This window comes from Chenopodium quinoa, unplaced genomic scaffold, assembly GCF_001683475.1.
Source record: "Chenopodium quinoa cultivar QQ74 unplaced genomic scaffold, ASM168347v1, whole genome shotgun sequence".
Lineage (NCBI taxonomy): Eukaryota > Viridiplantae > Streptophyta > Magnoliopsida > Caryophyllales > Amaranthaceae > Chenopodium > Chenopodium quinoa.
Window position 1 is genome coordinate 2,782,341 of NW_018742974.1, and position 72,089 is coordinate 2,854,429.

The 72,089-nt window shown below is 36.6% G+C and overlaps 3 protein-coding genes across 3 annotated transcripts; 1 reads left to right on the forward strand and 2 right to left on the reverse strand.

Annotated features, from left to right (window-relative positions):
• Positions 1–5,998: 5,998 nt before the first annotated feature.
• On the reverse strand, positions 5,999–6,433 carry LOC110729292. The gene has a single exon (XM_021909022.1). The coding sequence runs from the start codon at positions 6,431–6,433 to the stop codon at positions 5,999–6,001; it is 435 nt and encodes a 144-aa protein (XP_021764714.1).
• A 14,564-nt stretch (positions 6,434–20,997) lies between these two features.
• LOC110729241 (polyadenylate-binding protein-interacting protein 9-like) lies at positions 20,998–42,555 on the reverse strand. The gene is made up of 10 exons (XM_021908954.1): positions 41,940–42,555; positions 41,115–41,225; positions 40,966–41,010; positions 28,494–28,566; positions 28,296–28,408; positions 28,142–28,201; positions 27,963–28,010; positions 27,803–27,871; positions 21,710–21,771; positions 20,998–21,563 (listed from the first exon to the last, which is right to left on the reverse strand). The coding sequence occupies exons 1-10, from the start codon at positions 42,213–42,215 to the stop codon at positions 21,506–21,508; spliced, it is 915 nt and encodes a 304-aa protein (XP_021764646.1). The 5' UTR covers positions 42,216–42,555; the 3' UTR covers positions 20,998–21,505.
• Positions 42,556–45,502: 2,947 nt separating this feature from the next.
• Positions 45,503–47,263, forward strand: LOC110729293. The gene is made up of 4 exons (XM_021909023.1): positions 45,503–46,111; positions 46,198–46,549; positions 46,629–46,871; positions 46,944–47,263. Exons 1-4 carry the CDS (start codon positions 45,503–45,505, stop codon positions 47,261–47,263), a joined length of 1,524 nt encoding a protein of 507 aa, XP_021764715.1.
• Positions 47,264–72,089: the final 24,826 nt, after the last annotated feature.

Below are 72,089 nucleotides of genomic sequence, written 5' to 3' on the forward strand. Positions count from 1 at the left end.
GTTATGACTGCGTTTGTTCCAACTTTATCAGATTCGTATGCACGTTTTGCTTTTAAATGTTGTTGTTAACAAATCACAATTTTTGCTTATAGACGCCGTTAACAAATCACGATTTTTGCTAATAGATGATAGGTTGTATTTGTTAGGGTTCAACCCCTTCTTCCCCCCTTTTAGTACAAGCATCATTTGCTTGATGCATGTACTTAAGGCTTATTCCAGGCTTGTAGTTACTGTTTCAACATAATTCATTGGTCACTTGTGGAGCTATTTTTACAGCTAGACAAGTACCCTTATCAGCGATCACTGTTATGGATGTGCCTCATATTTGCACATACCATACAACGATTCAGCCGGGATTATATGTTGAACCAGCAACCTCGCAAATTAACGAATACAACTGATGAGGTTAAAAGTGCGTTAATTTCACGGAAGCGGTTTTTAGCTGTCCGTCCCACTTAACGGTGGTCTGTTAAGTGGAGGATATATGCTTTATATTTGTACACGTATTATAAGATGGAAAGCGATGTATTTACTTTTATTCACAGCCGACATTACATACAAGCCTTCCCCTTGACATATAGTTTTTTCTTAAACAAAATATTTCTTAATAACCGCTGTATTCCAGACATTATTTAGTGGTTTTCCTTCTGGCGTTTCTAGATAATACGACCCTTGTATTACCATGTCTCTTATTCGGTATGGCCCTTCCCAGTTAGCCGTTAATTTTCCCTCTACATTCCCCTTTCCAGTTGTCGTTGTTCTTCGCAACACTAAAACTCCGATAGCCACTGGCCGATGATTGACTCTTTTGTTGTAGGCCCTTGACATTCTTTCCTTGTATGCAACCGATTTAACTTCTGCAGCTGATATTTTTGCAACTGGCTCCGCCTAAATCCATTTGGTGAAGTGATCAATTTTGACTCATAAGAATTTTCTCCCTCCTGTAGCCGACGGAAAGGGACCAACTATGTCCATTTTCCACTGCACGAACAGAACTGGATTTAGTATCGGCGTTAGATTATTCGGCGGCTAGTTTAAAGCAAGTGCAAACTTCTGACATTTCTCACACTTTCTTACATAACGAGAAGAATCTTCATTCATTGTCGGCTAATAGTATCCTCTTCTCATAACTTCCCTTGAAAGGGCCCGTGCACCCAAATGATTTCCACAAGTCTCCTCATGTATTTCCTTGATAAATCTTGTAGATTCATTGGCTGTTATGCACCTCTAAAGTGGCAATGAAAATCCTCTCTTATACAACTGCCCTTGATACATAATGAACCAGACGCTATCCTTTTAACTTCGGGGATTCCCCTTTATCCACCGGTAATGCACCTGTTAGAAGATATGCTAGGATTTGGTCGTACCATTGACTTCCTGCTTCAACAAAGAGAACCTGTTCCGCCGATTCATCTATTCTTCTTTGCTTCAGAACTTCCACCATGACGGTTCTCTCCAGGTCATTAAAGCTTAAGCTAGCCAACCTAGCTAAAGCATCAACCTGTGAATTTCGTGCCCTTTATACTAATTAGACTTCAAAATGCTGCAACTAGGCCGTTAACTCATTTATTTTTTCCAGATATTTTATCATTATTGGTTCCTGTGCTTCACTGAATTGACTGGATACCAACTGTGAACTTCTTTTAAGAACCAATCGCTTAGCGTTCGCCGCTATTGACAGCTGAATACCTGTTATCGTTACTTCATACTCGGCTTCGTTATTGGTCGCTTTGAACTTAAATTTCAGAACATAATCAAAAGTTTACCCATCCGGAGCTGTTATCATAATTCCTGCTCTAGACCTAGTCGAGGTTGCCGACCCGTCCACGGATACCTGCCATGTGCCTAATTCTTCCTCCTCATCATTGTAAGAAGTTTCTACAATGAAGTCTGACAAGGCCTGCGCCTTAATTGATACTCTAGGCTTATAGTGCAGCTCATATTCCCATAACTCCACAGCCCATTTCAACAGTCTTCCAGATGTATCCATCTTTTGCAATGATTTTTCCAGAGGATGATTCGTAAGGATCTCTATCGGATGTGCATCAAAGTAGGGATGTTGTTTCCTGGCAACAATGACCACAGCAAGTGCCATTTTTTCTATCACATGATGTCGCCGCTCAGCGGCATTCAAGACATGGCTGACAAAATATATCGGCATTTGCTGCTTTACTCTTTCAACTAGCAAAACTGCGGCGGCAGTTTTCGAAGATGCCGATATATACAACTGTAACTGCTCCCCTTGTTCTGGCCGAGCCACTGTCGGGAGAGACCTTAAATGATTTCGTACAACCTATAAGGCATCAGCTTGATCTTTTCCCCACTCAAACGCCTTTTTTCTGCCGTAAAACCATAAAGAATGGGAGTGCTTTATCGGCTGATTTGCTAATAAAGCGCATTAAACCTGTTGTCAGCCTCTGTATATCTCGGATTATTTTGGGCTGATTCTTCTCAAGGATGGCGTTGACCTTATCTGGATTCGCGTCAATGCCACGTTCACTCACCATGAACGCCAAGAACTTCCCCGACCGAACCCCAAACACACATTTCTCCGGGTTGAGCTTCATTTGATACTGCTGTAAAGTAACAAAGGTTTCCTTCAAATCAGTTATGTGGTCCTTTTTCACCTTACTCTTCACTATCGTGTCATCCACATATACCTCTACATTGCGCCCTTTTTGCTTTTCAAGGATCTTATCAACTAATTTTTTGTATGTTGCTCCGGCATTCTTTAACCCAAATGGCATTGCCTTGTAGCAATACACCCAGCGTCCGTTACAAATGCCGTTGTAGGCCTTTCTGATTCGTGAAGGCTCACTTTATGATATCGTGAGAATGCATCCAGAAAGCTTAGCATCTCATGGCCGGAGGTCGAGTCCACCAATCTGTCTATCCGAGGCAACGGATAGCAATATTTCGGGCAAGCTTTATTCAAATCTGTAAAATCCACACACATCCGCCATTTTCCAGTCGGCATTTTCACCATTACGATGTTTGCTAACCATTCTGGGTAAGTGCACGGTTCTATGAACCCTGCCGCTAAGAGCTTATTGACTTCTTCTTGTATTACCTCTATTTTTTCTGTCGAGAAGTTGCGCTTCTTTTGTCTTATCGGCCAAAACTTCCGATCCACATTAAGCTTGTGTTCCATTACTTCAGGGTGTATTCCAGGCATCTCATTTGCCGAAAATGTAAACACATCCGCATTTTCTCTAGGCGGGCTAATTAAATGACATCTCATTTCAACATCCATATCGGCCCCAACCTTCACCGTCCGACCTGGATTTCCTGGTTGGAGTTCAATTTGCACCGTCTCACCTCCCGGTGACGGTCTCGGTACAGTTTCCGGCCTTGCATCAAAATTCCCCATGGACAAGTCCCGCACCAATGGATCTCTTTCCCTTTTTGGATTATTCGCTATCGGCCCCTTTTGCACTGGATTTTTTAGAGCCGTGACATAGCATGATTTCGCCATCACTTTTCCGTCGTGCACTTTTTCCACACTTCCCATATTTGACAAATAGGCAATATTTAGGTGGTAAGTTGATACCACTGCCTGTATGTCATGAGTTATCGGTCTCCTAATAATCCCATTGTATGCCGATGGCACATCTACAACCAGAAATTCAGCCATTGCATCTCTTGTCGTTATTCCATCTCCGAATCTAATTGGGAGAACTATACTTCCCTTTAGTCTCACCGTTGAGCCGTTAAACCCAATTACAGGATAAGATACCGGAGTTAGGTATTGTCTTCCTATCATGAGTCCTGCATAAACAAGACGTTTGCTGAGCTTCCCCCGTCCACCAAGACTCTTTTCACATCAGCCTCGTTAATTTTTGCTATCTGCAGTAGGGGTCATCATGTGGGAAAACTATTCCCCTTGCATCTTCCCTTGTAAACACTACATCTGGAATCTCATATGGCCGCGGGCGATCATTAACATCTAAGGCGTTAACGATGTGCCGATGTTCTGATAGGTGCTTCCGTGCCCCACTTATCGTACCTCCGTGAATCGGCCCACAAGTTATCACATCAACTCTTTTTTCAACGGACAGGGGTGGTTGTCCACTGTCCCCATGCCGACTTACTTGTCCTTGCCTCTCTGGCCTAGCTTCAATCTGCTGGCGCTCCGGTTGCCGATACAGTGGTGGCTGATTTCCCCCCGCATGTAGCCGATACTGAGCCAGATGACCCCTTCTTATTAATTATTCAATATTATCTTTCAACTGTGTACCATCTTCAGTATAATGTCCCACATCTCGGTGAAACATACAATATTTTTTCGCATCCCTTCCTTTTGCTTTCATCGGTATGGGCCTTACCCATCCTTCTCGGTTTTGATTTACAGAATATATTGCGACCCTTGGTGCGTTTAGCGTTGTGTATGAACTATATCGCATTGGTACTTTGGTGCTTCTGACCTCTTGCCGACTTCCTCCCCTTACTAGGGCCGGATTCCTCGGCCTTCCTCCTCCTGACGATCCCCCATCCGATATAGGATGTTTTTTATCGGAAGAGCCAACTCGGCTACTTGTTTTCATCAATTCTTCACTCTTTATGTAATCGTGAGCTTTGTTAAAAGCTGCTGCCAGTGTCGACTGATTCTTCCTGGTTAAGTCACTACTAGAAAAAAGCCGATTTCCGATGGAAAAGTTGTGTCGGAAACACCCCGTTTTGCGTCGGAAAACCCGTTTCCGATGGAATTTCCGTCGGAAAATAGTTCATAGGAAATAGGACCTTTTCCGACAGAAAATCAGCTTTCCAACGGAAATTACGACGGAAATCAGTCTATCGGGAGAGGTTTTACGGTCCGAAAAAATCCGTTGTAAATTTCCGACGGCATTACCTGTCATCGGAAAGTTACAGCGGAATTTCCGTCGGAAAATGCATTAAAAAAAATTAAAAAAAATCTGGTGGCACCACCGCCACCAGCCCCACACCTGCACTTCACCACAACACGCTCTACCACCACACACCACCTCAAAACACCACTATAATCCGCCCACAACACCAAAATAATAAACAATAATATTTAAAAAAATAATACAAAAAAGTGAAAAAAAAAACAACAAACAATCCAAACCAGTAGATATACATATTTGATCGGAATTTCAATAAAAAGAAAAAAACGACAATTAACTATGATAATTACAATTATTTAATAATACATAAACTAACATTTACATAAATAATTTACTATAATCATAAATGTTCAAAAATAAAATAAGATCTAAAATTTAATCAAAATTAAAACAAGATCTAAAATTTAATTTAAGTTAAAACTAGATCTACAAAAAAAAACCTTAAATGCTCGCGACGGTGGGTTTTTTTTCGCGGTGGTGTTGTTGCAGAGACCTTGAGATACTCACGATGGTGGATAGAGGCGGTGGTGTTGCTGCGACGGTTGCTGTTGTTTGCGGTGGTTGTTGTTGGGCAGTGCACCGTTGTTTGAGGTTGATGTTGGAGGTGGTTGTTGCAGTGGTGGTGTTTTTTGAGGTAGATGTTGGTGGTCGTTGTTGCAGTCGCGGTGGTGGGAAGAAAGAGGGGAAAGAGAGGAGAGAAGAAAGAACGGTGGTGGTTTTTGTTGCGGTGGTAAGAAACAAGGGAAAGAAGAGGAGAGAAGGAAGAGGAACAGAAAAGAAGATCCGGAAGAGAAGAGGAGAGAAAAAGGCGAATAAGGAAAAGGGGAAGGAGAGAAAAAGATAAAGGGGAATAAGGAAAAAGAGAGGCGAAAAGATAAAAAGGGGAGGGAGGAAGCTGCGTGCTTTAGGGTTTACTTTAAATGGGCTTTTTGTTTTTTTTTTTTGAAATTATATTCCGACGGAAAAATCCCTCGGAAATTTCCGATGTTTTTAAAAAAAAATTATATTCCGACGGAAAAATCCATCGGAAAGTGCATATATTCCGTCGAAAATTTCCGACGAAAATTTTAAATTCGTCGGAAATATCCGTCGGAAATTTTGGCATTTCCGACGGAATTACCTGTCCGTCGGAACTAATCCGTCGGAATTCGACCTGATTCTTGTAGTGAGTACCTTTTGAATTCTGAGTCGTTAAGACCATTCATCAACGCCATAACCGCTATCTCTTGCTGCAATTTCGGGATTGTATTGGCCTCATTATTAAATCTCCTTATGTAGTCCCTTAGAGACTCATCTGACTTTTTCCCAACAGCCATCAACTCTCCTGAAGTTATCTGCCGCACACTATTACTTATATATTTCCCTACAAATATCTCAGCCAGCTTATGAAAGCTATCAATTGTTCCATTCCCTAGATTGTTGAACCAATCCGCCGCAGCCCCAGTCAGAGTGGTTGGAAACACTTTACACCATACAACATCCGAGTTGGTGTATAGGATCATATGTCCTTCGTATGAAGTTATGTATCTACTGGGATCTCCTCTTCCATCATATCGACATGTCGGCATTTTAATTTTCTCCATTGGATGAGCTAGGATGCTCTGCGCAAATGGTGACGCCCTCAAGTGGACTATTGTTTGCACCGCACCTTGCTGTTGAGTCCTTGTACTTACGGCAGGACCTGAGGATTGAACCTCTGATTCCTAGAGAATCGGTTGTGATCATACTGGCGACTTTTCATGTCGGCGCCTTTGCGAACTTCCGGCCTGATTAAAATGATTTCCATGATTTGTAATCGGCACCGCTCCTCCATCTTGGTTTGCCCCTACTTCCTTCCTTTTCTTGCTCATGGCGCTCATTACCCTTGCTGCCGTTTCCAATTCCTTTGATGTAAACTCAGCCATGGGGTCTAGATCCATCCCAACTTGCCCTTCCGGGGTTAACGGCATATGAAACTGATTATCCTCTAAAGTGTGGGTTTCATCATCAATCTCAATTTCTGGGTCTGGAACCCCAGCCCCCACTATGACCTTCCGGTTAACAATCTTTTCAGCTATCGGTGTGCCCTGATTTTCAGGAATTTTTTTTTTAAAGAAGTGAGGTTCTTAGGCGATAGAAGAAATTACTTAGCTTCGCCTCCTTCTAGCGCCAATTGTTCCTGCAAGGATTCGACAACTCGATTCTAAGATCCAAAGCTCGAGTATGCAACCCGTTAAGCTCCTATCGGCCAGGCGAGAACCTAAACAAAGAGCAGAGATTAGCTAACCCCGGGGTGGATCCGGGGATAACCACTCCGATGACAAAGTCAGAAAATGTTTGAAGAAGATAAGAAGAAGAGAGAGAATATAGAGAGAGAAAGGGATAGAGAGAGATAAATAAATGCTACCTTAATTATGAGGTAAAACCTAATTATTTATAGCTTGGTTAAGTGACAAGTGGCTACATGGCATGCAAACCGATTTGCGCCAGGTGTCAAGTTGAAGACGACACGTGTTGGTCGCTGACAAGATGATATGTCTACCTTTTGCGTAAATGCCGATATGTCTAAAGTTCTGGAGAACCCGAACCCACTTAAGATACCGGCCTTTCTTACATCATCGGCTCTTATTCAGTATCTCCCTATACAATTATAAATCAGTTAGCTCCCTCTATTTCGCATTAGTTGCAACACTAGGTTAGGCTCATAGTAGTTTAAGAAAATTATAAACTTGGATTATAGGCTTATAATATATATATATATATATATATATATATATATATAATATTATATATATGTATGTGTGTGTCACATATATATAGTGTGTGTGTGTGTAGACATCTAAAAATGTCTCCTCAAAATCAAATCCGATGATTAACAACCTTTCACCGCCATTATTAGTCGGGCTAAGTATTTAATCCCGAGAATGCTTAAAGTCCATGTTCAATCAAGCTCAGCTCACAAAATAGTCAACATGTCAGTCTTAATGTTTAGTCAAGGCATAATCCTATTTGTATTTTGGCCCGAACCCTTTTTAATTCATTTCGTATTATTTATTAATTGATCCCAATTAATGAATAATAAACCTAAATAACCCAAAATTATGAAACGACACTTAGAAATACCGAGCTTAATTAGGTTAAAAGTGAATTTGGATGCATTTCTGGAAATATTGTACACGCGACACGGTAGAATACACCACGGTGGACAATGCCACGTCATTGTGTCCAGTGCCGTGTCATGGTACACATGCCGTGACACGTGATTTTTCTGTGTTTTCTCCGCGTACAAAACTGCACGCTCTTAATCCATCTGAATGTATTTAGGGAAAATAGTGCCCCGTGACACGATAAACTATACCGTGTTGCGCAGACATGCCGTGTCACGGTCCCCCAAATTAGGGTTTTTATCTTTTCTAGGGTTCTGTATGATCCTCTACTCATTTCCTCTATAAATACGAGCCTCATTTCTGCAGTTCGGGGCATAAAACAATTCTCGATTCTCTCTTCTATGCTCTAGCATAAACATTAGCCTACCCTATTATATCACAATACTTCCCTTAAGCACTCCAAGGAGTCCATACTTTACCCGAGGTTCCATCCTTAAACTAAGGCGTAAAAAGATAGAACTGTTTAAGGGTTTGACCTATAATCAACTTTATTTAATTTAATTTTTATTATTGTTTTATTAATTTCCTTGAAGTTACTAATGTGTTTATTATTTTGTAGTTGCAAGCAAACAAAATCAAAGTAAGGAATCATGTTCCTTTTATTTCTATTATTTTTCAAACGATTGTTGTTATGTTTGTCATATATTAATTGTTGGATTATTGTTGAATTGCTTCCAATATTAATATTAATTTTATTATATTTATTGATAACCATATTGCATGTTTAAAGGGAATATGTAATTATAAATCACACCTAATAAGATAATTTGGACGACCGACTTAGGTTCCTTTTTAATCTTGTTATTAATTCAAGTGATCACAATATTTTAGAATTATGTGTTGCATTAATATTCAACCAATTTAGCCTAATAATAGTTTGGAGCGAATTGAATCTTTTTTTTCATGCCTTTGAGATCGTAGGAATACTTTTCACTATAAGAATCGAGTAGAGGCCAATACGGGCGAATGCGACTCCATGACTCCCTTCGTACCATCATTCCCGATCCGTCTTTCGTGGTTACAAATCAGTTGGAGTTATTAATCTCATGGATTATGAATGGGGTGAAACCTTCACGGGTCAATCATTGTTTCCTACGTTGTCCCTTTATTTGTGGTTGTCTATTATGATCCGCAAACGGTTTACAAGTTCCTTAAAAACTTGTGGCGGCTCCCTACTTTCTTTGTCCCTAATCGTATATGTCAATTCCCACTTCCTATGAGTGCCAAGCATATTCAAAACATGCTAAGGTAGGCGCGCTTCGAACGAAGCCTACACGTGAGAGAGATTGATAGGAAAGATAAATAATAAAATATTTGTAAAAGTGGGGTTAGTGGGAGAGAGAAATTATAAAATAATGGTGGGTCTTTTCCAAATACTTCCTCCGTTAACGGTTAATTGCAACAATTAATAAAAATGGGTGCTAAGCTTTAATTGCAACAAAAAAAATTCTTTCCTTTTTTTGGTAAGTTTTCTTTACCAAAATGACCAAAAGACCGTCACTTAAAAATTATTATTAACACATAAAACTATACAGAACTACAAATCATTATAATCCTAATTTAACTTAATTAAAATCACATTAATCCCCATTCCCAATTATCTTTCTCTCTCCTCCTCCTTCTTCATCTTCATCTCTCATTTCCCCATTATATTTCTCTGTCCTCCTTCAACCATTCTCATCAACTGAAGAAGAAGACCACCTTTTTATTATTCAATTTCAGATCTGGGTTTTGGGGGTCAAGCAAGTGTTTCATGGGTGGTGGTTTTGTGGGTTGGTGGTTCGTGGTGGTGGTTCGCGTGGGTGGTGGGTTAGTTCGTGGATTTAGGATTTGGGTTCGCGTGGGTAAGTTAGGTGGTGGGTTCGTGGGTTTGTGGTGGTGGGTTCGCGTGGGTAAGCTAGGTGGTGGGTTCGAGGGTTTGTGTTGGTGGGTTTGTGGTGGGTTTGGGTTCGCGTATGTGAGCTAGGCGATGGTTTCTGGTTTTGTGGGTGGTGGCGTGGGTGGTGGTGCTTGGTGTTCTGTTTAATTGTGGTTTTAGTTTTTGTTGGATTAATATTAAGTATATGCCCATACTTTTCATTAATCATAGTTAAGAAATTTTACCTTGGGTTCCGTGCACACCCTCTTTGTTGCAATTAACCGTTAACGGAGGAAGTATAATAGTTTTGCAACTAATATGAAACGGCCCAAAATGGAAAGTGTTATAACTAATACGAAACGAAGAGTAGTTAGATTAAGTTCGTGGGCTGATAGCGAGCCGATGACCATGAGGCCCACCAAGAGAATATAGGTCATACAACCATGGCGCACGAAAAGCCTACATGGGCTATAGGGCCATAGATGTATGCCCAAGCACCATGAGCCTAATGGATTGTGTCACATGTGTGCACACATGCCAGAATTTCTTACTTGCACTATTGTGCAACTAAGATAGCTCGCCTAACTTAAAACACATCAATCAATCAATAACATAATACTAAAACAAACATCGGAAATGACACATGTCACTTTCTGGTGTTGTTTTTTCCCTCCAAATTGGTTTCTCTTTTTTTTTTTTAACTTCTTATGTTAAAATTTGTATTTATAATATATTCATCAAATCATTTAATTGTGATTCACTTCCAAAAAAATAAAAATTTGTGACTCAGATATTATATTTTCCATATCTTTTATTATATAGATTATTATTGAATGTTTATATTATCCCATCTATAACGTAATATTAAAATAAACACTAGCCTCTTTCCTCCTTTTTTTTTTTTTTTTTCTTCTACACAATGAGATAACTACTTATTGTAAATTATACTAAAAATATTCACCAAATCATTTAATTGTGATTCACTTACCTTAATTTATGATTCATAAATTTTTTTTATAAAATATTAGTCTAATTTGTATTACTTTGTTTATCATAGGGAGTATTTATTCATTAAAATAAAATATTTATCTTTTAATATGACAACACTTTATATGTAATTTTTTATTTATTTGTTCAAATTTTCAAAATATTTTATCTATAGTAAGATCCCGTACTCTTCACCTTATTTTTGCTGAACTGAAATTATTTTTACTGAAACAAAATTATATTTGCTGAACTTAAATTAATTTTACTGAACTTAAATTAATTTTATTGAACTGAAATTATTTTTGTTGAACTGAAATTATTTTTACTGATTTTCTATTATAATACTTCTTTAAAAAAACTGAATTTTACTGAACTGAAATTATTTTTACGGAACTGAACTTATTTTTATTGAACTAAAATTATTTTTACTAAACTAAAATTAATTTTACTGAACTGAACTTATTTTTATAGAACTGAAATTATTTTTACTTAATATTATTTTTGTAAGGTGAAGAGAACATAGCCTAATTTTGTAACAAAAATAATAATAATGTGTTTTTGAAACAATAGATTCATATTCATATTATATTATTGTTATTGTTAGGCCCCGTTCTCTTCACCTTATTTTTGCTGAACTGAAATTATTTTTACTGAAACAAAATTATATTTACTGAACTTAAATTATTTTTACTAAAGTTAAATTAATTTTACTGAACTTAAATTATTTTTACTGAAGTTAAATTAATTTTACTGAACTAAAATTATTTTTGCTAAACTAAAATTATTTTTACTGATTTTCTATTATAATTCTTCTTTAAAAAAACTGAATTTTACTGAACTGAACTTATTTTTACTGAACCGAACTTAATTTTACTAAACTGAACTTATTTTTACTGAACTGAAATTATTTTTACTTAATATTATTTTTTTTAAGGTGAAGAGAACAGGGCTTTATTGTTATTATTCCCTTACAAATTATGTATGTTTTCCACTATCCCAAAGTGTATACATAATGTCGTAATTAAATTATGTTACAATCCTATCTTTTATCTTTTTAATACACACAACCTTAAATCTTATTATATCTGAAGAAATAAATCAGTATCCTACTCATAGTGTTTAATATACAATTTTAAAATACTTAATTATTTAGCTAATAAAATGAAAAACAATACCAATTCATTATTAATATTCTAAATTTTTAATTTGTCTAATTCAGTATTTCATTATATTTCATATTTCATTTCATTACGTAAATAAAAAAAATACTATGGTTATAATTTGTCTACATCCAGTATACAAATGATTTTATTTGGATTTTTTAAAATATAGTTGAATTGTAAATAATAGTGAAATTACCATGCATGGCATGAGCCCTAATCTAGTATAATAACAAATAAAACACAAGGTTTTTTTTAATTTTTTTTAAAATTTTAAAATTTTAATGTTTAGAGAACCATAAGGGCATGTGATAAGAATTGATCCCAAGATATTTTGGAACCAGGAGGAGAAATCTAACCAGTTGAGCTAACCCTCACTCTCTAAAATGCAAGCATACTACTTTACTTTCTTCTCCAACATTCTTCCTTTCTCAATTTTTTTATATTACACATTTATAAAATAATCAAACAAATTCATCAATCCTTCATCACTGTAATATCGATTGCAAATTAAACCTAAATATAATGACACTAGATGAAGCCCGAGCGATGCACGGTTTGTTTGAATTTTTAAAAATATATTTTTTTAATGTATGTGCTAAAATTTGTTATAGATTTAGATAAAATTCATAATATCAAAAGATAATATTTTATATTTAATTAATTTAAACTTAAAAATCTTATTCGACAATTTTGCTTACATGGCATTTGAATTATTTAATTTTAAAAGAAATTATTAATCTCTTATTTTAAAAAATTGACCAAAGAGACCTGTCCAAATAGGCCAAAGAGACTACCTTAGAGGCGGTCTCTAGCTAAGCGGTCTCTTTGGCAAAGAGACTGTTTTATTAGAGGCGGTCTCTAGAATTAAAAAACTTAATTATACCGCATATCTAAGATAGGCACTTCGAAAAAATGAGACCACTTATTAAGCTAACAATCTCTTTGGCCTCATTTATAATAATAATAAAAAAAATCAATTTATCAATATAACTTTTATTGTATTTAAATTACAATTTTTACATTTATGAAATAAAACGTACAAAATAATTATTTAAATTTCATATACCTTAAATTACAAACATTTTACTAATATTAAATATCAATGAAAATCCAATACACAAAATATAATAATAAAGAAACTCTCTAAAAGATGACTTCGATCTTCAAAGATCTTCAATTACAAATTTCTTCACTTGAAACATGTAGATCGTTACCTACAACCTAAAAAAAAAACACGCAAAATCATACACAAAATCAATAAGAAATTAAACATCAATCGGCAACTAATTACATACACAAAATTGGTAATTTTGAAAAGGTGTGAAACACTAGTATGATCCAAAATCTTGTCCTGTAATCCAAACACCATCCATAAACAATTAGAAAACACCCCCAAAACATCAATTATTAATGGGTTAAAAAAAATTTATTAACAGGAACTTTCTTTTGGGTTACGACACAAAATGAATCTTTCCCACGAACAACAATCGATGTAATTCCACCTGATTTCACTGCCTTAAACGCATATTCTGATTAAAAAAAATTCAAATCCACAAAAATGTGAAAAGGGATATAAATAAAAATAGCGAAAAACCCTAGAAAATGATCGAAATATGAAAAAATTAGATTGAGATGATAGATCTTGAGGATGAAATTGAGCGTACCAACTTGGAAGAGACGACCTACAGGAGAGAAAAGCGAAATGTGTCGATCAAGTGTAAATTTAGGAGAGAGAAAAAAGGGAGAGAGTGAAATTGGGGAATGAGGAAAATAGATCAACCATTGGAAAATGTTGTGAATGTGCTTTGATTTTACAAGAGGTTAGAGAAAGGGCGAGAAGAAAGAAGGGATGAGATACGGCAAGGAGGAAGAAGGAAGGAGAGAGATAAAGGAGAGGATGAATAGAAAGGAGTGAGGAGGTGTGAAATGGAGAAGTGTGAAGCAATTAGGGTTTCTTTTTTTTTTTTTTTTTTTTTAAATAAGGGAGACCGGTTAAGTGGCATAACAAGTCTCTCCTAATTATTTTTTTAATCTTTTTTTTTTTTGAAAAAAAAGAGAGACCGGTTTCTTAAATAACGGGTCTCTAACTATTTTTATTAAAAAGAAAATAAATTTAAAAATACGCTAGAGACCCGTTTTCTTTGATAATTTTCAAATATTTTTACCCTTAAAAAAGTGAAGTTTGAGACCTGTTATTAACAATAAATGGTCTTTTGGACCAAAGAGACCGGTTATGTAGATAACAGGTCTTTTATATTTAGTCTCTTTGGCCAATTTTGTAGTAGTATTGGCTATAATTAAAATTTATAATCATACGTGACGCGTTAAGAAAATTAAATCCTATGTGGCTCTCTAAAAACTCCCCTTTATATGTATATATTAGATTTATCACAAATTCAGCAATTGATTTGCAATAATTATCATGTAATTACAATGATTTTCATCCTTTCGTCATTTAGTAAAATGATTCATTGAGTTTTAGAGGACCAATGGAGAAGAAGGTGGGTTTTAACTTATTTGATTTTCTCTCTTCTTTTTTTTAATATTTTTATTCTTAACCAATCATAAATTGATAATTATTTTCTCTATGATGAATCAAGATTAGATTTTAGGTGTATATTCAATTTTTAAGAGTTGGAATAATTACAATTGAATTTTTGTATAATTTCTGTACAAAAATGAACATGTAGTAATTTTAAAATGAACATTTATTACAAAATGAACATCGATTGCATAAAAAAACTAACATGTTTTAACAATTTATATGCAATGAATTTGAAATATGAAAATCATGTTCATTTTAATATACTAAATATTTATAATTTTTTTTAAAGTGTTCATTTTTAAATATTAAACTGTTTGTGGCTCGGGCGAGCCTCGAGTTTTGTTTAAATACAAAAATAATGCTTTAAATTTAAATAATATTCTGAAAACATTATCTTATAAATTTAATATAAACTTAAAGTTTAGGAAAAAAGAGATATACAGTAGTATACATGTACATATTAATTTGTTTAATTGTTTAACTATTTCTTAATCTAGAAAATTACTCGTACCATCCATGAAATCAACAACAATTAAATTACTATGTGATTAACTTCTTACACATTATATTGTAATTTATTGTGCAATTACTTAAAAGTTACATTCTAGAGAAAATTAAATACGAAGGTTACACATATTAAAAGTTGTGAGTGATGACACATAAGGTGACACGTGACACGTGACACATAGTGATAATGTGGTGCCAAATCATACTGATGCAACAGTAACACATGAGGCCTTCTAAAGGAAGGTTAGTGAGGTATGAGTAAATGCATAATTAATGTGGGGCATGAGGGTCATTTCATGAAAATGTATATTCTGAATTTAATAATATCATTGGGTGATCAATAGTATCACTCAATGATCAAATAGTACCATTAAACTTTCAATGGTACTATATACTCCCTCCGTTTTTAAATACTTGCTCCATTTTTCATTCCCTGTCTTTTTTAATACTTGCTCAAATTCCTTATTTGGAAAGTTTTTACAATATTTACTTTATTTCTCTCACCTAGTGGGTCCAAAATAAATCATATTTTATTAATTTCATATTCTCTCTCCTCCACTTTTTTGCATTACTTTTGCTTTTACAATTTTTTTTAATTCTTCCACCTACCCCTCTACCTCTATATTTGATTACTTTCTTCAATTTCTTCTAAAAATCCGCACATAGAGAAATGAAGCAAGTATTTAAAAACGGAGGGAGTATATATGTAGTGGTACCAACTACATATTGAAATAGTATCACTACTAGGGATGTAAGTAGGGCGGGTCAAGTAGGAGACCCGCCCTAGTGGAGCGGGAATGGGTCTTGGCTTGGTGGGGGGTGGGGCGGGGATGGAGATAAAAAGCATACCCGCCATGGGTGATGGGGCGGGGGTGGATTTTACATTGTACCAGCCCCGTCCCCGCCCCGCTCCATCCGCCCCACTTCATACCCGCCTTATCCCCACCTCACACCCATATTTATATATTTAATAAAACAAAATTATACACTTTTATACTATTTTATATATAAAAAAAATATGTAAAATAAAATAAAAGATATAATAATTTGTAATACACTAATTTTATAACTAAAAAAAGTGTGTAATATTAATAATAATTTTATTTGTTGTATTTACGTAGTACTAAATATGTTGGATTGTGTATTGGGAGGTGGGTCTTAAGTGGGGATTAGGCGGGTCTTAGGTGGGGATTAAGTGGAAATTGATATCCAAGTGGGGGTGGGGCGGGGATGTGGATGAATTTTGGACCCGCCGCGGGGATGGGGACGTGGATGGGGATGAAACTTTTAGGTGGGGATGGAAAGACCAACATCCGCCCCGACCCACCCTATTGACATCCCTAATCACAACATAGTCAATGATATTATATGAACTTTTAATGGTACATGTAAAAGTGATTCCACTTATCAATCTCTCTCCTCCTTTTTCTAACCCCCACGAGCTTTTCAATATTTTAGTATTAGTTATGCATTTGTAAATGCATATCAGACCTACAATAGTACTTCCTCGTAACACATGTCGTTACCATGTTGTCTCTATGTGTTTTAATGGTATTATAGATGTTCATATTTTATAATGTGCTCGTATATTTTAATGAAATGTTCATTTTATTAGGTATATTTTATGATTGCATGATAAATGTTCATTTTTAATATACTTAATGTTCATATATCTTTGATGTATTCATTTAATATTACTAAATGTTCATTTTTTTTAAAGTGTTTATAATTTTTTTTTTTCTTATTAAATATTCATTTTTAAGGACTTGGACCTCGATGTCTACCATTCCGGTGATTATATGATAAATGTTTATTTTTTCATACAAAATGATCATTTTTAACGTATTCACTTTATAGTACTAAATGTTCATCTTTTAACGTGTTCATTTTTTATTACTAAATGCTCATATTTTACATTTTCAGATTTTTTTACTAAATATTCATTTTATGGGCGTGGTGCAGCTATATTAGCTGCACTAGGATCGGTGAAGCTAAGACGTATTCAAGCCACCATGTGCCTAAATGATTAGGGATGTTAATAGGGCAAGTAGGGCTGTACAGAGTGCGGTATAGACCGTACCAAACCGCAAACCAAACCGCAATTTTACGGTTTGGTGCGGTTTGCGGTTTGGAAATTACGGTGCGGTTTTTAAATTTGACCAAATCGCGGTTTTGCGGTTTGGTGCGGTTTTCAAAAAATTTCAAACCGCACCGCAAACCGCAATTTAAAAATAAATATACTAAAATTTAAAAATAAACTGAAAAAAAAAACTAATATAAAAATAAAAGATCCTAAAATTTTTTAGGGTTACTTATTTTATTTTGTAATACCATAGTAGCCGACATCTTCACCTCTAATTCTCATCTATCCCTCCTCTCCCTCATTTTTCTTCCTCTCTGACTCGTTGTATCAATTTCACAATTTCTACATCTCTTTCTCAAACAATCGACCACCACATACAATCAGATTGTTAATTGTGTGGGTCATTATTAAGAAAACCAAAAGTTTTCCTTTCTTACTCTACATTTCTAGTGCTTTGGAGTTGTAAGGCTTTTTCATTTGTGATATAACTTTTGGTTTTTGTATTAGTTAAGTTATAATGTAGTGGTTGTGGTTTACTTAATGATTTTGCATTACTTCATGTTTGCCTTGGCATGTTACTTGGGTCACTATTAGCATTGAAGTAAATCACTACCTCTGATCTGTATTGAATCATCTGCATAGTTGTACAGTTTTCAAGTAAAAATTTCATAAGAGAAGATAAGCAAATAATTATTATTTGTGAGGTAAAAAATTGTGGAAAAACGGCAAAACGCACCGCACCAAACCGTATATTGCGGTGCGGTTTATATAATAATTGCGGTTTGAAAAAATCACAAACCGCACCGTGCACAGCCTTAAGGGCAAGCAGATATCATCCCCATCCTCACCTAACATTCTCATCCTCATCACCATCACCATCTCCATCCTTATCTTTGTAGCTGGTCTAAAATTTATCCTCATTCTCGCCCTGACAGATACAATTCAAAAATCAGCCCCACTTGGATGTCCACACCCATCTAATTCCCACCCAAGACCCACCTAATCAACGTCTTCCAAATACACAATACTAGATAATGTAGATTATAGACTACAATAATAAAATAAAATACATGATTGTAGATATTTTTACACATTTTTGTTTTGTTTATTGTATAAGTCTATTACAAAATATTATATTTACTAATCTATACTTTATTTTAACTTAATTTTTTTAATATACTACCTCCGTTAACAGTTATTTGCAACAAACTCCTAGGCAAAACTTCTTAAATACGATTATTGAAATTTATGCACATGTAAGTAATTATTAATCAAATTTATTAAAAAAAAAAAAAAAAAAGCAATTGCAATCAAACCAGAACCGCCCATACCACCACCACATGCCGCCCAGAACCACCACCCATGCCACCTTAAACCTATGAACAACCACCCACGCCACCCACAACTCACCGAATCCGCCCACAAACCACCGAAATCCACCCGAGAACCACAAAAACCACCCTAAAGGACAAAAGCCACCAGATCCGAAACCCAAGCCCACCCACAAAACAGCCACCTAAACCACCAAAACCCACGAAATAGCTAGCCAGGAACCACCCACGAAAGCCACCAACACCCACGAACCACGAACACCCACCCACGACCCACTAACACTCACACACGAACCACCAATACCCACGAACCACCTGCACCCACGAAATACCCACGAACCACCAACACCCACGAATACCCACGAACCACCAACACCCACCAAAATCTACGAAATAGCAACCACGAACCACCCACGAAAGCCACCAACACCCACGAAATAACCACCCACGAACCACCAACACCCACACACGACCCACTAACACCCACACAAACCAGATTTAAATAAACCTACCCACAAACCAGATCTTATAATCTCACCCACGAAACAAGTAGAGATGAAGGTGAGAAATGAAGATAATAATGAGAGATGAAGAAGGAAGATGATGAAGATGGAGCACAGAGATGGTGGGGAAACGAAATTAGGGGTGAATCATATTTTTTTGGGGTAAAAGTTTAAATAATTGAGTTAGATTAGAGTTATAATAATTTGTAATTATGTGTAGTATTATGTGTTAATAATTTTTAGATGAGGATATTTTGGTCATTTTACAAGAAAAAAGTTACTCACTAATAATTTATAATCAAACAAAATCCAAAAATTAGTGTCGTGTGATTACCATACGAACAAATTAGCTTCAGACTACGACAAGAAATAGGTTGGGCTACATTGGTATTCGTAGGCTTTGATATCTAAAATGCACCCCCCCCCCATCATTATGGCAAGTATAGTATTCATCTCTATCTCCGTCCCACCACCTGTCAAATCGAGACTCATACTCGTGTGTATATATTGCATATCAAGGAACCATGATACTAACCCTATGACTAGTTAGATTGATATAAACAAATACTTAACCACAAATTCTTGAAAGAAATAAGATCTCAATGGTTACACAAACTTTTAAAAAACTCGCGTGAACATATTATACATATGTTATAAAAGTTTCTTAAATAAGTAAAAGTTACTATTAAATTAAATAAAAGTTACCTTAATATATATATGAAAGGTACGTTATATAATAAATAAAGGAATCTATACTTAATTAGTAAAATTATCATCTTTCAATGAGTAAACAAAATTCCATAAGTAAAAGTAAATGTATAACTTATATATAAAACCATATCCTATACAATAAAATCATATGATTTAAATTTACCCAAAAAAGAGTTATAATTACCCCAAAAATTGACTAAAAGTTAGCCTAATACAGCATGATAATTATAATTATTGTAAATACCTGTAAGGCTGTAAAATGACAGCAATTGGAGTCTTAAATTGCCAAAGGAATGCACACATTAAATGTATAATCAACTCTTGTTCAAGATTCATGCTTAGCAGGATTCTATTTAGGGTTAATTCCGCACATTAATCAGTAATCACAAACCCCAGCAACAATATATCCTTAGACTCCTAACCTCACTATGCCCACACCTCCACCATGAATTCTTCTTTCTTCCCAAGCATGACCATCCATATCACAAAGATCCCTGCTCATTTCTCATTGCATTCAAAGCTAATTTGAGAAATATATAAAACGAAACAAAATTAACATAGAAGATTGGGAGTAGCCTATACTTCCTCTAATAGTAAGAAATAAAAGACTGCTCCCAGTTCATACACAGTTAAAAAGATTAACTATTTCTTCGCACGGCTTGATTCATTGTTCAAACGTTGTTATATGGATTGAAGCTCAAACCAAACTCCAAACATAACATTCAAATCAAGCTCGAGCTATAAACTTATACTCGGTGAAATAGTTGAGCTGTACTAGAGTTAGCTCTGGTATAATCTTGACTGATCTCGCAGTCTAACTCAGTCAACTCTGGTATGAGATATGTTGTGAGAGGAAACCCAGTCTAAGCAGTTCTGACTCTCATTATAGCAGTCTAATTAGTGTCAACGCAAAAACTAATGTCAAATAGGATCTTAATGCTTCTAACACCATAAAAACTCGCCATCTAGTTACTTCGTAGTGGCACGAAGTAAAGGACATATCAGGCAGGGACTGACGGATTGTATTAGCAGTTGTCATAGCTTCCACCATTAGCAACCCCTAAGACATTAATTTACTAAGCTACGGTCGGCATAGACATAAATTCTTATGAGGTTCAAACAATAATGAAGGTTGCATTTCATACTTCGTAATATTTCAAAGGGGACATAAGAACCTTTACTGGTACACAAGTTACAAGGCTTGAGGGGAGTAGCTTTCAGAGCATCAACAAGGGAGAAATGAGAGCTTTGACGGGAGCAACTTGATCGGTTGTTTTTTTCAGGGAAAAACGAAAAAGTAAACAAAAAAGAATAACTGAATCTTAAAAGAACTGCTAGTGGTACAGTGGTACCCAAGTTATCAGGTTTTTCAGAGCATCACCAAGGGAGACAAAAGGGAGGTTAAGGACATAAAATGATCAATATCAGAATACTCAGGCTCAAGGTCATCCCTATTTTCGATGCAACAGAACCTCAAAATTTTTTCCTTTTACTAAACCTAACAACTCAAGTAGAGGCGACAAAAGTACAATATTGTTGTGAGCAGGAATTATCGAAGAACCATAGATAAATGGGTTAGACAATAAAACATTAAAGTCGAGACTGTCCTGAAAAAACTTCAATTGAAGCAGAGCAGGGTCCTATATGTTTGAACCTCATGGCAGGATGACTATTGTTAAAGGAACAAGAGACATCAAAGAGAAATCAAAGTTGTTCACCATCCCTTCAACAAGGTGGTCTTTTCCTGATTGCATTAACTACATGTTGGCCGCTATCCACGAATTGTGGATTTGGATGAGATTCAACTCAATTTGATGCTGGTCTAGGGAGTCTTGGCCTCACTGGTGTCTTTGAAGGACTCACCCTACAAATTTGAAATTTCACAAGATTTAAACATGCTCATTAGCACTATCAAACCATGCAAATATCATTTTCTAATATATGTACGAAGAATACACAAAGTAATATATTCACAGCAAATGGAGCATTACTTTCAGGGCAAAACACTACCTGATGGGTTGAGTTCCTAAAATCATCCCACTACAGTTCAAGGCCATGATAGCACTTTCAGCCTGCAGGAGATATACAGAAAGTGTTATGTAATGGAAGCACCACGGAGAAAGGGGGGCAATATTAATATCATACAAAATAGAGCTGTCCATTGTATAACAGGAATAAATTGGGGAATAAATAAGTTGGGTAAGCATATGATTGCCGCTAGCTCGCCACCAGATTAAAAAATATATCAAGCTTACTAATTTACTATTAGAACATGATATTATTGAAATTTGAGGGAGCTTAATTTCCCAAATCACAACACTTTACACACCAAAAATACATGATTATATAGCAAAACAATTAGAGCATGTATCATCCCATGCTTTACTGATGCCATTTATAATATTCGCAATATATAATAATTCAATAATATATGACCATAAAATAAAATTTCACAAGTAGGACTAAAAAGCTGATAATAAGATATCAATCAATTAAAAGCCTTAATCCCATAAGTGGGGTCGGCTACATGAACCAAATTTGATTATTCTGTATAATCATCGACAAAGATCCTCCAGCTCCATCCCTTACGATCCAATGCCTCATTCTCATGCAAATCCATATACTTCATATCCTTCATAAGTAACTTATATATCAAAAAAAAACCTAAACACTAATGAGGGTATTATATATGTAAAAACGTGAAAAAAATTATTTTCCATAAAATTATCTTTTAATTAAGTGTAACAAACATAATTCTTATTCCTTATCATAAGAGGGAAGTTAGAATTAACACTGCATTGAAGTGGAAAAAGGTCTGCTTGCTATTGACAATTGAATGTTAGTTGATTGACTTGACTTTACAAGTATTAGTTACTTTACTTTGGTCAGTTGTAGCATTAGTTATTTATAAAATTGTTAGGACAAATCAGGTGTTGGTAGAGAAGGCAATTAGTTAGAGTTGATCTATATCTGACTAATCAGAAGAAATAATCCGACCCAGATCCAAAAAAGGAATCTGACTCCAATTCAAGAGTCCAATAATAAATTTTTTTGGTGAGGATTGGACCAATGGACCCTGTGTAGAGTTCAATTCAATGAAAAATGCGGCACAAGTGCTCGTATATCCTAGTCAAAGTAGTAGTTATAGTTAAGACCATTTTACTTCATCCATCTTAAATAAATAGGATTCCACAATCATAGCTAATGATATTATGTCAATTAACTTCAATGGAGAACAGTAACTACATTTTGTTCTTTGCTTGGTTTATCCAAATAGGGCAAAATTAGCTCAGAATCCCTGCCCATTGATGGTAAGATGGTGAGACAATCGACCCAGCAAGAGTAAAAAATTACAATCTTTGAATTTTCTATTATTATATTAGTCAAGTATTTGGATAGAGTGTATAAATTTACTCAGATGCTCATGCTTGCTAGATTTCATACCCAACTATTTCCAGCTAATTTCATGCCCAAGTTGAAGGAGCTTTTAGACTATGGAAATGGAAGGAAGGAAATTTAGGTGTATGTTCTCCCCTTAAAGAAGGACGTGGGGAGTTGCATTGCTACTAGCTAATACAACAAGGATGACAATTGCATTGGAGTAGACCATAACTCAGAGGCAATCAAGTCCACTAATGATCAGATTCATATTTAGGTGTATGTTCTCCCCTTAAAGTTGCATTGCTACTAGCTAATACAACAAGGATGACAATTGCATTGGAGTAGACCATAAAACTCAGAGGCAATCAAGTCCACTAATGATCAGATTCATATGTAGGTGTATGTTCTCCCCTTGAAGAAGAAGAAGTTTAATAATAATAATAATAAAATAAAATCAGTCAAAAGATAAATAAATAGATAAAAACAATAAAGGCCGAAAAAAAAAATTCAAATAATTGAAATTCTGGTTAGAATCAGATCAGTCCAAAAAGAGTCATACCAAGCTAGACCAAAATCAAGGCCTATTAAGACCAGATCATATGTTATCAGTGAAGAGAACAAAGCTAATTTAGGCCAGATTCAGATCAAACAAAATCTGACAGTCTCACACTATTACCCATTATTCATCAGGACACAAATGGCAAGCTCTTTAAGCAAAATTTTCATTTATATTAATGAAAAAAGCAAAAGTCAAAACGAATAAAACTACTAAAAAGACAGCTATATAACTAATGGAGGGAAAATAAAGATTTCTTCTTTCTTCAAAAAAGAAAATAAAGTTGCTTCATAAAGGAAAAGGTTAAAGGCTTAAAGCTCTTTTACCAACCTACTATATATATTTTTTTCCAATTATCAGAAAAGAGAGCAACATATTTTGATCCAATCGGATACAGCCTAAGAACATTGGTGCCACAATACTAAGAAGCTCAAGCAGAGCTAGCATTTTGTCAATGGTAAGGAACAAATTTTATTTGCCAACTACCAGATTGTGAAAAAATAAAGGAAAAAATACACTTTAATAATCCCTACTATGGGCGATTTACTTCTAATAATCCCAACTATGCTAAGTGTTTGCCTCCAATTGTCTCAACCGGTCAACACCAAATCAACGACATGATATAACACGTAACCAAGACACATGTCAACACATGATTGGTCCAAAATTATAATAAAATTAAAATAAATCATAAAACAAAAAAAATCCTAGCCAACCCCCTTTCCCCACCCCCTAACCTCGTCGGAACCGGCCGACCACCCTTTTTTAACCACCGAAACCAACTGACTGGCCAACCACAACTCACAAAACCACCTGCCAGCAACCCTGACCACCAAAACCAACTGCCAGCCAACCTAGACCCCCAAAAACCACCTGCAGTCACCGCCACCACCTGTCACACCTTCGCAGCGACTTTTTGGTCGATGGAGGTGGTGTGACGGCGGCCGTGTTCTTTGGCGATGGCTTTGGAGTAGGCGGCAAAGACTCGGGCAGATTCGGTGACATTATTGTCGCTGGTGCCTTGAATATGAAGTTAAACCATTCGAGTTTTTGGGCTCGGGGTTGGCTGGGAGGTGGTTTCGGGGATCAAGGGTCGAGGGTAGGTCAAAGGGGGTCGGCCGGCCGGTTTAGGTGGTTAAGGGAGGTGGCCGGCCAGTTTCTAGCAATGTTAGGGGTGGGGTTAGGGTTTGATGGTGGGGAAAGGGTGACTGGGAATTTGGGATTTTTTTAGTTTTTATAATTTTTTTTTTTAATTTGGACCTATCTCAAAATCTGAGTAAAACATAAATAAAAGCTTACCACAAACCTTCAGTTATAATTGATTCGCCAACCAAAAGACCGATGATAATTGTGAAAAATCAACCAATTGATATACTCACGAGAAACAATGTAAAAAGCACAAAATAGATAGAATAATATATCATCATAAAAGATAATGAAATTAGTGCTATGCTTAGTTTTATCATATACACTCAGGGGGGAAAACGAAACAACAAATGACCTACATTGGAGATGAGGAGTTGGCAGTTGGTTTTGGTGGTCAGGGTTGCTGGCAGGTGGTTAGCTCAAAATAAGTCGATCTTTTTATTAATTCAAAAATAAGTCTACTTTCAAAGGGTATTTTTTTTAATAAGCTAAATGACCTACAACCTACCAAACAGGTCATTTTTTAATTAAATATAATCTTTTTAATAATATAAAATTTAACAAGTTTCTATAATTATATTAGTTAAATAAACAAATTATAAAAACATAAAATATATATATATATATATTAAATAAAAAAAAAATTAAAAAAAAAAAAAAAACCACCACCCCCTTCCCTCCACCCACTGCCAGCTGCCGGCGACCACCTCCATACCCTGACGACTTCACTCTTCTCACATCCCTTTCCCCCAAAGCCCCAACCCACAAATTCTCTCTCCTCCTCTTCCTCCTAACCACCATCACTTCTTTCATTCTCACCACCTCAACCTCAAAACCTCAACCCCAACTCTCGGCGTAAAAATCCACCACCACCCACTTTCTGCCACCCCTGAACACATCGCCGCCGCCGTCAACCAAAAGAGGCAAATTCTTCTTTCTTGATGAATATTCATCCCCCGTCCCCCACCTAGATCTATCAGAAACGTCAACCCAAAACCCTAAACCCAAGCCCCGAAACCACCCTAAGCAGCACCACTTTCTTAAAGGCGCGCCACAGCCGAATCCTTAGCCAAAGACGCCATCACTGAAGCCGATAAAGCAATCTCTCTCCTCTTGCGCGAAGGTGCTGCGCTTCGAGCCTTAGCGCTCGACGTTCACGGCAGCCGTACGTCGGTGCTCCGTTCGCTCGATGCTGCGCTCTCTCCGCCGGCGGTGAAGTTGCTGATACAAAGAGAAAAGGGACATGCGCCAACAAGTGGAAGGGGGAGGGGGCTGGCAAGTGAATGGTGACAAGGATTTTTCTTTTTTTATTTATTTATTTTTATTTATGTTGATATAATTATTTAATTGTAAATTGATTTTTTTTTTAAGAAAGTAAATTGAATTGTTTTAAATAATCAATAAAAAAAATCTTAATTATTTATTTAAAAAAGGACCAAGCACGTAATAACACGTGTCATACTTTACCTTAACAATCGGTCACCTTCTAAACTTAAGAGGTTTTGACTCATTTTGAGAAGATATCTAATAAAAAATAGACTTATTTTGAGTTAATTGAAAAGTTGGCTTATTTTGAGCTAACCATACAAACGTTGGCATAGTTTTGACAAATTCCCCCCCACCCCAAAAAAAAAAAAAAAAAAAAAAAAAAAAAAAAAAAAAAAAAACATTCAGTAGGTCACTTGGACGGTTTGGACCATTGGAGGCAAACCGATAGCATAGTTAAGATTATTTAAAGTAAATCGTCCATAGTTAGAATTATTAAAAATCATTTTTTCCAAAAATAAAATAATATATAGCAACCAATACTTCTATGAACATCTTCAATCAAAACCCAATTAGTAGGTCCAAACCTCAAACGCAATTAATCTCTTCAGCATTTACTAATTTATGTCACACTAGCAAGTTTGGAAAAAGATTTAACCATTAATGCCATTGAAAAAGAGGTAGTAATTTAATTATCTATATTCCCAGCTAACACCCTGCTAATTATTACTAAAAAATGCTTCCTTTGCTTTTTTTAGTTGACACCTTTCTATTATCACGCTTGCCAAGGCATGTTTTTAACGCTTAATAACTTCAATTATCAACATTGTAAAATTGTAAATAATGGATATCAATAAAATATACACAGACGATTCAAACAAGATCTCACATGATTTTATTTTATCATATCCCTAAATCACAAAAGCGAGTCAAAGTGTAGTGTGTGAATAGTGTAAAAGTCGACGGGTGTCAACTAAAGAAAACGAAGGAAGTAGTAATCAAGTCCACTGCTACCTCTAATTTCAAAAGTTAATAATTTTAGCTTTTGGTAAATGCTACTACCTCTACCACTAAACACTACCCCCTACCACTACATTGTCAAACACTCAATTTTTTTTTTAACTAAATAGCAAGTCAAACAACTAAAATTTTCCTAAAAACTACTCAAAAATTACATCTAAAAAAAAATATGGGCCAAGTGTATCTATGCAATGGTATTATTCTTGCATTAACACCAAAAGATAATGCTCACACTAGCTTTAAAGTATGTAAGCCTATCATGGAAAACGTAGATGTCTACTATCAGCACAGCCATGCTCAAAATCAACTATTAAGGAAACCAACATTGTGCTAGGAACTGACATAGTTGACAACACTAACAATGGCAACAAATAAGAAGAAATGATGATTAAATTGATAAGACATAAATTACAGTAAATTGAAAGATAATTTCACTTTCAAGAGGCGGATTCTCTCCTAAGTATGAGCTTTTGAGAGGCTCACTCTCTTCCAATAACAAACCAAACAATTTCAGCATACCTTCTTTCCTCCTAATGAGGCCATTTATAGAAAATCCCTCCTAACAAACCTCTAGCTTATTCCCCAAGTTACAACAAATGAACTATGATTAACATGCCCTCCCCTAAATATTGATTCCTAGCACATTGACATATAAAAATTTAATTAAGGATAAAACATACAACTAAAAACAGGTTCAAAAAAAATTGCAGGCCTCCAGGTGAAGTGTGACTTACAATATCGAATTCAACAAAAGCAATACGAGTTGAATGCACATTATCCCCCAAAAGCCTCAAACGGGAAACCTGTGAAGAAAAAATCATCACTGTAAGAATATATTATTGAGGCTTTACTGTATTTGAATAAAACTGAGTTTAGATATAGATATGGGCATACCTCACCACAAGAACTTTCAAAGAAATTCTTAACATCCAACTGAGAAACCTGAAACAACACAAGATAAAAAAAATGTCAAGAAGTACCACATCCCAAGGTTCATCATTAATTGATAAACAAACAAGAACTTGATTGAAACATGCAGAGTAAAAACAATCATAAATTAGGATTTGTTATACCTTTTTATCAATATTTGTACAGTAGACAGTTCTTGCACACATTTCTCTCTCATCTTCAGACTGTTGTAAATCATTGAAATATAGAATGCTTTTATTAGTGTGAGTTATGAGCATAATACTGTGAATGTGGAAAGATATAACTAAGTACCCATACCCTGGGAAGAAATGTAGGATTCACAGGGAGTATAGCAGTTTTTGAAGGCAAAACCCTGACTGGATAGTAACCCAGCATTGTTCCACCAAGGCTTAGAGCAGTTCTAGCACCATCTGCTTACCAAATTCATACAATGTGAGCATGAGCTCAAGGGAAACAGAAAATGGAAATCAAAGGAAAGTCAAGTTCATAACTTACGCTCATCAGCAAATTCTACAAAAGCAAAACGAAGAACTGAATGAGGGTCACCACAAATCCGGCAGTCAACAACCTGCAAATCACCACAAATATATGCCAATTAGTCAGACAAATTTGGACTTTTCATTTAAGCATACAATTCATGTAAACCAACCACTTCAACTACTATCAAATAATAAATCATACACAACACAATTCGTCCCAAAGTAAGTCAGAAACACGCTGTTGATTCAGTCCCATAATAACTGAGAAATTAAGAATAGCCTACATTTATATCCTATAAAAATAATTAACAAAAAAAACTAGTCATGTGAAAAATATAATGACTTAAGCACTATTCACACACTTTCCTTTGACTGTATTTTGAGTTTTACATATAATGAAAAATATAGTCATGTGAGATATTGTTAGATTTGTCACAATATATATTTTCCAATGTCACTTTTTTATAATTTTTGTTATCAATAATTAAAGATATTAATGGTTGAATTTGTGCATTGGCAAACGTGACTCAAGAAACGTGTTAACTAAAAAGAAACCGAAGATATTAATGGTTGAATTTGTCATGATATAAATTTTCCAATATGTCACTTTTTTATAATTTTTGTTATCATTAATTAAAGATATTAATGGTTGAATTTGTGCATTGGCAAACGTGACTCAAGAAACGTGTTAACTAAAAAGAAACTGAAGAAGTATAATATAATTTTTTTTTTTTTAAAAAAAAAAACGTCATTTAGTTTGTAGTGTACACCGAGTCAAGAGAAGTTGTAGAAGGCGAAAACTTATAAACACAACTGATGTGGTTCACCATATACCAAACCCATTACAGGGCATAACGAAAAAATAGGTGATCATGGGTCCGATGGGGCCGAACCAAAGGAAAATAATGCCCCCACTATGTCGGCAGGCCAAAGTACAGCCTAAATTGTTAACCCAAAACTCATTAAATTGGGGCGGGCTTTCAGGCGAAAAAAATAACTAGATATCTCCACACCTTTTCCATGGCTAGCCCAAAAAAAAAAAAATCAGGCCAGGCCGGATTTTTATGTCCAAAGCTGGCCCAAAATAAGGCCGGACCGGGCCAACAAGCCAGGCCTATCTTGATCACCTCTAACCAAAATGATAAAAAAAAAATTTTAAAAAATAATATAAAAAAAAAAATCCCACATCATACACTTAAACAGAGAGCTAAGATCTGGGTCAAGAATAATCTTCTTCGGTTATTCTTCAAATAGCCTCAACAACCTCTATTATTTATCAAATCAAGACATAGAAGAATGAAAGGAGCATGTTATTTGTGATATCACCCATAATTTCTTTTACTACTTCAATTATCAAATTTGATAAACTTTACAAGAATGTAAGATCATCCGGATATAGAGATATTTGGGAAATACCAAGGACTAAGAAAGTAATATCATTTTGAGAGTTTTGAGACCCGGTCAAACCTTAGATCTCTCATTTAATCAGATATGTTGTTCATCACTACAATAACACTATCACAGACTGCATTACCAGATATCATGTAAATTCACTGAATGTTATTTGCTAATACATGTCCTACAGCTTTCTTCAAGTTAGAAAAATGAGCAAGACCCCCAACAGTCATGACTAACAAAACTTACAGTGACAATTGTACACTTGTACATAATTCTCTATATAATACAGAAGGAAAACCTATTTTTCATGATGTAAAGAGACCAAATGAGACTATATTAGAACACCATTCAACCTACCCAAGACCCAACAAGCAGCCAAACAAAAGAAAGGAAACCAGAAGCTCCAGAGCAGATAAGTTCTAAATTAGGATAACCTGCCCGGTATCAACTTTTATGAAGGGTTTTTATGTGAGATAAAAACCTTTTATTATTTAATTTGTATCAGGGAAACTAGTTTTTATGATGGTTTTGGTAGAAAAATCATACCTTACACCGGATTTAGGTGAGAAAAGTAAACAATCCGGCATTGACCTTCACCGGTATGGTTTTTAGCCTTCGTCTGTTGCCTTTTTCTTCCCTTTCTCCTCTTTTCATCCTTTCCCTCCCTTCACTATACTCCCATCCATCCTTTTGCTTCACTTCTTACTCCCTTTCCTTTGATCTAGTTTTTGTCATCCTCAACCTCATTAACTTCTAATTTTATTCAATTACGAAATAGTTAGAGCTCCATCAAACAAAAGAGTAGCAATTGAAATAAGGTGAATAATGTGTTTCTTTCTTTACACAAAAGGTTTTGAACAAAAATTTTACAAGAAAGCTTTCAAACAAAGGAACAGTATGAACCTCTTTGCAACAATCAAAACAACCATAAATTTTTTTTTACAAAAGTCTCCTCAATTCAAATATTGTCCCAATCTTCCTCTAGGCTAATTACCTCAATAGTCCTTCACAAAATAAGAGAAAATTGCCTAATCCCAAAATACAAAGGTGGAATTCTTGCACTCCAATTTAAAAGTTTAAATATAGGAAAGACATAGCAAAAGCCATGATAACTGTACAAGGTAACTGAGAATCATTGGGAAGTCATTTCAACCAACTCAGTCTTTGTCTTTGTCTCATCCATAAATTGGAATAGTTTCTCCCCTTCCAAGTATCTATGAATCAAAATAGAAGAGAAAGAAGCAAATAATTGTTGCAAATATAGAAAAGAGATATTACAAAGAAGGGTAATGAATCCTTCATTGATTAAGCAAAATTGACATAACTTCGGTTTATCCCAAGAGAATTAAAAGATACAAAGAACAAAAAGACCAAAGGAACATGGGTACATCAGCTTTGTACTTGGTAAAATGAGAAAAGGAAAGCATATTAGCATAAGGAAGATGAGCTACATATCTCAATAATACAACTAGGGGATACAAAAGAGATGACACTAAGTATAAATTAATCCCTTGGTATACAATTTGAATTTTTCACTATTCACATGTCTCACTTTGCAACTATTTCAATGTATAATTCTAGCATTTAAAATTTCACAATTTTTCCTCATAAAAAAATTATATAGAGATTAAAAGTATCAAATATTCATTTGCATTAACCTAAAATGAAGGGAATTCAAATTAATAAAATATATAGAGCCAGTACAATAACCTTTTTCTAATCAATAGAATTGATAATTTGATATAATAAAACACATATCATTAATACATCCTATTTTTACCTTCATCTCCTTGTCAAAAAGATAAATATTAAAAAAATTACCTTCATCTTATAAAATAAAATAAATAAATCAACAAGTAGCTTTGAGGGAAAAAAAATTGGCTGAATTATAGAATTCAATCAACTATGAATCATGGCTATAGATTTAATTATTTTATTTGATTGTTGAGTATGAGCTATGACAATTTAGCATATCATTAAATTTATTTTCAAATTATTTCGAATTAGCAAAGTTTTGAGGAAAGAATTATGGTTTTTTCTTGATAGAATTATAAACTTTAATCAACTGTGAATCATGGTTTAATATATTTAATTATTTTAATTTCTTTGTATGATAACATCCAAGCATTGATATAATTAATTTTTTAATTTGATTGACTTATAAAGTTAGCATATCATTAAAAAACAGATCATTGATTTTAACTTTGAAAAAAAATAATAATTTTGAATCAACATAGTTGTTTGACTCACTAGCTGTAAACACTTGCTACTTAATTTAAAAAATAAATAAATAAAGAGCGACGAATTCATGAGTGGGTGTAATAAAAAGATGTATCAAAGTAGTAAAAAGGGTTTGCCAAAATAGAATAAAGTAAAAGTGAGTCAAACTTTTTAAAACAACCAACAATAGAAACTGGAAATTAAGTTAAGCATTAGTAAAAGAAGAGAATACATTGAATTAATCTAGTTATGAGAACAAATTGGATTGAAAATGGTCTAACATGCATGAAGCCAAAAATGGTCCACACATAAAGACAAGAGAAACAAATCTGTGCACAAAAGGTATTTGAATGTAAGAGTTATTCCGAAGGATTGCTTAAATTACAAATGATTCTTACTTTATTTCTACCTAAATCTAGAGCATCATCATTCCTTTGCCTCACACAAGCATTTCCTTAATTCTATTATTATTCGTTCTAGTGAAACTACAAGTTTCGTGACAGAGAATATTCACAATGGCTAACCTCTCGATAAAAATTTGGCAACAAATCCTATAGTTTCATACCAAAAATAACAGCATTTTAAATGTAGGTAGTTTAAAATGTTGTTTACCGCATTTATATTCAATTTTTTGCAATAGATCAGCCCAATGCCACACCACCTATCCAAGTTTATTCAAGGCGCAAGAAGAGGGGAACAGGACAACAATAGCAGCAATATGGGGAAGCAACAAAAAGAGATTTCAGAGCAGCAGAAGAGGACAAATTAATTATTATTCCACTAAGTAATGTGGTGAATGAATGTGATTGTGTATAGCCACTCTGGCAGAATAGTACAACTTTGTGTAATTGCTAGGTTACATGTGGGAGAGGGGAATGCCTAGTATTTAAGGGGAAGAAAAGAATGAGTGAGGGTATGAGAATTTTGAAGTTAATCTTAGCCGTAGCTTAGCAGTAGAGTAGCCTCCAAGCTTCAATTTTTATTGTAGCAGCAGCAGCATAGTAGTAGCTTGTAACCGTTGTCTTCAAAAAAAATCAGTCAAAAAGTCCTCAGGCTTCCTCTGTTTTTCTTGTGTGTTCTGTGAATTAATAGCTTGAACCTTGAGTCTATACCAAGTGGTATCAGAGCAGTACGATCATGGTGACCCCAACGCTGACCCAACGGGCCGACGCGGTGGACGAGAAGATAGGAGAGGTGGAGTCCAGGTTGCAAGGTATTGAACAGAGATTCGACTTGCAGGACACCCAACTCAAAACCATCGTGGAGAAGGTAGGAACTCAAGAAGCCACCATTGAAAGGGCGGTGCAGGCGGCAGTGGCCGAAGTACTGGAGGCGGAACGGAAACGGCTGGAGGATACCCTAGCCCGAACCACCACAAAGCTAGAGGAGAGGATTGACCGTTTCTGTGTCGACCATGATAGGATGGCGGCAATAGAGAGAGAGAATTACCAGAAGTTCCGAGAAGCGCACCGCTGCCAGAGGTCAGGGAAATCGACCACCCCCGCAACCGCAACCACAATCGATAATACAACCGATCAACCTTGAAGGCGACGGCAGCCATAACCAGGGTCTTGGAGATAATGAGGTGCGCTCTCCGATAAGGAGGGGCTGGAGAGGAGGCGGCCATGGTGAGGAGGAGTTCCTTCACTGGTCGGGCGGCGGTGGCGGAGATGGCGGCGGAGATAACAGACATCAGGCACCGCAAGCTCGACATGCCTATCTTCGAGGGTAAGGATCCCGATAACTGGTTGTTGAGGGCGGAAATGTTCTTTGATTTTTATCAACTGCAAGAGAGAGAGAAGCTAGATGCGGCGGTGGTAGCGATGGATGGGGATGCCCTTAAATGGTATCAATGGGAGAAGAAGCAGCGGCCGGTCACGGGGTGGCTGGATCTCAAACAAAGGTTGTTGTGCGAGTTCCGACCATCTCACTCTGGGTCGTTGTATGAGCAATGGATGGCGGTGCATCAGGTGGGGTCAGTGGTGGAATATCGAAGGAGGTACATTGAGATGGCTGCTCCATTGGAGGGGATTCCTGAAAATATAATGCTTGCTCAGTTTATAAACGGGTTGAAGGAGGATGTGAAGTCGGAGCTCCGGATGTTGAATCTGTTCAATCTGGAAGGGGCTATGGAGTTGGCGGGGCGGATAGAAGAAAAAAACCGAATCCAACAAGCTAAGAAGGGCTCTAATGCTGGGTTTAGGTTTGGGCCGGCCCAAAACTCTCCTCAAACCTCTAACCCACCTAAACCCAATGGATCTGGGCTGATCCAAACTTACGGGGTACCAAATCATTCTAATTCCCCTAAGTCGTGGTCCAAAGGTTCAGAGTCACAAGCTTCAGTAAACATGGCGACGACTCCATCGGGAAATTTCCAAACTCAAAGCTCCGGTTACACGCGCCGCCTGACGGAGGCCGAGATTCAAGAAAGGAGGGCTAAAAACTTGTGCTTTAGCTGTGATGAAAAATGGGGAGTGGGGCATAGGTGCAAAAGGAAGGAGATGAGTGTTCTTTTAGTGGCGGGGGAAGAAGAGGCGCCGCTGGAGGAAGACGAGGACGGCGCGGCGGAGAAAGAGATGGGGGCGTCGCTGTGCGCCGTGATTGGGATCTCTAACCCAAAAACTATGAAGCTGAAGGGGAGAATAGGAGGACGAGAGGTGGTAGTAATGATAGACCCCGGCGCGACTCACAACTTCATCTCACTCCAACTGGTGGCAGGGGCGGCGGTTCCAATTACGAAGGGAGGTAATTTTTGTGTCACTCTTGGAAACGGAGAAATGGTAAAAGGGCAGGGGGGTTTGCCAGAGCGTGGAGGCTACATTAAACGAGGGGGTAGTAGTGATAGAGGACTTCTTACCATTAGATTTGGGAAACGCGGATTTGATTCTTGGTATTTAGTGGCTGGAAAAATTAGGCTCGGTGACGACTAATTGGAGGACACATATTATGAAATTTTGGAAGAAGGGGCAGTTGGTTACTCTTAGAGGTGATCCTTCATTGGAGAAGACTCGGGTTTCATTGAAGGCCATGATTAGAACACTATGTAAGGAGAAGCAGGGCCTTTGGGTGGAGTTGAGTAGAATTGAGAAGGGGGATTTGGGTGGAGTTGAGTAGAATTGAGAAGGGGGATAAAGGGGAGGAGTTGACAGATGAAGATACACCGCAACCACCTGGCAGACTTACTGCATCAATTTCAGCATGTTTTTAACATGCCAAGTGGGCTCCCACCTCACCGAAATCATGAGCATTCCATTGTTTTGAAAGGCGGGAGTGATCCGGTTAGTGTAAGACCGTATCGATACCCCCAAATACAGAAGGATGAGATCGAAAAGTTAATTCATGAGATGCTTCAAGCCGACATAATACGACCTTCCACAAGTCCCTTCTCAAGCCCAGTGATTCTAGTGAAGAAAGACGGTTCTTGGAGGTTTTGCGTCGATTACCGGGCCTTGAATAAGGAAACCGTGCCGGACAAATTTCCTATTCCGGTCATCGACGAATTACTTGATGAATTGCATGGAGCTAAGTGGTTCTCGAAACTTGACTTGAAATCGGGATACCATCAAATTTGAGTAAAGGAGGGTGATATCCACAAAACCGCGTTTCGAACGCATGAGGGTCACTATGAATTTTTGGTGATGCCCTTTACCTTCCAATCCCTAATGAATGAAGTATTCAAACCATTTTTGAGGAAGTTCGTGTTAGTATTTTTTTATGACATTTTGGTGTATAGCAAAGGGGAGGAGGAGCATAAGGAGCATGTGAGATTGGTTTTGGAGTTGTTGTCTAAGCATAGCTTGTATGCTAACTTGAAGAAGTGTGAATTTGGGAAGAGGGAAGTGGCTTATTTGGGTCATGTAATTTCGGTACAGGGGGTTGCAATGGATATGGACAAGGTGAAAGCCATTGTAGAGTGGGAGGAGCTAAGAGGGTTCCTAGGCCTCACCGGTTATTACCGGAAATTTGTGGCTAACTATGCACAAATAGCCGGCCCTTTAACCACACAATTGAAGAAAGATAATTTTGGGTGGAACAACGAAGCATCCCAAGCTTTTGCGGCCTTAAAATCTGCTATGACAACAACCCCGGTCTTGGCCATGCCCAATTTTCAACTCGAGTTCATCATAGAGACCGATGCTTCGGGGTATGGGGTTGGTGTCGTGATGATGCAACTAGGAAGACCAATCGCGTACTTTAGCAAGTTGCTTGGAGTGAGGAATCAAGCAAAATCAATTTATGAAAAAGAACTCATGGCTATTAGTTTGACCGTCATGAAATGGAGGCACTACCTCTTAGGGAGGAGATTCATCATTCGCACCGATCAACAAAGTTTGAGGTTCGTAACTCAACAACGAGAGGTGGGAGGGGAATACCAAAAGTGGATGCGAAAATTGATGGGAATGGATTTCGATATACAATACAAACCCGGCCGTCAAATAGGGTGGTCGATGCTTTATCAAGAAAAGGAGGGGCGCAGTGTCAGTTGGCTGCCTTAATTTCTACTCAAGGGGGGTTGATTGGGCGGAATTGGAGGCTGAGATAACAAGCGATCCATGGCTTAGTGAGCTGAGGAAGAAACTGACAGCAAATTCGAGTGAAAGCAGGGGTTTTACTTTGAGCGGCAGCAAGGTATTGTACAAGGGGCGCGTGGTACTTCCAAAAAATTCGAAATTTATTCCCAAGCTCTTGAAAGAATACCATGATTCTCCAATGGGAGGGCATGAAGGTGAGGTAAAGACCTACCTTAGAGTGGCTACGGATTGGTTTTGGCCGAATATGAGGAAGGGGGTTGGAGATTATGTGCGGGAGTGTGAAATCTGCCAGAGAAGTAAAACCTCTCCACAAGCGCCTGCCGGATTGCTCTTAGCCGTGCCGGAAGTAGTGTGGGAGGACATTTCTATGGACTTTATAGAGGGCTTGCCACTCTCTAAGGGTGTCAGCGTGATTTTTGTGGTGGTGGATAGGCTGTCCAAGTACAGCCATTTTTTGGGGCTCAAGCATCCTTTTAATGCTCTCAAAGTGGCAGATTTGTTTGTGAAGGAGATCGTTCGCTTACATGGGTTTCCATCTTCCATAGTCTCCGATCGAGATAAAGTTTTCATGAGCCTATTTTGGAAGGAGCTCTTTCGGTTACAAGGAACACATCTCAATAGAAGCACTTCTTATCACCCGCAATCGGATGGACAAACCGAGGTGGTAAACAAGTGTTTGGAAGCCTATCTCCGTTGCTTCGTGGCCAACCAACCTAAGACTTGGGCTCAATGGTTGCCGTGGGCCGAATACTCATATAACACTTCACCCCACATCTCCACGAAGATGACTCCTGTGGTTTATGGTCGTGATCCACCAAAAATTTGGAGGGTGAAGGAAGATGCTACGATGGTGAAAAGCTTAGAAGAAGGGCCGAAGGAAAGAGACTTTATTTTGGATGAATTGAAGATGAACCTTAATCGAGCACAACAGTTGATGAAAGAAAGTGCTGACAGTAAGCGGAGAGAACTCAAATTTCAGACTGGGGATTGGGTTTACTTGAAGTTACAGCCCCTCTAGACAACAGTCACTTGCTAGCCGCCCTTTTGAGAAGCTTGTTGCACGTTATTATGGGCCTTTTGAGGTTGTTCAACGGGTAGGGAAGGTTGCTTACCGCTTGAATTTACCTGTACAGCAAGATTCATCCTGTGTTCCATATTTCCCAGCTGAAGAAGATCGTGGGGGACACACCAACCAACCCCACCCTCCCTACTCAGCTCACTGCCAATTTAGAGCTGGAGGTAGAACCTGAGAGAGTGTTGGCTGTGCGCAACAAAGAGGAGCAGGGCAGACCTCAGGTTGAAGTGTTACTCAAGTGGGTAGGTCTACCTGACTTTGAAGCTACCTGGGAGGATTATGAGACAATTAAGTTGCGATTTCCACCCTTCCACCTTGAGGACAAGGTGGATGTTCCGGGGGGGGGAGTAATGCAATAGATCAGCCCAATGCCACACCACCTATCCAAGTTTATTCAAGGCGCAAGAAGAGGGGAACAGGACAACAATAGCAGCAATATGGGGAAGCAACAAAAAGAGATTTCAGAGCAGCAGAAGAGGACAAATTAATTATTATTCCACTAAGTAATGTGGTGAATGAATGTGATTGTGTATAGCCACTCTGGCAGAATAGTACAACTTTGTGTAATTGCTAGGTTACATGTGGGAGAGGGGAATGCCTAGTATTTAAGGGGAAGAAAAGAATGAGGGTATGAGAATTTTGATGTTAATCTTAGCCGTAGCTTAGCAGTAGAGTAGCCTCCAAGCTTCAATTTTTATTGTAGCAGCAGCAGCATAGTAGTAGCTTGTAACCGTTGTCTTCAAAAAATCAGTCAAAAAGTCCTCAGGCTTCCTCTGTTTTTCTTGTGTGTTCTGTGAATTAATAGCTTGAACCTTGAGTCTATACCATTTTTATTTTAGGTTACACTTTGGGCGTATTAGCATGTATTACTCACTCTTGTAATGAAAAAAGATAAAATTTCCAAATTCTTTGTTTTATTTCACAAACAAAACTACTAATAAATTCCCTTTTTACGTAAAATCCACCGAATAAAGTAACAAAAAATATCAAGAAACATGCACTCAAAATTTTAAGGACTTAATTACCATACAAGAGAGATTTCATTCCACAAGAGTCCACAATTAAAGCATGTTCTAGGGGCTTGGTTTTATATATAAGACAAATCATTGCAAGTAATGCCTTTATTTTACTAACTAGGTTCGCCCGTGCGATGCACGGTTTTAAATTAAGAGATAAATTATAGACTCTTTCGCACATATTGAGAGAAGACAACTATTTCCTTCATTTTCCTAATTATAACCTAATTAAATATGAAAATACAATTCCCAAAAATCCATTATTTTCATATTTAATTAGGGAAAATCAATCAAATTATATTATTAACTATTTTTAACTACTTGTAAATAACTAAATAGCATAGTGTGCGTAGAAAACCCAAAATTTAAAATTCAATTTGAATATAATTTTCAAAGCATGTTAAATACGTGGCTAAAAAAGGAAAAAAAAATATATGACATCATTGTTGCATTTTGGCGGGAAAAATTAAATAAGAAAGTGACACATAGGCATTGATGACATCAGCGGTTGCTATTTTAGTAATATTTATAGATTTACAACTATAAAACTAGATTGATTTATTATATGTACATCTAAGATCTTTTCTTTCAATAATTATTAAAACGGAGAGTAAACCCTAAAAACGAAAATCATATCACAGTTTGCCACTATCACCACTATCACCCGCCACAAAGCTACTTCACCCCAACACCATTAAACACCTATTTAAGCATGCAAAAAGTATCACCAACGCCACATATGGCAATTGATGGGTGGTCTGGCCTTCACAATTGGAGTTTTACTTTGGATAAACACAATCGTAAAAACCATATAACCAAAGTTATCAACATTAATAAAATTACTTAAATCAATAAAATTTCATTTTTTTCCTTCATGACAATATTTTGTATATAATTGGCATAAAACAAACAATAAAATTTCTTAAATCACTAAAATCATATTTATACCAAAACTTATACTTCTACTAAAATTTGTTTATGATCATCTCAAAAATAATGTTCCTTCATATATAAAGAAAATAATTATATTCAAGCATTAGGATAAATCAATCTAATTTAAAAGCATATTTTGAGATTTTTAAATTGTATAAAAATTACAAAGTATTATTTTCAAATTGCGCAACAACAGCTATATTTATTTCCACACATGCAGATTTAGGCACAAACACACACACTTTACTGCTGTATGAACTCTGGCAGCCTTCTTATTATGCAAACGATAGTGGTTTTTTTTTTTTTTTTTTTTTGACATATAGATGAATGATCAGCAACATTGAACTGTAGAACAACTTACGAGTACAATTTAGTGTGCAATACAAAACCACCTTCCATAGAAAGTGCATAAGTTCTAATGATTCACACAAAATAAACTTCACTTTTAACAACGATATCACGTTGAAGTATACTAGATGAACAACTGAGCATCAACTTTAAAGTATTCATTAGGGCAGTGTTTGGAAACATTGGTTCATTCGAAACAGAATTCATCTTTAATTCCAATGCCAAATTCTTGTTTGAGAAAAGGTAATGATCTACATTCTGAATTTTCAAATATCACCATGTAGTTTGGGAAGCAATTTTTTAACTATGGAATTGATAATTTGGTACATCCAAAAAAATAAACTTTCAAGTTGAAACTTTGAGAATTGCAAAGACTTGCAACATTTCCCCATAAAATAATAAAAATTGAAAAGGAAAAAAAAATTAAGAAGGCTTTTAGAGTGTAGCAAAGATGAGAGGAGATTGTCCTTGATGATAGACTAAATTTAGAAAGATGATTAGAGAATGACAAACTAGTGAGAGAAAAAATAAAGGAAAAGGAGAAGTCCAATGGCTGTAAATTGCTATTGAGCAATCTAGCGGTCAATAAATAGTGAGGGAGAAAGCGATACGACAGAAAGTGAGTTTTTAAAAACGGAGAATGAGCGAATTTAGGAAAGAAGAGAAAGAAATCTATTGAAGTGCATGATGCACTACGTGATTCAAGAAGAGAGAAAAATAGAAGGGAATAAAGAATATGTGGTTTGACGGGAGTATTTGAAATGAAAGCAAACAATATGCATTTGGATATACACATTCATAGGTCTCTAACACTATTTAAGAAGTTAGGACAACAAAATCCTACGTTTCCAATCACCTCATTTCACCGAATCCATATCCACACACAACATAAAAGTTTGGAAATAAAAGGAAGTCAGAAAGAAAAGACACAAGAATAAGCCAATACTGAGCAGCCATAGAAATTACCTGTCCACAACTACTAAACAAGGCAGCTAATCGCTCTTCAGTGACCTAAATAGAGATTGTGCAAAAGAGTTTCATCAGCACAACTTCTCTGGATTGTCCAGTAAATAGCAATTCATAAATCGAAAGATACTATTATTCAACTTCCTTACATGCTGGTCAATGTCAGAAACATATACAGTGCGCCTAATGCTTTCTTCTCTCTGAGCCCGGAAAGATCTTCCATTCATCCGTCTCCTCCCTTGGTTAAAGTTATTCCTCCTCTGGAATAGATTGTATGATAATAAATAAAACTAAAAGAACGAAATAGATACAGAAATAAAAATGATGCAAACCTCTTCAGTGACCCCTAATTTAGTCATAATACAACACCACGAATCATTCTTTTACCTTTAAAGATCCAAAGAGGATTAGTACTCAATTAATTCAAATACTGATTCCATTGCTTCTTGATACTATGTACACACAATTCTATTTCAACAACTCCAAAATGTAATCTATAATTTGATAAAGACCAGCTCATGCACAAATGATCAAGTTGAAAATTCACATATAAGCCCACAAAGTCTGCATGAACATTTACAGTGCAATTAAAGGGGGCAGGGGCTGCACTTGTGCAAGACATAAAGCTACTATGGCAACTCGTTTTTACAAGACACGCCCACCAAGACAAAAAAAGCCGATGATTCCTAACAATATTCACAGAATAAACAGCAATTTAAACCCCCACAATTATGCTAAGAGTAATACAGACTCATGAACACAAAGCAAAATAGCAGAAAATCATCCAAAAAAATTTCTGAAAGGAATCCCACAATTTTAAATAAATACAAGAACACAAAAACCCGAATTATATGACGAATTTACCCATTTTATACAAAAATTACCGAAATCAAATAACTAAACAATAATTTAAATGCAGAAACAACGACAGTAGTATATCATACAAGATCAAAATATAGATAAAAGACAAATACCCTCCGATTATTAGGAAAATTATCATTGCTCGAAACCTTCGAAAAATTGTTCTGAACAGACTGATCATTCTTGAGACGAAAAGAAGAAGGGATAAATTCCTTAGCCCAAGGATTCAACTTTGATAAAATATCAGCAAGCTCGCTAATATTCTTCTGGAATTCGGATTTTGAATCAGAACTCTTATTAGTGTCAGTCTCAGAGTTCTGGGTAGGTGAGTTACAATTTTTAGTGAACTGATCATCAGAATTCACAACATTTTGAGCAACAGCAGCCATTAAAATTGCAAAATAAAAAATTCCCGAAAAAATTAGATGAAATTGTGAAAAGGGTATTAAAGAAATTACAAATTGAACAAGTAAATTACCAAAAAAAAAACAAAAAAAAAAAAAAAAAAAAAAAAAATTGTTAGAAATAGAGGAGGTTAGATTCCTTTTTTCCTCTTTTATTCTTAAAGAAAAATATAAGGTGTTAGATTACACCGAAAAAGAGACAGAGACCCATTTTCAGAAGAAGAAGATGATGATGATCAGAAAAAAAGGAATTTAATTAAGAGAGAAAAAGGAGGGGAGAGTGAAGAAAAGATTCTAGGGTTTTTGAAGAAAAATAATAAAAATGGAAATTAATATTTTTTTTTTTAACAAAAAAGGGTTTTATTGTTTTAATTGAATTCCAAGGATACAAGCTATAAGACACACGCTACGCGCGTATATTTATTAATTTACTCATAATATTGTTATTGTGGATTTTTTTCGAAAATCAATACTTACATAAACTTTAAATTTAAGAATGATTTTTTTTTTTGTCAGAAAACATCTACTCCACTTCGTGTACCTCAATTAACCTTAAAAAATATTGTTGATCGTTGAGTTTTTATATAAAAGATTGAAAACTGTAGAGTAAACATCTACGTAATAGTACGTATATAGATTAGATTGATGTATAATTTTTCCTTTTATTTTTTCTAATAAATTTTAAGGTTTTTTTTTCTTTGTAACGTAGATTTATTTGTGGGAACTATATTGGTATTAATTTATTTTTTTAAAATAAAATCATGATATAGTTATCTTTTAACAAAGTTTAACGTGATTTTTTTCAATTAAAAAAAAAGTAAATGTGGTTTGTAGTTAGTTACATTCTTTTTTATTTATGAAAAGTAGATATTTTTTGTTGGGAAATTCTCAACTGTAACCCTCAATTTATGATACGAACCAATGGTAACCCCAATTTTTTTGGATTATACTAAATAACACTATTAATCTTTTCTCTCCTAATGATGACATCAATGATGGTTTTTTAGCATATATTTAAACCATGGTTAAGGAAAACTGGAAATGACAAAATTGCCCCCTTTTTATTTCACCCAACCAACCAACCGAATTTAATTCCCTCCATTTATCTCTCTCTCCTTCTTTCTCCCTCTTCATCACTCTTCGTGTTCTGTCTTCTCAAAGTTTTCCCGTCAAACTGTTCATTGAGACGCAAAACACAGAGAGCATTGAATTTTACCCCAATATTTCCATCAAAAGGAGACGGTGATCGTCATTTTTCTTCTGGGTTGAAGTGAGGTGTTATTCAAAAAAGTTGATTTCAAAAGTTGCGACTAGGGTATTTAAGTTTTGGCTAAGAGTCGAGGGTACCTGGTGAAAGATAGGATCTTTCTGCACCATCTTGATAAAAACAAGTTCAGGTATGCACCAAAACCCTAATTTATATATAAATTTTGAGTTTTGCATGTTATGCACTCTGTTTTGTCATGATCTTATGTCTGCTTGTTTGATGGGGTTGTTTTGTTGCTTTGATTATTGATTATGTATTATGAACTTTTTTTGTTTGTGTTTGTGCTTGGAATATGTTATGGTGGTAGAATGAGTGTTGCGGTGGTATTGAAGTTTCAGTATAAGGGTATAGATGTTGATGTTGTAGTTGATGATATTGACAAAGTCAATCTAGTTGACCTAGTCATAGAGTATTGGGATAAGGCTGTTGAGAGTAAGAAACCTATTCCAAAACATGCTTCTTTTGCTTATATTCACAAAATGAAACATGTGTACTTGAATAATGATAGGGACTTGATGCAAATGTTTACTAACTTAAGTGGAAAAGACCTTATATATATATGGGTGGGTGAGGCTAATTCACCAAACGAATTACTGAAGGCTGCTAGGACTTTGAGGGCAAGTAAGGTAGCTGCTGAGTTGAAGAATAGTGTGGGACAATTGGGTTAGACAGAATGTGATCCTGAAAAGGGAATCCCAAGGAGAAGTCTAAGGAACCTAGAGAGTAGTTCCTGAGATTGATAAAGTAGAACTTAAGAAGTTAACCCCTAGGAGAAACACTTCATCCTATGTGGCAGAACCTGATGTGGTAGTTCCAGACCCTATTCTTGATCTTGTGACTGAGGGACAGACTGAAGAAGATGAGGATGATGATGGGAAACTTGTTGATCAGCCTATAGTTGAAACATATAATGCAAATTGTAGTGATGATACCTGGGCTGATATGATAAGGGATTTGGAAGCAGAACAGGAATACTTGAGTAGGGGGAGAGGTATAGGGGGAGAGGTAGGGGTAGGGGTAGAGGTAGGGGTATATCTAAGGAGGAAGAAGAACCCGTGAGACTGGTGGGAGGTAGGATATGGCACAGTGGACCTCCAAAAGACTTGAAGAAATGGTATAAGAAGCATTTAGAGGATGCAGTAGAGACTGAGGCTGAGAGGTTGGCTAGGGAGAGGTATGAGAAGAGGGAAGAAGAAATAAGGAAAGAGTTTAATTTGCCACCTATTGAACAAGCCAAACCAGTGCAGGTACTAAAAAGAAGTCCAAGAAAAAGGTTCCAAAGTGAGGCCCAGACAACAGTTAGGACAGATGTGATTGTAGCAACTGTGGTAGAAATTAATGTCATCACAGGGCAAGCTTCAGTACCTTCTGGGGATAGAGTGACATCTTCCAAATCATCCAAGACCTCTATTACAATTGGTAAAAGGATTCCTAGTACTACAGCTAGGAGGAGGGGATTGATTATCAGAACAAGTTCAGATGAAGCAACTGAGCCATCAAACACACTTGCTGTTAGCTTGGGTGAAGATGATTTTACTGAGAGTTTGATGAATGTGGACAGGGATGAAGTGGATGAAGGGGATGTAGTGGATGATGGTGAGTTTGATTCTGAGGAAGTTGAAGTCCAAGATGATGAAGAAGATGGTGAAGACCAAGAAGATGACTTTGAACCAGTTGAGGATCAATTTGATCCTTGGGAGGGTCCTGTCTGGGAGAATGAAAAAGATGTTGAAGACTACTTTGCCACATTGTACAGAAATGGGGAGTTGTACAATGATGAGGATTTTGGCAAAATTGTCATCAAACCATGGCAATTATTTACAGATAAACAACATCTGAGAGATGTTGTCAGAGATTACTGTATTCAAAGTGGGTTCTGTGTTGTGGTTCTTAAAGAATCTAGTATGAATACACTGTTAAGTGTTCCTCTAACAATTGTGAATGGAGGTTGCATGCATCTAGGCTTCCTGATGGTGTGACATGGGCAATCAAGTCCATTCAAAACATGGAACACACATGTTCTGGTATAGAGGTGAAGAATCCTATGGTGTCTACCAAGTGCGCTGCAAGGGTGCTGCTTAAAGATATCAGAGCCAACAATGATATCCCTGGCAAGGCATTGAACCAACTACTTTGGCAGAGATATGGAGTACAGGTGGCTGCAAGTTCTCTATACAGAATGAGGTCTAAGGCTTTAAGGGAGATAAATGAGGGTCATGATATATCCTATGACCAACTTCCTAATTACTGTGAAATGATCAGAATTACTAACCCAGGTTCCTCTGCCTTCTATGCTTGGACACCTCATGACCACATTTATAGGCCTCTGCAGTTCCTAAACATATTCATATCATTCAAGGGTTGTATATATGGATTGTTAGCTGGATGTAGAAGCTTCATTGGGGTGGATGGGGCTCACTTAAAGGGGAATTATGGTGGTGTCCTGTTATCTGCAGTTGCATTGGATGAAAACAATGAGCTATTCCCCTTTGCTTGGGCAATAGTATCAGTTGAGGACACAGAGAATTGGAAGTTCTTTGTGTGGCATTTGAAAAACTTACTAAATGACATTGGGAGAGGTGATGAGTGGTGCATTATCTCTGATAGAGAGAAGGTATGATACATGTGCTAACCATTTTTCTTTCTTCAATTAACTAACTTTTGAATTTTTTTAACTAACATTTGTCTATCTTTGCATAGGGGATTGAAGTTGCATTGATTGAGTTGTGGCCAAAGGCTGACAGAAGATATTGCTGTAAGCACCTATGCAAGAATTGGAAGAAGCCATTCCTAGGTCCTTTGATGTTTAGTCTGTTCTGGTTGGCTGCTGGTGCTTATTCTGCTTTCACCTTTAAGAAGGCCATGGACCAACTGCAAAAGGTGAATCCAGCAGCCTTGATATGGTTGTCTAAAGTTGGAGATCAATCAACATGGACCATTCACAAATTCAATGAGGCTATCAAGTGTGATGTAAACAAAAGCAACTTTGTGGAAAGCTTTAATTCCACATTGGGTATGGACAGAGCAAGACCTGTTCTAACATTGCTAGAAGGTAACATTATCTATACTACACATGTGTTGTGACTACTTTATTCTGAGTTATCACTGAATTTTGTGGTTGTTATTGTTAGGAATTAGAAGAACAATAATGGTCAGGATGTGCACTAGGAAGCAAGCTTCTGAGAATTGGGTAGATGATGATATTTGCCCAAGAATAAAGACCGGACTTAAAGTGATCACTCAAGAGTCCAGGGCCTGCAAGGCATACCCTAGTGCTGATGGGTATGAAGTCACTGATGGCAAATCTGTTCTATTTGTAAGTTTTGCAGAAAGAAGGTGCCTTTGTGGGAGATGGCAGATTTCTGGAATCCCTTGTAGGCATGCCATTAGAGCAATCTTGCATGCAAGGCTTGATCCAAAAGACTTTGGGCATGAATAATACTCAGTGAGAAGGTACAAAGCTGCATATGCTGGTGGAATCAAGTCCATTCCTGACAGTGATCAATGGCCAGACTTTGTCATGCCTAAAATTCAACCTCCTACCATAAAGAGAGGAGTAGGCAGGCCTTGTAGAGAGAGAAGAAGGGATGAAGAAGAAGAGAGGAAGGGCAAGAGAAGGAAAACCCTTAAATGCATCAACTGTGGAAGCTATGGCCACAACTTATTAACATGCAAAGGAGGCCCCACAGCAAAGCAAGCTGCTGCTGTTGCTGCCTCTAAAAGGGGTAAGGGGAAGCAGGCTGGTGTTACTTCTGGTTCTGCATAGGGTCAAGACAAAGCACCTGCTGGTGCTCCAGCTTCTACAAAGAGCAAAGGGAAAGGACAATCTGCAAAAGACAAAGGTAAGCAAGCCATGTCTTACTCACAGCCTGCACCAAAAATGAGGAAGCAAGGTGGAATTAGGTTCTACACCCAGCCTGGCATGGACAGCTGATTTATGTGGTTAATTAGCATAAGTATATAGCTCTGTCACCTGTTTTTTTTGGGTAGTTTTATCAGCTATTTGTGGACAGTTTGGGGAGAAACAGGACAAGTTAGTAAAATAGCAATAGAAGCTGATTTTTTTGGGTACTTGTGTTAGTTTTTTTTGGATATTTGGAGGGAACAAGACATCTTTTGATAGTACTTGTATGACACTAATTATCTGCTTAGATTGTGAACAATTGATTAAGTGTTAATCACCAACTATGCTTCTTTTGATAGTACTACCATGGCAATTATTGTGCACATATTGTTTCCCGCCATAACAAATCATAGTTCAATGATAAAGTAGAATAACAGAGCAAAAAACCAAAAGAAATTGGGAGAATTTAGATGTAAACAAAGTTCTGATTTTTATTGAATAAGGATGATTAGTACATCATTTAACTACCTACATTGTTAAGAAATAACTACAACCATCTCAATTTCCCCTAAATGAAACCCTAATTAAAGCTAATTTACCCCAAATAACCAATCTAGGGTTTACAAATCAATCATTTAATTAAAGTAAAGAAAATCCAAATTAAAATCGTCCTAATTGCAATCTTCATCATCTTCTTGCCAAAGCCATCACCACGATCTTCATCAGTGACCCCATCAACCATCCTCACAATATTTTCCCCAGGAACCCACGCAAAAAGTGATACCTGCTGCATTTGTAGTATGGCCTGTTAGGATTAGAGCGAGTGTCAGAAAAACGCACATCTAAGAGGTTGTTTGGCATCATTGCTGTTTTTGGTTTATTTGTTTTTTACCCCCAAAATAAAACAAAACACTGTTTGGTAAAATAACTTAAAAAAACAACTTTACATATTTTTTGCTAAAACAAAAACGGTAAACCTAAAACACCTCAAAGCAGTTTTTGAGGTTTTTTTTTTTAAAAGCCCTATCAAAGCTACGTTCATATCATCAATTGTATCTCCTCAAATTCAATATCTCATCTTTCTTGCCTAAACCCTAATCATTCTGAAGATTCAAGGAGCAATTACAGGTATGGAGTTCTCCTTTATCTTTTCTTTTAATTTCAATTGTAATCACAATGTTTTTCCCTATTGTTCTTTCTACTTTGTTATTTTATGGATGTTTTTGTTGTTAAATTTGATTGTATTCAATTTCTTTGATCAAAATTGGTCATCTTTGTTCTTTATTTTTCTGAATTTTACTTGTTTTTTTGTCTAATTTGTATATAATTTATTTTGGGTTTTTTTTTTATTCTGAAATAATACTATGTAAATTGACTAATTATATCAAGTTGTAATTTCTTGAATTCGTGGGTAGAATTTCAGCTCTTCAACTGCTTTCGGTTATTCTATACGAGTGTTAATTGTTTGATTGTATAGTTCAGTTATTCAGGTCTTTTTGGTACTTTTGATAAGCAAATTATATAATGGTTTTGTCAGCCAACTCAAAGCTAATGATTTTTTCTTTTTAATGGAATTCAAGCTCTGTTTTGGTGACATAAAATGGTAAAATCAAGGCATTATTGCGATTTAGAAAGTGGTTGAATAATTTGCATGCCTGTGATATTGGACATGATGACCATTACCCTAAAAGTACCAACATCTAATGCTAAAGATTTCCTTTGGCAAAATAAAACTTTAAAATTTGCTGAAGTAGCTGGTATTGTTATAAATAAGTTGGGACACTTTTATCAGTATTAATCTTGGAGATCTAAAAATCTTGGAGTATTATATCTTGTTAGATAATTGAGTTTGCTTTTATTTTCTATAATTTATCAAAAACTTTGTATACTACTGATCATATCATATCATATAATAAAGTCATAGCTTTATCTTGTTGCTAGTATGATGATATTGGTGAAGTTTGTATATGCTATTGTTTTTCTAGTTGCTGCACATTGGTTGTTTAGTTGACTTAGATGATTATTATGTCTAATAGTGAATTACTTTATTTATAGATGTCAAATTTGAAAAATGATGAGTGCGAAGATGAAGTTGTTGAGATTGAATCTACTGGAGTAGTTGGAGTATGGAATGAAAATATTGAATCTTACCTTATAAGCTTGATAGAGGAGGAGGTAAAAAAAGGAAATAGACCAACAACCACTCTAACCAAACAAGCTTGGAGGTTTATCAAGCAAAAACTAAAGGAGAAGACAAAAAAGGATTATAGTCAAGAACAACTTAAGAACAAATATAATCAACTAAGACAGGAGATGGAAGGAATTTAATAAATTAGTACAAGAAACTGGAATGGGATACAATCCTATGACCTATCAACTTTCTGCCGAGGATGCTGTATGGAAAAAGTTGTATGAGGTAATTGTCAAGTTTATTTTGATTCTTTTTTTTTAATGGATCAAGTAGGGTATTTTTAAACTAATAAACTTTTATTTTTTGTGATATTTGATGTGAATGTATGGTTGTTACAGAAACATAAGTCTGCCAAAACTTTTAGAAAGAAGGGATGTAAGCATTATGATAAATTATGCACAATTTATGGGGATACAACCGCTACCGGTGCTAGTTCACATCCTTCTACTAAAAGTCCTTCTGAGAGTGAGGATGAAGATGACACAGATAGAGAAGGGGGTGACTCAAGAAAACAATGTGAAGAGGGTCCTAAAAACAAAAAAAAGCAAGCCTAATGTCAATCATAAGAAACTTAGGGATAGTGTTAATGTAGCAATGGCAGATGCCTTGGTAACAATGAGTGAAAATTCCAAGAAAAAGCTTGAACTCATTGAGAGAAAATTTAATGGCATTGATGAAGGTGGGCATAAGTCCAAGGAGGATCATGATTTGCTCATGGAATGTGTAGATGCACTAAGTGCTCTTGAGGGAATTGATGGAGCTTCATTTGCAAAGGCAACTAAACTAATACATGATGATCCATTATGGAGGAAAATGTTTCTTAGATTTCCAAATGATAAGAAGATAGATTTTGTGCTCAACCTTTAAGCATTATCTCGTTAGTATAATTTTCCCTTCAATAATGCATGTTTGAGTGTTTAAACACAATTTAGATCTTGTCGTAAGTATGATTTTTTTTTGTTTGGATTTTGTATTTGGATTTGATTTAATATGAATAATAAGGATGATAATAACATTTATATATATGTAAAAAATGCAGATAGTTATGGATTTCGACATTGCATATATTTTATCGGATTTTGATGAGGAAGATTTTCAACAAATATTGACAATTTATATTAACTTACAAAATAATGGGTTCCTGAAAAAGAAACCTCGTTTGCAAAGAATTTCAAAGTTAATTGGTCACCAATATGTCCTAGAACTGCTTAACGGTCATCCAATGACATGTTATGATTTGCTTCGAATGACTCCTCAGATCTTTATTAGCTTGTGTGAAGAATTGAAAAAAGGGAAAAGTTGAAAGATTCCAAATTTATATCAATTCAAGAACAGGTTGCAATGTTTCTTCTTATTGTTTCTCATCATTCGAGGCACAGACTTATAGCGGATAGATTTCAACATTCCTTAGAATCTACTCACCGCCATTTTCGAAAGGTTTTGTATGCCATTGCATCATTATCAAAGCATTCAATCGTTCCTCCGGTATTTGATGAAACACCTCCAGAAATAAAAAATAACCCAAGATACTATCCAATTTTCAAGGTAATATAATTTTTTGTCATTAATTTTTAATTTATACATATTATCTATGTATTAATTCTTAAAGTATGTAGTTTGAATTTAACGATTTATTATAGAATTGCATAGGAGCTATTGATGGAACTCATGTATCAGCACGTGTGCCACAAGATGATCAAGTTCCCTATCGTGGAAAAGAAAAAAAGCCTATAATGAATGTAATGTGTGCTTGCTCATTTGACATGAAATTTACATTTGTGATGGCTGGATGGGAAGGTTCGGAAAATGATTCAAGAATTTTTTGGGAAACAATTACAAATGTAGAAGAGACCAAGTTTCTGATGCCTCCTACTAGAAAGTATTATATTGTAGACTCAGGTATGCCAGGATTTCTTTCACCGTATCGTGGAGAACGATATCATTTGCGTGATTATAGAGGAGCAAAAAGCCCACAAGGTCCTGAGGAAATATTTAATTATACACATTCACATTCTTCATTGCGAAATGTTATTGAAAGATGTTTTGGGGTATTAAAAGCTAGATTTCCCATTCTCAAAGATATGCCTTCATATGACTTGAAACGACAAAAATATATAATTTTGTCGTGCTGTGTTATCCACAATTTCATAAAAATGTGCAAGGACGGAGATCCTTTGTTCTTACAGTATGCGGATGAAAATGTCGAATTAGAAGATGATGCAATCAACAACAATGGATCCGAGGAACTAGTGACTCCTTCTGTAAGTCAACAAGAACTTCAAAGAATGGCTCAGTTTCGAGATCGTTTGGAAACACGATTGTGGGAAAGACAAAATTCATAATGAAAGTCTTCAACGAGAAATAAATATTACATTGCATTTGACTATTTTATTGTTACTTTTTTTTTCCGTAGTTGTTCCTTTAAATTTTGTTATAACCTTATTCAATCAATAAATTTATTATTGAAATATATTTATATTAATGTTTTTTTTTGTGAAAATAAATAAGCAGCTATTAAAAAATATTTTAAAAAAATTAATCATAAAAAATAATTATAGGTAGTATATATAAGAGTTGATTAAAGCTATAAATGATTTGGTAGTATTTTGAGAGTTGATTGTAAACTCAAAACTGAAAAATGAAAAAAGTTTTTAAAAACAAAGAATCAAAAACTAAAATCAGTTTTCAGTTTTGAAAAAACGAAAAACTAAAAACTGAAAACGATGCCAAACGAACCCTAAATATCGCTTAAATGAACACTCGCACTGGCGAAGCTTGATTGCTCGAGCTCTTCCCATGGTGACTGCGTATAATAGTAGGAGGAAGAAGACAACAATGGAGGAATTTGTGGAAATTAAAGAAGAAAGGGTTTTTAAATCCTGTTTTCTGACTTTTGGGGTGAAAAATTTAACCATGGTTAACATAAATAATAATATATATGTTAAAAAAACCATCATTGATGTCATCATTAGGAGAGGAAAGATTAATAGTGTCATTTTGTATAATCTAAAAAAATGGGGTTACCATTGGTTCGTAGCATAAATTGGGGGTTACCGTTGAGAATTTCCCATTTTTGTGTTATTTTTAGTGATAATTCTGGTTAGTGGGTAGTTAGTTTTTAGTTTTATTTTTTTTAATTTGAAAAAATAGATATATATTTTTTTTGGAGTAGTTATGAATGAATTTTTTTCTTTTAAATATTAATTAATGAATAAGTAATTTTGTAAATTGAGAAGGGTATTTTGGGGAAAAACAAATTTGTCACCGAAAAGGCTCTTTCTCTTTATATAGTAGTATAGATATGTGGAAATGAAAAAAGGGGTGGGGGGTATGTAAATGTGTAATGTGTTGATTTTGGTTGCTGGTAAATGGCGAAGTTGGTAGGGGTTGTTGGTGAAGAAGGAGAAACAGGTGGCTTTGAGAGTTGGCCACAGTTTATAGACTGAGGAAGAAAGAGTTGGGTAGGATGTCAGGTTGCTGCTACTATTTATTTGATAAATATGGACCAAAATTGAAACTTTCTTTTGTTATCGGTTCGATTTTGGATTTGATAAGAAATGGTTTGGCTCGGTTTTATTGATCATACAAGAATTGTAAAGTTCCGATGAGTAAAGTTTTGTAAAGTTTGTACCCAATATTAAATTGTAAGTGACTCGAAACATTTTAAACCTGAAGTTGTTTGATCTCGAGAAAAATACGTTTAAATCTGACTCGTTTCAACCTGTGAACCATTTAAATGGAGATTACAAACAATGACTTGTTTATACAAACCAATTACTACAACCTATGACTAATAGCTTTGGAACCACACTTTAATAAAAAGTTGGTTGCCCGGAGAACTTCCACCTACAGACTTAATAACGACATTATTTACGCTCCGAAAAAACAACTCCTCCCTTCGAAAGGTTATCTTCCTCTTATGGAGTATTTGGAAAGAACGAAACTCTATTATTTTTAAGAATGAGACTCTTGACATCCCTAGAATCTTCCACCGAGCGCAATTTGCGTTCAAAGAGTGGAATTATTGCATTCTCATAGATACCTCTTTAAGCTCGGGTCTCTATTGTAGAGATCCCAAACTCACATCTTCATCACCTAAACCACCCTTACCCACAACTAGTTGCATGGGAAGCTCCTCCTCTCAACTCCTTCAAACTCTCAACTTCGACGGTTCGGTAAAAAACAATTCAGCAGTAGCAGGAGTCATCATCAAAGACAGTGAAGGTAAACCCATTGCAACACAAGCTTTCAATCTTGGAACCACCAACGTCTTTATAGATGAAGCTTTTGGTCTTCACAAGGGAATTATTTTCGCCCTCCAACAAGGAATTCAAGATCTTCAAATTAAAGGGGACAATCTCCTTGTTGTCAACGCAGTGAACGGTATTTGGTCGACCCCGTGGCAGATTGATCACATTATAGTAGATATCAAGATCCTACTTCGCAGATTCCCCCATTGGAAAATTCGGCATGTCTACAGAGAAGCAAACAAAGCAGCATATTGGATTGCAAATGTTGGTCATCTTGTCACCAACAAATTGGATATTTCTTTTTGTACCTCTTCAGCTTTGTACCCCATTCTCAACTCAGATGCTTTAGGATCGCTCATCGTGAGGAGAGGGTCCTAATTCTTTCCTTTTTTTTTCTTACCTTACACAAAAAAAGAAGCATTTTATAATAGCTGATAACAACATGTGACAATTATACCCTTTAAGATGTTTATTTACTTATTCGAATTCATGAATGTTAATTACCTCCTCTTTAAACTACTATTGTTTCAAACAAATAAAAAATAATAATAAAAAAAGGAGGGAGTATAAAAATAGTATGCGGACACCTACAAAACTCTGTTTACATATATTCACTCATTAATTTTGACAAACACTAAATTTGTGACATTAGTCAAACCAAAATAGCTCCCAAACATACATAGATAGCTATATTTGGAGCGAAAGTTCCCTCGGAGTATGAAACCTTCATAGACTACCACACGGAGGGTCCATTCATGGTCACAATTCATCCATTAGTGAACAGGATAAACATCCTTGTTAGCACCTTCTTGCCACCAGTGCATTGTGCCGGAGATGATGGCTTTGTTCCAGGTACCCACAGTGGCAGACGGTCCAATGAAAGCACTTAGGGAGGAGTAACTTCGACTGCTTCCTAACATTCCCCTGAACGTGTATGATATATTCCCGAATTTTCCAGAGTTTATTACGTGAATAAAAATTATGATATGTGTTTTGGGGTTTTTTGGAATCCCTTGGGACACTTGTAACACCCCAATAATTCTCCCTTTTCCAAACCACTTACTTTAAATAAAAATAGAGGAGAACCATTGGCATGTTACCGCCACGTGTTAAAACGTTAAGGCTTTATCAAAGTATTGCAGCGGAAATCCAACTTAAATATTAAAATAATATAATTTAGAAAACCAATAAGTCAAAGCTTACAAATTGGAACCATAAAGGCCCTTATTTAAAACCAAACTAATAATCAAAGTCCCAAAACATAATTAAAGTAGTAAAACATAAATAAGTTCAACACAAAGAACGAATACTCTCAATCACACCAATCCCTTGACAATGCGTATGTCAAATCCCCGAACTTCACATCATCAAGCTAACCTGTGCAATACTGCTCCCCAATAATACAAGTGTAATAATTGGATCATCACAAGGTCATTGAAAGGCGAAGGCCATGACCAAAAGAAAACACACAAAAGCACGCAATCAGCAAACCTGAGTACATACAAGCTACAACGTACCAAGCCTAGCATGCTCAACTAATTAAAGTAATAAACATACAACACGAATTCATTAATCAAGACTCCACACTTAAACAATTCAATCGACTCAACATACTTGATAATCAATTCCAAACACTTGACTCTTTATATTTAATATAATTAATTTAGTTTGGAGTAAGCAATAGACGAGGTTGTCCAATCCACCAAATCATTTTGGTCCCAAATGACCATTTAAAATAAAAGTTTAGCGCAATGCAAGAATGAGCGCGACTCCATTCTCACAAAGTTAGTCTAGGATCCCATCTAACTTTCATTATAAAATAAAAATGTAAATACCAAAAGAAAAGAGGACATGTTGATCAAACAAGCCTCGAAAAGCCACGGGCTACCACCGTGTACCCCAACCCATAATTGTCAATACTCTAGAAGTGCACGTTTTCTAGAGTTTTATTGCTCATCCATGTTTCACTTTACGTGATTACAATTTTAATTAATAGCCGACTCAATCAAATAGACCATACATAAAAATCATATATCAATTTACTTTTAATCTTATTTAGGACAATGGTGATCACATCACAAATTGACCTTTAATTTCATTTAACTTCCAAATTATCCAAATTATTGAATATAGTCAACCCACCTAGCCATTTCGGCTTAATCCACTTTTACTCAACATACTAACAAGCCATGCTTGAGTAATAAATAAAATAATAATAACCTTGTGGAATAATTAATAAATTCATTCCACTTAAACCATTCAACTCCAATCCTTTAATAATCCAAATGTGGTTAACAAACCAATCCAATAAAAATATGCTTGTATCAACATTCCATACAAATAATTAATTCAATATAATTCAACATGCTTGCATCCATAATTCCATACAAACAAAATCAATTCACCAAAACATGTCTCATAAATATAAGAACATGCATAAATCAAATGTATAACCAAACAATTTCCATCCAAGTGTTCTCTAATCATGAAACTAAGTTTTTTTCTTTGATACCTAAACATGATACTACTTACAATGAAGTAGACATGTATGTATGTACCTCGTATAAACAATCCTTTGTGCCACTTTTAATCACTTAAAAGTCTCCTAAGAAATAATCACTTCCTAGAAAACAAGCAACAACAATAAATTAATACTTAACCAAATTTCCAGCATTATAATTTAGATTAAAACTCCTTAAAACTTCATTAAAAACATGTTTTTATGCTTAATTAATCTATAGAAATACAATAGGAATAAAAGCCCCAAATTAATTGCTCATTAGAACCCTAAAATCCCAATTTGAACCAATTAAAACCCTAGGTTTTATAATCACAAAATCTGAAATTTTATAACATAATTAAAATTTGAAATTATTAGTTTAAAACATCAAAAACATGATTTTGATACTAAAAATATAATCTTTATACCAAAAAATAAAAAACCAAAACAATTAAATCAATTTTAAGCAAAACTAAAAAAAAAAAAAAAACAAAGGAGGAGGAAAGGGGAGTGGCCACGGCTAGGCCGCTGGGCTGGTGGGCCGACAAGGGGGGTGCGCCGGAGGTGGATGGGCGGCAGGTGGTGTGAGTGATTTCCTCACGTGAAGGAGGAGGAAAGGGAAAGAAGAAAAAAAAAGAAAAGAAAAGAAAAAGGAAAAAGAAGGGAAAAAAGTTAAAAGAAAAGAAAAATAAAGGGAAAATAAGAGAAATAAAATAAAGAGAAGAGAGTTTACTAACCTTTTTGTGTGGGGAAAAATTTGGGGATGTATGGGGTATTTATAAGAGAGAGAGTGGTGTAGGGTAAGTAGTAAAATTGGGCCTCAAAAATTAATGGGCCAATTAAGTAAGTAAAGTGGGTTAGGTTTGTTTGTTGGACATAAATTATAGAATGATGGTCCATAAAAATCATATTGTAATAAAAATAATTTTCCACCCAAAATAATTTGAAACTTTTGAAATTAAATTCCGGAAAAATACAAATAAATATTATAAATAAAATATAATTTCATTTATAATATATTTAAAAATACGGGGGATTACAATCTACCCCTCGTAAAAAAAGTTTCGTCCCGAAACTTAGCACAAAATCCCTTAAATTGCAAAACATTTGCATAAAGTCATTTCAAAATTATCAGTATTATGTTGCTGGAATTCCAATTGTGTCATAATATTGACACAAATACTTTATCACCATCCCAATTTACGCACTTCACTAGATACGTAAACAATAAAATAGCTATGAAAAGCATGAAAACGCCCTAAAATAACATAAAATTGGGCAAAAAGTGCGAAATTATACGCATTCTACCCCCCCTAAAGAACAAGAGTTACGCCCTCGTAACTCACCTCATTAAATAACTCAGGATTTATCTGTCTCATATAATCCTCGACCTCTCAAGGGCTCATGTTTTTCCTCAAAATTCGAGTATACCAAAATATCATCAATAAAAACAACTACAAACTTACTCATGGAATACTCGATTCATCAAGTCTATAAAGATTGCAGGTGCGTTGGTCAACCAATCTATTCCCAAAATGACATCAAGGTCACCCAACTCAAATTCTATAAGATCAAATGGAAAATCAGTCTCTCTAATCCTCAATGGTTATCCCTTATGTATCTTGGTGCACCTCACAACTTCAACAGTAGGCAAACTAATAGGTAAGTCAATCGGATTCGGTTCAACTAGTCCTAACTGTTTCACAACAGAACTATAAATAAAAGAATAGGTGGCTCCAGAATCAAATAAAGCTTTAATAGAAATAGAATGAATAGAAAAGTTACTAGTGACAACATCAGAAGACCTTTCAGCTTCCTTCTTATTCATCACAGACAAACGACATGTAGTGACATTCTTTCCTTGATTCCCGGAGTTGTTGTTGCCAACATTTCCGTTCTTTCCATTCCCATTATAACTGTAACACCCCAATAATTCTCTCTTAAAAACCTGTGAGAAACCTGTATATAACCTGAACAATTTTAAGAGAATTACTGGTGTGCTACCGCCACGTGTTCAAATGTTAAGGCTATCTCAGAAATTAGCAGCGGAAAACCAAAACAGTTTTAAATAAACCTCAAAACAAAGGAATTAAATCAAAATAAGTATTACAAGTTGGAACCATTAAGGCCCTTATTCAAAACCCAATAAAAGTAGTAAGTAATTAAATTCAGAGTCCTAATAACTTCAAACTCAAAAGAATTAGTGTCAACTAAAAACAAATTAAATTAAATTCCAACTTTGCAAAATAAATAATATGGAAACAACCAACTCTCTACTCAAGATCCCACAACCCTGATGAATGCTGCATGTGTAAGAACCTGTCGTTATTCTGCTCCCCAATATTGCAAGTGTAAAAATTGGATCGTCACAGGGTCATTGAAAGGCGAAGGCCATGACCAAAGAGAGACACACACAAAAGCACGCAGTCAGCAAAGCTGAGTACATACAAGCTGCGAAAACGAATTGAGAAAATACCTAACATGCAACTAATATTCAAGCACAAGCATCATTAAGTATAGACTCAATTAACGACTCGATTCACAAATTTATTAAGACCTCACTATTTAATATTAACTGACTCGTTTATTTATTTCATTGGATTTAGCAATAGACAAGGTTGTCCAACCCATGTCCCATTTGGAACATCAATAAAGAAAAACCCCATGCCTCCTTTCGGAAACATCAATAAACATCCAACGACCACGGGCGCGACTCCGTGACCGTAGTTAGTATGAGATCTCACCTAACTCCTAGTTTTAGAAAAAAAATAATATTTGAAAGAAGAGACTCGTAGATCAGACGGCCTCGAGAAAAAGTACACGGCTAATACCCCATGTACCCCAACCCCTGATTGTCATTACTCCAGAAGTGCACCAATCCAGAGTTTTATTGCTCATCCATCTTGCACTTTACGTGATTTACAGGTTTAAACTTGGTGATGACTCATATGCATAACAATACAATCAATCCAATATCAATTCAATCAAGTAAAACAACTTTTCAATTTCAATTCTTGATTTATTAGTGGCAAGCAACATTTATTATTTATTCCATTACTACCTCGATGTATAAACACCTTGAGTGCATAAGGCACCCCAAAACCTTAACTTCGTCTTACAAGACTTGAATTCCTCCTTTATTCATCCTGTTTACATAATCCTGAACGAGTAATAATTTGATCTTTATACCAATCACATACCTTTGCCTTTAAGCGCACCTTGCATAAATAAAGCACAAATAATACTTGCATTATAAACTAGTGCACATCATTTGAAATCCACAATGTAATACCAGGAAATTTAACCCAGTCAATCCTATACATGATACTAAGTTCTCGATCCGTCCTTAAACATGCACCTACAAGCAAGGTTTCGTATCTTGTACGTACCTTGTGTAAACAATCCGGTTGGCCACTTTAAAACTAGAAGTCGCCTTCTACAAAGTCCTCTCCTAAACCAAACAATTAGGAATAAATCAATACCAAAGCAATTAAAATTACAGCAATACTAAACTACTTTAAAACCTCTTAAATTACCAAAACAAGGTCTTTAGATTGTCCCCAAAAATCAAAGTTAGTAATATAACATCCCAACTTTAAGTTTACATGTTAGAATTATGAAAATATAGTGTTTTATATCAAATTACAGCAACTTTAAAGTAGGTAATTAAATCTGGAATTTTGTTTGAAATAAATAAAACAACCCCATAAGCATAATTACTTGAAATAGTCATTATATAGCAAGTTAGTGTGTTAAAAACCCAAGAATATATCAATTTAATGCAATTAGAGGCTTCAAAATAAAAGGTATAAAATCTGAAAATTATTTTTAAAGTTAGAATATCAAGTTCAAAGCTTTTTTAATCACAAAATACTCACAATAATTATTTTATAGGTTTAGAAGCCTAAAAACATGAAATTAACACTACTTGTTCATAAAGATTGAAACTTTAATAAATCTGAAAATTAATATACAACCAAAATAATCATACTTTGACATACTTTGAACATAGAATAATTAAGTAATTTGTTTAGTACGTTATTAAGCCTTAAAACATGAAAAATCAACACTTTAAACCCTAAATTTATACATACCCAAATATGAAAATTAATATAATACTTTAAACATGTTAAAACCCATAAATTTATAATCTTTTGTAATTTATACATACTATTAGATCCTAATAACAATAATTTTATAATTGAAATCAAATAAAAATTGAATCTTTAAATCAAAATAACAAGAATAAAGGAAGAGAAATAAGAGGAAGGGGAAGAGAGGAAGGCAAACTGCAGGGAGGGAGGGAGGCTGCTGGGCGGCGCGGGGGTCAGGGGGGGACGGCGGCTGCTGGGCGGCGCGGCGGTGCTGGCAGCGGTGTGGTGTTTGTTTGTTTGTTTGTTTTTTTTTTTGTTTTTTTTTTCTCTCTGAATGTCGTGAAGGAGGATGAAGAGAGTGAGGGTTTTCCCTTTTTTTTTTCTTTTATCACCCGTGAAAGAGGAGTAGAGAAGTTAAGGTGGGTTTTTTTTTTTATAAAAGTTGGGCCTAAATTCCTAACCCAAATAGAATTAGGAGTAGGAACTTGCAATTTGGGTTTGAATAAGAGGAATTACGTGTTTAGGCTAATCACAACTTAGTAGTTTTAGTTTGAAAATAATTAAAATCTTAATACTTTACCTCAAATAAAATTCATACTTATAAAATAAGAAAAATATAAAAGTATTTGTAAAATAAATACTAAATAAATACATTATTATTAAATTAAAAATATGGGGGATTACAATCTACCCCTCTTAAAAGAAGTTTCGCCCTCGAAACTTAACCCAAAACCATAATTTTCCAAAATCGTTCAAACTTTTTGTGTTTTGTATTGATGTAAATTGCTTGATCCTCAACATGTATACTCAACAATCTGAACTTTGTACTCAATAAACTCATATTTGGCCAAAGTTTACATAATTTTATTGTATGCAAACACACTAATGATGCATAATGATAACCAAAACATGCAAAAACGTGCAAAATCAAGCAATAAATGGTATAATTAGGGTAAAAGCGCGCGAAATTACAATCGCATTCTTCCCCCCTCAAAAGAAAAGAGTTACGCCCTCGTAACTCACCTCGTCAAACAACTCGGGATATTTGTTTTTCATTTCTTCCTCGGCTTCCCAAGTAGCCTCTTCGTACTCCTGGTTTGACCAAAGGACTTTCACTATCTTTACATCTTTGTTTCTAGTACTACGCACCTTGTGGTCTAGTATCTTGACTGGTCTTTCTTCATAAGTTAGAGACTCATCTAGTTGAATAGTCTCCAGCTGCAAAACATGGGTTTCACTAGGCACATACTTTTTCAGTTGGGAAATGTGGAATTGTAGGCATCGCTCGAAGTGCGCCTACGTTAAAAGCATGCGTGAACATGCTTGGCACTCATATGAAGTGGGAATTGACATTACGATTAGGGACAACGTTAGGGACAAATAAAGTAGGGAGCCGCCAACAAGTTTTTAAGGAACTTGTAAACCGTTCACGGATCATAAAAAGGCAAACACGATAAAGGGACAACGATAGGCAACAACGATTGACCCGTGAAAGTTACACCCCATTCATAATCCATGAGATTACTAACTCCATATGGTTCGGAACCACGAAAGGAGGATCGGGGATGATGGTACGAAGTGAGTCATGGAGTCACATTCGCCCGTATTGGCCTCTACTCGATTCTTATATTGAAAAGCATTCTTGTGATCTCAAAGGCATACAAACGATAATTCAATTCTCTCCAAACTATTATTTAACTAAATTGGTTTAAAATTAATGCACACATAATTCTAAAAATTTGGTGATCACTTGAATTAATAATTAGATTAAAAGGGATCCTAAACCGGTTGTCCAAATTATCTTATTAGTCGTGATTTTCAATTACATATTCTCTTTAAACATGTTATATGGTGATCAAAATAAATAATAGAATCAATATTAATATAAAAACCAATTTAATCATAATTCCAACAACATAAGAAAAATCGTTAGAAAAATAATAATAATAAAAAGAGCATGATCCTTACTTTGAATCTGTTTGTTTGCAACTACAAAATAATAAACGAGTTAGTAACTTCAAGGAAATAATAAAACAATAATTAAATTAAATTAAATGAAATAAGGTTGATTTTGGGGCCAAACCCTCAAACGATTCTACCTTTCTCGCCTTGGCTTAAGGACAGAACCTCGAGTGAAATATGGACTCCTTTGAGTTCTCTAAGAAGGAATTTTGAAGTGAAAAGGGTAGGCTAGTGTTTAGGTTAATAGCATAGAAGAGAGAAAATAAGAATCATAGAATTCTGGTTGCCCCGTACATTAGAAATGAGGGGGTATTTATAGGGAAATGTGCTGAGGGAGCACACGGAACCCTAAAATGATAAAAACCCTAAAAAAGTATCCCGTGACACGGTCAGACTGTACTGTGAACGGTTAGACAATACCGTCAGACGGTACATATTCCCGTGACACGGTACAGTTTTGGAGTGATGCGGGAAATTTTAAGAAAACGGAATGAAAAACGCGTTAAGGGTTTACCCGGAAAGGACACGGAACTTCCCGTGTCACGGCAGACCTCCCGTGTCACGGGAAGTCCCCCCGTCAGACGGGAAGGGTTCCCGTGACACGGTCAGCCTGTACCGTGACACGGTCAGTTCCAGTCCATTTTTCCGTCTAAATTCATTTTTAACCCTAATTTCTTTCGGCTTTTTAAGTGCCGACTGATAATTTCGGGCTTTTTCCTGACTTTTATTATTCGGGCTAAAATAAGAAAATAATGAAATAAAAATAAATAAAATATTTGAGCTAAAAATAAATAATAAAATAATAAAATAAAAAGGTTTGGGCTTAAAATTAATTAACAAGCTTGGGCTAAAATTAAAACTATGCTTTTACCAAATACCAAGACTAATCCATGGACCTTTCAAAAATACGATTTTTTAAGCACTCTCGGGATTAAATACTAAACCCGACCAACAGTGGCGGTGAAAGGTTATTTATCATCGGGTTGGTTTTGGGGAGACATTTTTAGGTGTCTACAGAAGCCCCCACTTTGACTGAGCTTGTAGAAACGTCAGTTTCGAAAACAATAGTCAAAGTAGTCGATAGGGACGGAGAATGATTTAAGACGTTATGCGATCCTAAATCATTCTGTGCACGCCGATACCTGCAGAAAAATGTTAATTTCCGCAGATAAAAGAGTAAAGGGATAGAATACGTATCTGACACCAGTGTGTCGGTGACAAACGAATTGGCAGCTTCCTAAGCTTGAAGGAATCCACCGAGTGACATTTGTTGAAATGCTTCCCATGCTTGAGGAAAGCCGACTGAAGAGTTTGGTACCTTTCTAAGCCTGAAGAAAGCTACCGGATAATACTTTCCATGCCTGAGGAAAGTCGACGAACGAATTTGGTGTCATTCTATGCTTGAAGAAATCCACTGCTAATGCCTTCCATACTTGAGGAAAGCCGACAAAAGAATTTTGTGGTTTTCTATACTTGAAGAAAAATCCACAGATAACGCTTTCCAAGCCTGAGGAAAGCCGACTTGGCGGTTTTCTATACTTGAAGAAAAATCCACCGATAACGCTTTCCAAACTTGAGGAAAGCCGACTTGGCGGTTTTCTATACTTGAAGAAAAATCCACCGATAACGCTTTCCAAGCCTGAGGAAAGCCGACTTGGCGGTTTTCTATACTTGAAGAAAAATCCACCGATAACGCTTTCCAAGCCTGAGGAAAGCCGACTTGGCGGTTTTCTATACTTAAAGAAAAATCCACCGATAACGCTTTCCAAGCCTGAGGAAAGCCAACGATTGCTGAAAATTGATAAGTGTATGGTGGTTCGATTATCCCCGAACGTGGGCCGCAGATGATTCACAATTTTAAGCTGATTATCTGACCATATCAAATGCTTAAAATGACGAAAAATAGGCTTTGACGCTTGCCAGGGGTAAAATGGTAATTTTAGTCCGCCTTAAATATTAGTTGGGATTTTCCGCGTAACTGTAGCGAAAAATAATTGCCCAATAAACTCTGGAAAATCAGCCAAACTAGTCAAAAAGCCAAGATTATTCCCTGACCAAGCTCAGTTTTGCCGCGACACGTCATCAGGTTCCCGTGACACGGTTAGGGATTCCCGTCAGACGGGACTAGTATCTCGTGTCACGGGACTCCTATTTTTTTCCTTTTTTCTTTTTTTTTTCCTTTTCACTGTTTGAACCAGTCAAAGCAACGGTCACTTTTCTTTTTGTCCTTTTCTGTCTTCAAATTCGCACACTTGCTTTCACACTTCACCATTTCACATTTCTTCTTCATACTTGCTTTCACACTTCACCATTTTTGCTTCTTGCTTACCAAAAATTTCCGCGCCACGCTTGAGGTTAACCGCCGGCCATCGAAGCTCGCCGTGTCACGGTAACGGCGACCGTGACATGGTTAGTCCGATTTTTCCTTCTCTCTTTTTTTTCGTTTTGCTGCGGTTTGTTTCTGCTGTTCTGCGCTGCTTCTGTCTGCCGTTGCTGTTTCTGTTTCTTTCCCGGAGCTGCCTCCCAAATCGTCGGAGCTCCGTCAGCCTTGAAGGTCGCCGTGACACGGGACTGCTTCTCCGTGTCACGGTTAGTGCTGACCGTGTCGCGGCAGTCGCGCTGGTGGCCGGAAATTTCTTCGAGTTTTGGAGTTCGAATTTCACCAATTTTGATGTAATTTCTCAATCTTCTCCTCATTTTCGACCCTCTACAAACATTCATGTAAGTTTGCTTTGATTTTTGCTTTGAATTTGCTTCACATAAACAATTTCATGACAAACCCTAAAAATCAATTTGGGGTTTTTTTTTATTATTTTGAAGCTTTATGTTGAAATTCTTGCCATGATCTTATTTGTATATGTATACATGTGTGTTTGTGAGAAATTTGAGACAAAAATTGCATGAGTTGATGGAGAATTGAGCAAATCACCATTTTTGGGTGCTACTTTGTGAAATATTGTTCATGTTTTGTTCTTGAAATGGTGAAAAGATGGTGGTGAATCTTGTGAAATGATGTGTTGATTCATATTTTGCATATATACTATATTGTCATGGAGAACATAGTATCATGCCGTAGGAGAACTGTAGTATTAGTTTGTCATGGATAAACTAAGTACCATAATTTTGCCGATATTTAGCCTTGAGGTAAAAATTTAGCATATAATTCAATAAACAACTAAATAACTTAGGAAATGATGCCAAGTATTTAGATTTTTATTATGATAAATACGCAATATAAAATGTTTAGGAAATGATGCTAAACACTTAGATTTTAATAAAATTTAGCATATAATTCAATAAACAACTAAATAGCTTAGGAAATGATGCTAAGTATTTAGATATTTATTTTTTATATAAATATGCAACTTAAAAATGTTTAGGAAATGATGCGAAACATTTAGATTTTTATAATAGCATGCCTAGACGACGAGATTGCGACATTTCTACCCGCGGCCGGCGTCGGGCTTTTCGAGAGGACACTCCCATTGTCCCTGAGGGCGTGGACGACGACGTCTTGGAGTCTGAGCATCGGACTTCTACGAGTAGAGGTAGGTGGGTTACACCTCAGTGGACCCCAGACCAGTTGGTTTTCTGCCGTGAAAACCACGTCTCTCACCGCGCACTCTTCGGCATAGTCGATGGCACACTTCGCCAGCATGGTTTCGGGGTTGGTGATTTGATCCCTCGACTTTACCAGGTCATTACGGGGGATCCTGCTACGAGCGCCCTATGGGAGTCGTCTGGCTTGGTCGATTTCTACGCGGCGGTTGTAGGGTTTCGCAGCCTCCGGGGTTGTGGCGCGACGGTCGTTCGCGCATTGTTGGAGTATTTCTGGGATACTACCAACATGTTTCACTTTGCTTGGGGGGAGATGACGATGACCCCCCTGGACTTCAGCATGATCAGCGGGCCGCGCTTTACTGACCGGGCAGTAGGCCAGATGTCAGATCTATCTTGGACATCGGCTGAGGTAGCTGATTTGTTGGGTCCGATTGTTCAGCACATCAAGACCCGACCGGTATCTCGAGGTGGTCCTAGGAGTGGACGATCGGAGTCGGCTTCAGTTCTTGCTCACGGCTTCGAGATGGAGGATACGACGGCCGAGCAGCGGGTGCGGATCTTCATCTTGATCCTGATCTCTATGACCCTCTCTCCCGACAGGAGTTCACGCGTGCTCCTCTGCTACCTCCCCTCTTTGGCCAGGATCCCCGAGATAGGATCCTACAGCTGGGCCAGTCTTGGGTACGCGGATCTTCTATCTCTACGTCATGGCTGCCGTCAGCTGAATGAAGAGTCCCCTATCACCGTTTACGACCTGTGGAGAGTCGTAGAGGTGATTATCTTTTCCCTTCTTGTTTCATTTCAGCTTGTTCGATTCGTGTGCTGAATGTTATTTTTGTTGCAGCTATGGTTCTACGAGTACTTCCCAAGCTTGGCTCCTTTCCGGCGTCGGGGAGTGGTCCATGACTTCCCCGTCGGAGCCAGCTGGCGTGACCGAGGAGAGTCACGGGTGGAGTCTGTTCCGGCGCTTCGTGGGCTACTACGCCGAGGCACCTCTTCCGTTGGCGTAAGGATTAGCTTTGTTGCGTTTTTTCCTTCTGATGTTGTTTCTGTTGTTTCACGCCTAATTTTTTATGGTTTCCAGGTTCCCATCGATGTCTAGTATCGTCCTTGGGCCGGGATGACTGATTTACCCGAGGCCCTACGTCTTTCAGTGTACCGTACCATTTTGGTTGGTAATGGGCGCTTCGTCTGGTATTAGGGGGAGCGAGTCGTCCGTTAGCACAGCGGCGATCGTTTTGTAGTGCCTTCATCCCCGCCAGAGTCGATGCTGGACTCCCGCTTGATCAGAGGGTTGATCAACAGGGGAGAGCGCTACACTCTTCCGTGGCAGGAGCTCGTTCACATGGAGAGCGGCTACGCGCGGGATTTGCTTCCCTCTCTGGCTCCTCCACCCCGTCTTCCCGAGGTATGATTTCTTTCGAGAATCTTCTTTGCTAGTCTCTGTTTTAAATAGTCGAATAACTTGATTATTCGATAATATTTTCAGACGACCATCCACCCTGTGGGGAGGATTCAGATTCCTCCTCAGTCTGTCCGCTACCTTGGGCCGATCGGTATCACGGAGGACCATATTGCCGACCCGCCGGAGGGTTATAGACAGGCGCATGAGTCAGTGCCCGAGGTTTTTGAGCCGGTGAGTTTTCTTCGACGCATTTTTTTACTCTTTTAATGTTGCTTATTACTGATTTTTCTTTGTTTTATCCTCAGCCTAACCGCCCGGAGGTGATGGGAATTATGAAGCTGGTGGACGCGCTGAAGTATTGCATCATCAAGCTTCGGCGTGGTGCGAGTTGTCGGAGCTCTAGCGACGTTCTTGAGGTATCACTTATTTTTTTCATTTCTACCATTTGTTTTATTTTGCATCATTGACACCTTTTGATTTTGTGTTTTTTAGGAGCGATGGAGGTCCCGCTCGCGCTCGAGGCCTAGAGGCTCGGACGAGGAGGAGCTTGGTCGTAGTAGACGATCTCCTGAGGCTCACCGGCGTTCTCAGCGAGAGCCTCAGACTACTCAGCCATTCCAGGAAGCTCAGTGGCAGCAGGGTCAGTCTTCTCAGCATCCGTCATTTTCACAGCCTCAAATTCCCGAGTTTGGGTCTCCTTTGGATCCTGGTTCATTCTCGGCCCCATTATCCGGGATTCCTCCACCGCTATCGGGCTTGTTCTCGGTTCCGATGTATGGGACGATGCCTTCGCCGACGATTCCAGTATCTTTGGGCCAGTCTACTCCATTTTCTGGTTGGACGGGTCCTGCCTTGAGCTTAGCTACTGTCGGGCCTACGGGGACTAGTAGGGACGCTACTCCCCGTACTCGGATGGTCGAGGGACTCTTCGGTTCGCCGTTCCCATATACACAGGGTGGACCACATGCACAGGGTTGAGATGAGACTGATTCTGATTCTAATTCTAGGGATTTTTGACCGAGGGTTTTTGTACATGTTATGATGACACTTGACACATTTATGTATTACGACTCTTTGTACATTATTTACAGTTTATATATCTACTATTGTGTGTGTTAGTGTGTGTTTGAGACTCTTTGTGTGTGATTGTGTACTTATTAATGACACGACGAAAAAACATAAGTGGAGTAATGGAGGGTACCGACCTTCCCCAAAAGAAAAGAAATAAAAAAAGACACTCAAAATAAAAATACTTTCCCCAAAAGAAAAGAAAAGAAAAGAAATAAAAATAAAATGATGAATAAATAAATATAAAAAATATCTTCCCCAAAATAAAAACAAAAGAAATAAATCCTTAAAATAAAATAAAGATAAAAATAAAAAAAAATTGAGAATTTTATTAGAAATAAAACTCTCAGAAAAGACTGAAAAATAAGCGCTAAAGATAAGAAAATACAAAAAATCCGGATAGATACAGAAAAGATGAAAAAATATAGCGCGCAAAGTGCCGTGTCACGGCACTGTTTATCGTGTCACGGCAAAACCTGCCGTGTCGCAAAGATTCCCGTGACACGGTGGAATTTCCCGTGTCACGGGACGCGTATTATTCCGCGGTGTATTTTACGCGTATGAAAAGATAAATTCTGGGCAGTTTCGAGCGCTTTTGCTATAAAATAAGACCAGATTATTCACGATATGCATAATTACGAAACACAAAATAATTTAGAATTTCATATTTCAATAATCATGTCTCAGAATTTTGATAATACATTGCGCGACTGGTCTTATTCTTTGACCAATGCTGAAAAAAGAGAGTTAGAATTATGTCATGTCAGGGGTTTGCTAGCCCTGCGACACGTAGCCATTGAACATGATTTTCTTAGGGCAGCATTAGATTATTGGAGTCCAGAAACGCACTGTTTCAAATTTGATTATGATGAAATCTGTCCTCTGCCGGAGGAATTTGGTGCAATCTTTGGATTTCATGCTAGAAATCTTATTGCCATGCCTACCTTACGTGAATATTATTACCAAGACTTTGAACGCATCTGAATCTAACAGATCCAGATTTAAATAGAATTGTTTGTGGTAATGAAGTAGACTTAGAAAAACTTGCTAAATTATATTTTAATCGCCCTATCTCTGAGTCTTATCATGTGTATCGCAGAAGGGCATATATTTTTTGCATGTTTAGCAAGCTACTATTTGCAAACGGTAGGGTAGGACATGCTTGTCTAGCGTCTGTACTTGAGCATGTAGAATCCGGAAGATCTCATATGCCAATGTGCCTTAGAGAAAAATTTCGTGGCCTTGACGAGGCAAAAGCTGACCGGAAAGCCATCAGGAAGGGCTCTCTGGTACTATTACAGGTAAAAATACGCTCCGAATAGCCCCCGTGACACAAAACAGTCGCCGTGTCACGGTTGGGGTCTGCCGTGTCACGGGAATCTGCAGTTTTTTTTTTTTTTTAATTCGATTTTGGCTAATTTTCTTTTTTTTCTTTTTTTTTTTATTTTTTTTTGCAGATTTGGTTGATGGAGCGTTTGGAATTATATGAAGCCCCCGATGATATTGTAAAATATGGCCCCAACGACTTAGTCCGTAGGAAGAAGAATTACTCTGCGAATATGTCGTATGAAGATTGGAAAAATTTCTTTGCAAAGAGGGAATTTTCCATTCGTTGGGTGGTGCCTTGGTGGAGGCTTACTAGGATGGTTGGCACGAATGAAACTCCATATTGTCGCGCTCCTAGTATCTCCAAATTGACCTTTTACTGTCCCTCTCGACTGATGCGACAGTATGGACTTGAACAAGTAATTCCACGCTATAACGATAGTCCTCGTGAAGTATCGTTGCATGAAAGTAACGTTCACAAGTACGAGGCTTATTGGATTGGAAGACCTTTGTGGACCGTTTCTGCAAGTGACCAAGCTCCTCCTCCTTTATCTAGTGCATACAAGGCATGGTTGAACCCTAGAATTAGGAGGGAACGATTTGGATCACGCAAGTCTGATGTGAAGAGTCGTCTTGGAGATAAGAAAGCTCCTCTTAAAGATCGTCTAGGTCCGAGAACACAAGGAATTGAGTTTAAGACTCCTAAGATGCCAAGAAAAAAGACCTATGTGAAAGGAAAGGGTAAAGAAAAGATAGTGTATAGGGAGAAACAACCGAAAAAGTTCAAGAAAGGTGAAAGGGGTGAAAGTTCGACTAGGGGTGTGACGGTTCGGGCTACAAAAGACACACTAATGGTGAAGGCCGACCTAATTGAGCAAGAAAAGGATGTTCCTAAAGAGAAGAGGGATTAGATCAATAGTGCTTTGCATTTTATAATTTATAATTTATATTTAAAATAAGGCATTTGATGCCAATATTTGTAGTCGCATTTATTTTAATAATAGCATATTTATTTCAGCCTTAAAAATAAAAATTATAATGACATTTATCTATTATTAAATTATTCGAGTCAAGGAGTCGGACACAATGGGAGAACAAAAATAAAAACTCGAACAATGTGCCAATAAATAAAACGGGAAACTGAAAATCTGCCGTGTCACGGTGAAAGGGTCCCGTGACACGGTTCAAATTCCCGCGTCACGACAATTTTTTTTTTTTTTTTTTTTGACAGACAGGGATGACGTTGCACGGAACAATTCTCCCGTCAGACGGGAACAAATCCCGTGTCACGGGAGGCACCCTGTCCTTTTTGCCGTTCAGAGGTTGCCGTGACACGGGAATTTCTCCCTTCAGACGGGAAGAAATTCCGTGTCGCGACATTTTTTCCCTTTTTTTTTTAATATTTTGTCGTGACGCAATGCTGAACCGACGCACATATTAGATCAACAGAGGAAGATTATTTTAAAGTGGCCGGGCCCCCTTGAGGGGTTGCCTACGTATCCTAAAAAGGAATCAGGCCAGACGTAGCTCTATTGGGTCATGAACCCATGCGACTAGGCGTAGAATTTCTTGAGTTGATCCAAGTTGGTTAAATTATGGAAGCCGTTACCATCCATGTCTACCAATTGTGCCGCTCTGCCAGACAAGATGACTTTAACAATGTACGGGCCTGACCAGTTCGGTCTGAATTTTCCTCTTGGATCTAACACATTTTTACGAAGTGCCTTAAGCACTAGATCACCCTCTTTGATGTTCCTGGTCTTGACTTTTTTATTAAAATGTTGTGCCATACGCTGTTGGTAGGTTTGGACATGATGCAAAGCTGCCAAGCGTTTTTCATCAAGCAAGACCAGTTCGTCGTATCTTGCTCTAATCCAGTCGACTTCATCTAGTTGGCTTTCCAATGCGATTCGGAGAGAAGGTATCTCGAGCTCGATTGGTTGTACAACTTCGACGCCATGGACTAAAGAGAAAGGGGTAGCCCCTGTCGATGTACGAACAGAGGTTCGATAACCCCAAAGGGCGAAATGTATCTTACTTGGCCAATCCTTATAATTTTCCGTCATCTTTTCGATGATGGTCTTTACATTTTTGTTGGCCGATTCGACTGCTCCGTTCGTTTGTGGTCTGTAAGGTGATGATCGATGATGTTTGATATGATATTTCTGCAACAATTCCGCGCATTCGGCTTGGAAATGTGTTCCATTGTCACTGATCATTTCATGTGGTACCCCATAGCGGCATATAATATTTTTCTCAATGAATTGAGCTACATGTTTTTCCGTCAGCTTGGCATATGAGGTTGCCTTGACCCATTTGGTGAAGTAGTCGATTGCTACGAGAATGAATTCATGCCCCCTTGTCCTGGTGGTGTGATTTTTCCAATGATGT

Excerpts from the sequence above, each read along its gene's own strand:
- LOC110729292 (XM_021909022.1), bottom strand. The coding sequence starts at position 6,433 with ATGCCGACATGTCGATATGATGGAAGAGGAGATCCCAGTAGATACATA.
- LOC110729241 (XM_021908954.1), bottom strand. The coding sequence starts at position 42,215 with ATGGCTGCTGTTGCTCAAAATGTTGTGAATTCTGATGATCAGTTCACT. Across the intron at positions 28,567-40,965 it reads TGTTTAGTAGTTGTGGACAG|GTTGTTGACTGCCGGATTTG; the intron begins GTAATTTCTATG and ends GGTGATTTGCAG. Across the intron at positions 21,772-27,802 it reads CTTTTGTTGAATTCGATATT|GCTGAAAGTGCTATCATGGC; the intron begins GTAAGTCACACT and ends TATCTCCTGCAG.
- LOC110729293 (XM_021909023.1), top strand. The coding sequence starts at position 45,503 with ATGGAACACACATGTTCTGGTATAGAGGTGAAGAATCCTATGGTGTCT. Across the intron at positions 46,112-46,197 it reads TTATCTCTGATAGAGAGAAG|GGGATTGAAGTTGCATTGAT; the intron begins GTATGATACATG and ends ATCTTTGCATAG. Across the intron at positions 46,550-46,628 it reads TGTTCTAACATTGCTAGAAG|GAATTAGAAGAACAATAATG; the intron begins GTAACATTATCT and ends TGTTATTGTTAG.